At 43.5% G+C, this 72,089-nt stretch overlaps 1 long non-coding RNA gene across 2 annotated transcripts; it reads left to right on the forward strand.

Annotated features, from left to right (window-relative positions):
* The first annotated feature begins 27,723 nt into the window (after positions 1-27,723).
* LOC102963854 lies at positions 27,724-50,294 on the forward strand. Of its 2 annotated transcripts, none has more exons than XR_006207429.1 (5): positions 27,724-27,893; positions 28,138-28,269; positions 33,728-33,804; positions 48,865-48,998; positions 49,974-50,294. It is a non-coding gene; the product is annotated as an uncharacterized LOC102963854 (long non-coding RNA). The 2 variants fall into 2 exon arrangements; XR_445601.3 differs by lacking the exon at positions 49,974-50,294 and adding an exon at positions 49,339-49,504 and having other exon boundaries at positions 27,726-27,893.
* The last annotated feature ends 21,795 nt before the right edge of the window (positions 50,295-72,089 follow it).

Here is a 72,089-nt window from a genome sequence, read left to right on the forward strand (position 1 = left end):
AAAAACAGGCATGATGAATTAATGAGACTCTTACAACAAAACGATTTAATGGCAAATACGTGAAAGTGAATTAATGAGGCTTTGATGGCATTTGCGAGTTTCACTTCCCTTGAGTATTTCTGTGAATCCACTATCTCCTGGAAAACTTTTAAGAATATTCTATTTTGAAGACTTTCCGCTAACCAGACAGGAAGAACAGCCTTGAGGAGTATTTTTCTCATTCACCCCTCTCTGGCTTACTTTTTAATTACAGGTGAAATAAAACCATGAGGTGAAAAGGGAAAAAACCCAACAACCCACAGAACTCTTAAGCAGCCAAGATGTTTTTAAATGTAAATTTTTAAGATAGTTAAAACAACGAAGAAATAGGAAACCCTGAGGACATATATACACTATATTAATGGGATTGTCTCTAACTTATGTTTTTCAAAATTTTCCATCAGGCACCCGTACATTTTTAAATACCTGTCAGATTCATTTTCTTAACAATTGCTTTAGAAGGAGCTCTGTATACCTGTTCAGAACCAAGAGAGCTGTTGGACTTTGTTAAAAACTGTGGAGCTGCTTTACTGAGCATCTATTACTTCAACTTTCTCTCAGCAATGTCCAATGGAACCAGATTCTAGAATTTAATCATTTCCTTCTGCATCTATCCAATCACTCTTTCATAAGCAAAATTTTCATTGCATGAATTTTTGATATTGAACAGGTGACTCTTTTCCTTGGAAATCATTTGGGGATATATTTTTATCAAAATTTTCTTTTATAGGGGAGCCGACTGGGTGACACACACTGTTCACACACCCAGACTTTTCACACATTTTAATTCCTCTCTCTAAAATATGAACAGAAGCCAACAATCACCAAAACTGAGAAAACTTCCAATATGAAAGAAGGTGACGCAAAACCAAATGTACAGAGTAAAGGAATGTAGATCAGTGAAAGACAATGAAGAGAGCCGAAAAAAAAATTGGAACAATTAGAATTCGTATCCCCCAGGAGAAAAAAAAAAAGCTATTGCATCTGTGGAAACAAATCAAACCTGTGGAAAGGGATACAATAAGTAACAAGGAAGAGCTCATAGAAATAAAAATAGCCCAAATGAAGATTTCAGTGAGGGATGGGATGATACAGTCACAGAAACCTACTATAATTAGAATAAAAAGAAACAAATAAAAGAGAAAAAAGATAAGGAATGACCTTGGAGGTCCAACAGCCACCTCTAATCCAGAAAGGGAAAACAAGGGGTGCATGGTGGGGAAAGAGAGGAAATAATACAGAAATTATTCAGAACTGATGGATGCGAGTTTTCCATGAAAAGGGGTGGACCCCAGGAAGTCATTGATAGTGAGGGGGGTGGGGGACACACCAAGGCAAATCATTTAAAAATTCTAGAACACCAGGAATAAAAAGAGATCTTAAAGTTTCTGGTGATTATTTCTTTCAAGTTCACATTCGGTGGAACAGGAAAGAAAATGGCTCCAGGTTTATCAACAGCAATGCTAGATACTGGAAGACAATGGAGAAATGCCATCAAAATTCTAAGAAGACTCAAAAACGTGGATACTTTCTTAGGAAAGTATCACAAACTACATACACCAGCAGAAATAGGAAATGAACTAAGAAATAAGAAGTCACTGAATCAAAGAAGCCAGACCATAAGAGAATGGTGATGGGAAGTCCCAGAAAGAGGGAGAAAGGGGTCCAAGACCAACATCTGTGGCCAGATTGGAGTGGTCAGAGATCTCTGGAAATTCTTCACAAACAAACAAATAAAAACCATAAAAACTGATTTCCAAACTGATTTCAATTGACATTCCTCTTAGCTATGATTGAGAGTTCCAGTTGTCCCATATCCTTGCTAACACTTGATGTTATCAGGGGTTTTTTTTGTTTGTGTGTTTGTTTTATTTTAGCCAAATAGTGGATGTATATTGGTATCTCGTGACGGCTTTTATTTGCATTTCACCTTTTCATTTGTTTATCAGCCATTTATATAGCTTCATTTTGCCTGTTCAAGCCTTTTGCCTACCTTTTAAATGGTCTGTCTTCTTTTTTTTATTAATTTGTAGGACTTCTTTTATATATTTTGGACATGAGTTCTCTATCATGTTTGCCTTAATATTTGGTTAAAGGTATCTTTTGATGAATAGAACCTGTTTATAAGGTGCAATTTATCAGTCTTTTCCTTTAGGCTTAGTACATTTCAATATCCTGTTAATTTTGGAGTTTTCATCCCAAACTGGGATTATTCTGTATATACTTTTTATAGCATTTTTAAAATTTACCAATATATTACAAAGCATTTAACATCATCGTATTTCTTCCACGGCATTATTTAAAATGGCTGCATAGTAGGGCACCTGGATGGCTCAGTCAGTTAAGCGTCTGACTCTTGATTTGCAGCTCAGGTCATGGTCTCACAGTTCGTGAGCTGGAGGCCTATATTGGGCTCTGTACTGACAGTGCACAGACCCTGCTTGGGATTTTCTCTCCCTCTCTCTCTCTGCCCCTCCCTGTCTCTCCCTCTCTCTCTCTCTCAAAATAAACATTCATTAATTAATTAATTAAATGGCTGCACAGTATTCTATTGTATGGATATATCATTCTTTATGGAACTCAACATTTACTCTTGTATATTTAGATTGATTTATAACATTATTTAGAATTATGAAGTTAACGAGTGCATTACAAATTAGAAACTCAAGATTTTAAGTGCAAATTTGACTGAGTCCAATCTTCCCTACTCATTGAGTATATATGGAGCACCTAATGTTTCTTCAGCATTATTCTGGAGGATACAAAAGAAAAGATAAGAGCAGACCTGTCCCTAAGGAGCTGACAACTTATTTGGTGGCCACACCAAATAACTGCTTCACCTGATTAGCAGTTAAGGAATAATTTATAGCTCAAGTGCTAATAACTATATATGGAATAGGAAGAAAGTTGGGGGGAAGCAACACGAGGATAGGCTAGTATAGTCGGCTTCGGGGAAGAAGTAGGTCTTGAAAGTTCTTCACGTGTTGGGGGTGAGCATTCCACAGTGCAGGGACTACATAATCAAAGGTGTGGAATCAGGAACAAGCAGTGTGTGTCTGAAACAGAGGGGTCACTCTAGATTGAAAGTAAGGGTAAATGTTGATTAGTTGTAGGATATAAGAATGGATCATTAGGGAGGTGCCTGGGTGGCTCAGTCGGTTAAGCCTCTGACCCTTGGCCTCAGCTTAGGTCATGATCTCACAGTTGATGAGATGGACCCCCAAAGCCCCATCTGGCTCTGCACTGGCAGCGTGGAGCCTGCTTGAGATCCTCTCTTTCCCTCAATCTCTGCATCTCCGCTGCTTGCTTTCTCTCTCCCTCTCTCTCTGTCTCTGTCTCTCTGTCTCTCTCTCTCAAACTTTAAAAAAAAGAAAAAAGAATGGGTCATTAGGAGGAAATCACATTGACGAGGGTTTTGACATAAGGATTTTGGATTTGATTCCATAGACAATAGGTCCACTGTAAGGAGACGGGGGTAAGGAGATGGGATGGGTGTGCATTTGGGAGCCAGACCGTCAAATTGCAGTTTCATTAAACTTCTTCAGATTGGTGGTGGGGTGGGGATAGTGGAGTCAGTTTTAAATTTATAGGGATAACCCAAGGGCCAGGTGATGCTATCTTAAAATAAAAATTTACAGCTAATACAATCTTTAAAAGAAACAGAAAACTGCATATTTGCCTCCATGGTCTCTTGTCTGATTCTAGTAACATGAGTTTTTTTTTTAAATGCCATTTCAAAAAGAAATAAAGAATCTTGACAATAATTATTGAGAGATCACTGATGAGTGTTCTCTCTAAAAAAATTTCTCTATACACAAGAATAGTTATGATTCTGTTACTTCTTTGGGGGAGAAAAAAGATTTATTGAACAGTGCTTTTATGCGTTCCCATAGAGAAGCATTAGAACATAGTGGTCTGGGTTCAGATTTTAGCAATGCCATGTGAGAGAAGTCACCGAGCCTCTCTAAAGCTCCGTTTCCTCATCTGTAAAATAGGGATAATAATGATTAGAAAAACACCTGGTCTGGGAGGCAGATGCTATTATTTGCATAGATTCATTCATTAAAATATTGGCCACATAGAGCTAATTTATATTGAAAAGAATACTGCTAGTTATTGGAGTGGCAAACGAGGAGTTAAAGGATGTTGTAAGTGGTAATTAAGTAATGGACATTGGGAAATCTAATCAAAGATGCTATGGACAAAGCACCATTCCTTGGCTTTGCATCTATTAGAACCATAGCATTATTAATAGTAATAGAGCGCTTGGTTTCTGTAGAGCCTAGGACTCGGGAACAAAGCCAAGTGACATATGTATATATTTATTTAATGGTGGGAGACCCGGCACATTTGGCGACAGGCACAGTGTTCCACTCAGTGGGATGAAATGCGTGCCTCATGCCAGCTTCTTTAGAGGGACTGTTATTCATCACAGCTGTAATGTTCCCTTCAGAGAGCTCCCACCGGAATGGAAAAGGCGCACTCGCAATTTATATACAAAAGCCAACCCACGTTTGGCTTTGAAAATTCACTGGGAAAACTGTATGCAGTCTGTTAGTTATTCATGGACATGCTCTGGTTTCTGATGGAAGCACTGTGGTTCCGTTTGTTATCATCACAGTAAAATTAGAAAGCAGCAAAGAAAAATTAAAGGACTGGCATGTAGACATCTTCTAGCCAACAAATCATTATGTGTGTAAGGTATCATGGTGCAATTGCCACGTAAAAATAATCATAATTCACACAGCCCTGTGTTTGGAGTGAGTACTCTGGCTTTGCCAGAACTGTCCAGCCCTCCCCCACCCCAACCCCCTTCTCTGGTGAAATTACATAGTCATCCTCTGCCCTGGGAACACTCAACACGCCCTGCAGAGACTGTGGGTTTGGGATACACTAACACCCTGCCTCCCTAAGCGGCGCCATTTACGTAAAATCTCTTAATAGCTAATGAAACGCTGTAACCAAAAATATAAATGTGCAAATTACCTTACAGCTGAATCTTGACTCAAAAGGAATATTGTCTCCAGTTGACCCCGCAGCCAGAATAGTTTCCCACCCCTTAGTGGGATAGGTGCCTATATCTAGACACCAGATTTCTCCCCAAATAACATATTATCTCATATCCACAGAGAGAGAATATGCTATTCTAAAAGTGCATTCACAGATACTATCACATCTGATCTTCACAAGAAATGAGAGAGGGAGACAAGGCAAGCATCACAATGCCCATTTTATAGATGCCAGACACTGATGCAGGAAGAGGAACTAATTTGCCCCAAATCTCATAACCAGGAGGCACAGAAGTGGGGTTCAAATCCAGTGCCCAGTACTTTATGCTACTTGCCTGAAATACGTTTTGCAAGGGAAAAAATACGTTTTGTCTCCTATGATGGTGGTCAATAGTAAATGGTAAATAGTAAAAATAAGTTTCTTTTAGTCTCACCCAGGAAAGCAAGCATGATACCGGATTGCTTACGTGTGAAATATGTAAGAAATATGATACTGCCACTTTATAGTTTAATTTCTCCCCATGGGATCATTTTAGTTCAACCAAAATCTTGAACTGAAAAACCACTATGTAGCAGGCACTGTGCTGGACATTGAAGACATAAAGGTTCAAGTTCCAGTCCTCACCCTGGCAGTCCTTATGGAGACAGACAAGTAAGCAGATAGTACCCAGAGTGTTTTAAATGCTGTGATAAAGAGGTATGCACAGCCTTCCAGGGAAGCCCAGAGGTGGAGTGGGGTATGTCCATTAAGAAAGATTTTCTGGGGCGCCTGGGTGGCGCAGTCGGTTAAGCGTCCGACTTCAGCCAGGTCACGATCTCGCGGTCTGTGAGTTCGAGCCCCGCGTCAGGCTCTGGGCTGATGGCTTGGAGCCTGGAGCCTGTTTCAGATTCTGTGTCTCCCTCTCTCTCTGCCCCTCCCCTGTTCATGCTCTGTCTCTCTCTGTCCCAAAAATAAATAAAAAACGTTGAAAAAAAAATTTTTTTTAAATAAAAAAATAAAAAAGAAAGATTTTCTGCAGAAGGAAACACCTAAGATTAGCTTCGAAGGATGCATAAGAGTTCTCCAAGCGAAGAGGGGAGGGGAATTCCAGTAACATTCAGAGACATGGAGATACAAGACAGTAGGAATAGATACAGTTTCTGCTGAGGGACGCAGGGAAAAAAAACAAAAAACAAAAAAAACACCCTCATTGTCAAAGGGAATGGCATGTAATCATAATGAGAGCTAATGCTCTCATAGAAGTTGCTATGTGCCAGGCTCTGTTCTAAGGACGCCACATACACAAACACATTTAATCCTCATAACCACCCTGGGAGGTAGGTGCAGTTACCATCCCTAATTTTGCAAGCAGGCAACGGAAGTACAAAAATATAAGGCAACTTGGCCAGTATCGCATGGCCCATAGAATTTCCAGTGGCTTTTGACACTTTCTATACTGCCTTTCAAAAATGTTTGTAGTGGAGAAAGAGGGGAGAGGGAGGGGAAAAGGGGAAGGGAGAACATAGAAAGTTTCTAAAGACAGAGACAGAGAGGAGCAAAATTTGGGGAAATGTGTAAATTTTAGAAAAAAATTTAAACCAGTTGAGGGACTTTATTCCAGAGAAGTGGGTTGAGGAGGCAGTATAAAGAAAACGATCCTCAATATTATTAAGGAGCCTATAAATTAAACTCAAGTAAGAATTTTCTACTGATTAGAAGTCAGCCACGTCAGAGCTGCATCACCCAGGGGCTTGTCAACCATCCTTCAGGCGGGCTGTGTTCCTCATAAACGTTTCGGCTGGTCAGGATCCCGCCAGGTTACTAGGGCAGCGTGAGAAAGACGTGTGAGTCTGCTGGAATGCAGGAGGCCTTCGAGTGCAGATGCTCAATAAATACTGATTGATAACAACTCACATTTAGTGCTATAACGAAGATTAGTAAAATTAATTGGAAACACATTTAATGTTAGCATGGTTGGTATGATTCATGGCTAACACATAAAAACCAAAGTAAAAGTCAAGTTTTACACGTTCTCTCTTCTCTTTTTTTAAGGACTTTAGTGGAGATGAGCTGTCACTCGCTATTAAAAGTTCAAAGTCAAATTTGCAGTCCACTTCTGGCAAGGAAGACAGAGCTGCGTGGTATGTATTTTAATTGCTAATCTTGCTCTCATTTTATCTTATTTTTTCCATGCTTATTTCCTCTCCATATCCACGATTTCCTTTTTAAAACGTTTATTGCACTATATGTATCTTTGAAAATGACTGCAGATTCTTTTGCAATGAGGTAAGGTACAATTAAATACATACATAAGCCAGATGTTGCTTGAAGACCCCTTGGAGATTTAGTTAAAATTGGTTCACCCCCCAATCTAAGAACCTCAAAGTATCCCCATGATTTTGACACTTCTGTGGGCATTGTCAGTTCAGGCCCATCTACTCATTTGTTTGTTTGTTTGTTTTTGTGGTTTTTTGTTTGTTTGTTTGTTTGTTTTTTGCTCATGCTTTCAACAAGTATTTATTGACCACCTACTACATCCTAGGCATTATTATAGGCACTAGCAACACAATGGTGGAAACCAAAGGACAGCAAGTCCTTGTCCTGGTGGATCTTCCTTTCCAGCAGTCGGGAGGCAGACAAACAAGCAAAGAAGAGTATCATAATGTGTGTGAAAACATGGTTTCAGACAGCAAAAAGTTTGATGAAGAAAATGAAACAGGGTAGCGTGAGGTCCTATGATGCGGGGGTAGGGGTGGTAATTGATTTCCCCAGCAAAGGCCTCCCTGAAAGCTGACCACTGACTGGAACCTGAATGGCCAGTTGGTGGCCTGCAGATCTGAGGGAGGGGTTCTGGGCCAAGGGAGCTACCAGGACCACCGCTGTGAGGCTGAGCTGAGCTGGGCATGGTGCCGAAGACACAGGGAAGCCAGTGCAGCAAGGTCAGCTGCGCTGGGGACAGAGGGGCTGCGATGAGGGAGGAGCAGGGGCCAGATCACGAGGGCTTTGTAAAAACCAAAAGAGAAGTGTAAAGAGATTTGCTTTATGATTAACCACTGTCTCTGTTTTATGGCGGGAAGATTGCACAGGAGCAGGAGACCATTTAGGAAGCTCTTACAGTTGTCCAGGCCTCCAGACCTGTGATGGTCTGGACACGCAGGTAGGAGTAGGTGGAGGCAGGCTCAGTTTTGGTGAGGCTGAGAGAGAAGCCAGCCTCCAGCCTCAGTGCCCCGCCCACTCCCCTCACTGGCTTCTGCAAGAAATTCAGTTGCACCAAGATTCTGAGTTTTGGAACATTACTTAAGTTTGCGGGGCCAGAGAGAAGGGCTCACTTTGGGGAGCATGCAGGCATCTGTGATAGGGCCTCCTCTGTCTCACTGCCCTTCTAAGGGTCCATGGTGCCCATGTGACAGTTCCTCCAACACATGCAGTTCTGTCCCCACTGCCAACTTCCTCGGAGGGAGCCAGCGCCTGGGCATCGGTGCCAGTTGAAGATCGTTGCAGACATATTAAATCACATGGAAACCCACCCACCTTTCACGTTAAATATTATTTACATGCGAGTTACCTTGTGGCTGGCCACGTGATAGGCTGTTGCAGTTTGCACGCGTTTAATTACATGCTTGGTTTTATTTTACGGTTTACTTTTCCGTTGCCTGATCAATTTTGTTTCAGGCCTCTAACATTTTGTGGGTCATTTGAAAGCTCGCATTCTCCGTGCCTGTGGAGCTTCATGGTGCAAACAGCCATGATCAGGCCTGTCCGGGTGGTCCAGGCTCGCCAAATTCTAGTGAGTGACACGGTCTCCATGTCACTGCGTGTGCACACAGGAGTGCTGTCACCTACTGAAGGTTTCCCAACATGGCCCACGGTGTAAACCCACGTCTCCCCCACACTCCCTCCTGCTCTGGGAACCCTGAGCCACTAGATAAAGGAGTTAGGCCCCGAGAGTGCGGACAGGCCTTCCTGCACTGCCTGCCTTCCTCTTATTTGCAGGTTCCTTTCCACTCCACACTCCTCCATGCCCTGGACCTTGGGTTTAGAAAAGTCGAGTCAGAGCTTGAGGCAGCAGAAATTCTGGGCCCTGAATTTCTCATGGCTGCCCCAGGCCATGGTATGCCCTCTCTTGAGGATCCCAACACCAGAGTCTGGAGCTGAGGGTGGAGTGTAGGCCAGAAAGAGAACGTCTTAGAAAGGGTTCACGACCACCACATGCAAGAATACTGGGGCAAAGAGATGGGAATGAAGTTGGGAACAGGAGGGAGAAAGTGGAGGGGAAGGAGCATAGCGGGAAGCATCTGGGAGGACGGGCCTGCACCAATACACGGCCCACAAGGGCAGCCTCACGCACCTCTGCTCTTGCCGGGGCTGCAGTGCGCATTCCAACAACCGCACAGGTCACCCTGCTTCATCCTTTCTAGCATTGTTCATGCCTGTCCTCCTCCCTTCTTTTGCCATCTCTGTAGGTCCAGCACCCCTTGGAGACACAGGCGTCCTCCCCACATCTAGAGACTTTTGAAACTAAGACAGAAAACTGGGGAATTGAAGACATTAGCTCTGAAGTCACGCTGCTTGGGCTCAAAGGCCAGATCTGTTCATAATCATGGGTGCACCTGGGCAGATTTCTTAATGTGCCTGTGCCTCAGTTTCCTCATGTGTAAAACGGGGTGGTAGTAGTTCCTCCTTCACGAGATTGTGGTAAAGTTTCCTGCTAAACGCCCAGCATGTGATAAGGACTCCACAAATGCTTCGTTGTTATTATTTGAAAGAATTGGTAAAACAGGATCCCAAAATTGTGGTGTATTTTCATGTTTACATTACCAAATTCTAATTCAAAACACAATGGCATATAACTGCTATTCACAGGTAATTACAAGAGTGTGTTTGTTTGTTTGTTTGTTTGTTTTTTAATTAATTCATAGCACCCAAGAGGTATTATGGTCCAATCATAAGACTTGAGTTTAGAGTTGAATGAGAAGCATTTGTATCTATGACTATATATAAGACCTCTTTGCAAACAATGTCAAAAGTATGAATTTGAGGTCCTTTGTGAATGTGTGTCCCCATGCCAAATACTTTCCCTGTCCTTTGCTAACCCCCATTCCCTCCCACATTCATATCTTCAGATGACCGGAGCGAATAACTTCCAGTGGGAAGCTGGAATAAACTCCACTTCCTGTGTCTCTGACTTCACAATTAGATTAATAGGGTACTAGGCCTTTGATTCTATAATTGGGTGATTTATACATGTTTACATATATCAGATATATACATATACATGTATTGTTTAAGATGCAAATTGAGGAGGAGAAATAACACCAGACAAACGCTTCTTTGTCCTGGGAACAACTGAAGTCAGACCAGTGTTTAGGAGATGAAGGCTTGCAGGTCCTGGCCAGAGAAGTTGGGGGGCAGAAGGGGCAGCGGAGGCAGCTTCCTGTCCTGCACAATTTTGTTTTACCTCATGTGGTTTGTGTGTCCAGTAGAAGTTGTGGGCAAGACCAGGAAGGAATGGATGATTTTCAACCGAATGACACGTCATGGCTCTAAAGGTGACTCTAAATCACAGCAGCCCATAATGCAAGAGCCTGATGAGGGTCGCAAAGTTAATACTGCAGCATGATTTCCCTTGGAAATACCAACGCTGTGCATGAAGCGCTTTGTGGCTGCTACCCAGGGAATGTAGCTTGCAGAACTTTAAAAACAGGAGCCTTGGCAGCTCTCCGGGAAGCTGAGATGAAAGCCTACCTGGAGTAGAGCAGACTGGCTGACCTTTCGGAGGCCCTTTTATCCTTGAGAGTCTATGGTTTTGATGTAGTGTTGAGTATTTTTCAACTTCCTCTCAAGAAGAGTCAGTGAGTATATGAAAAATAAGGTCTGGTTCTGCACTAATTCCCTCATGCATTTTTAAAAGGTTAAAAAGTGGATAAACATTGTAGTCACGCAATAAATAATAATTCTAATAAGATGAGAAATTTAGGGGTGCCTGGGTTGTTCAGTCGGTTTAGCACCCGACTTCAGCTCAGGTCACGATCTCCCGGTTCGTGGGTTTGAGCCCCGCGTCGGACTCAGTGCTGACAGCTCGGAACCTGGAGCCTGCTTTGGATTCTGTGTATCCCTCTCTCTCTGCCCCTCCCCAACTAGCACTCTGTCTGTCTCTGTCATTCAAAGATGAATACATGTTAAAAAAAAATTAAAGATAAGAAATTTAAATGTTTTCACTTTGCCTAAGAGTTAAAATACCTATGAAGGAATGCTTGGGGAGTGGCAGGGGCAGGATACCATTTTTTTTTTTTCCAATGGGAGACAAATTGTTGTTGCTCTGACCATAGTAGGAACACAGATTATTTTTGTTGAGTGAATGAGTTATTGATGAACATGGCTTTCCCTGTCTTAATATTAATTAGTTTGGAGGAAATAAAGTTAATCAATAATGATAAAAACTTTAAAAAGTAGATGACACTTATTGAATGCATTGTACCTCAATTATCTATTGCTGTATAGCAAACCACTACAAAATGTAGTGGCTTAAAAGAATATTTTATTGTTTCTTAGGGTTTTATGAACTGATTGGGTTCAGTTGGTGGTTCTTCTGTTCCACATGGCATTTGCTGGGGCTGGAATGTCCAAGATGGCTGTCTGGAGCCATAGTTAGAACAGCTAGAGTTTGACTGGGTCTCTCTCTCTCTCTCTCTCTCTCTCTCTCGGAAGTCTCTCTAACTGAATAGGCTAACTTCTTCATATGATGGCTCAGGGCTCCAAGAGCAAGTGTCCCAATGGGACAAACCCCTACTAAGACTCTGCTTCTATAGAACTTTCAAGTATCTCATTGGCCAAAGCAAATTATCCAACCACGCCCAGAGTCAGTGTGGGAGGGACTACACAAGGGCTTAAATCCTGGGAGGCCTTGTTCATTTGGGGCCAAGAGTGTAAAGGTCAACTCTACAACCCATACGTCACACCTGTCTCAGACATTTTACATAAATTTATCCTCTTTAAAAGTTAAAACAACCTTGCAAAGTGGATACTACTTACAATTTTCATTCTAAGATGAGAAAACCAAGGCACAGAGAGGTTATGGACTTTGTTGCCCCCAATCACACTGGTAAGAAGTAACAGAGGTGGGAATGAATTCAAGCCGTCTAACCCTAGAGCCTGAACTAGCAAGTCTGAAGGCACAAGCACAGGAATAGAAAATTATCAACTTCTAAAAGTAAGTAACATCTCAGAAATATATAGGTAATATTTGATTTAAAAGTTAATACATTCAAAAGCATTTATAAGGATTTTATCCTCCTCTTTCCAACAGAGCTCATATACATGTTACCTCCTAAAAGAATTGTAAACCAAGAAAAGCAAGAGCACTAGTTTGATGAGTTCCACTGACCTGGGTTCGAATTTTTTTCTTATTTATTGAGTCACTCATTGACTTAATTTCCTCAATTATAAAATGGGAATGATGATGATATCTAGCTTGTAAGGCTGTGGTGAGGATAAAACGAGATATTATAGTGAGTATGAAGTGTCTGGATGTTCTAATGCTCATGTCCATGTGTAAGTTTGCATATTGGACTGAGTCGAATGTAGTAGGACATGTGGGAAGCAGATTTGTGGGGATTCATGATCTCCTACATGACCTCACTGGAAAATGATTAGGGCAGTGAATTTTAACCATAGCATAAACTGTTATGCCTGCCCACAGCTGGGAAGCATGGACCAGAACAGGGTGGGAGAAATTACTGGTTTAGAACACCCCACCCTACAAACAAGAGAAAAATAGACACCACGGTCCCTGCAAGACTCATGACTGGTATCCTCACAGAACTAGTCCAACTAGCCCAACCCAATTTGACCAGATCTATTTAATCCATGCAAATTTAATCCAGCTCTAAGAATATCTTAGGCCATCCCCCAAAATTGGAGAGTAATGTACTGGCCCAATAAGGATCAATTATCTGGTCCTGGTCACTTTCCAAAACAGAAAAATCTTTTGACTCTCATGAAGATGTGGATAAAGGGAGAAAAGAAAAAACAATCCATCATGAGTAACTTTCCAAACCTTAGTTTCCATTGTCTGGTTATGCCAACAGCTGTCTTCTGGTTTTGAGGCAATTTGCAGCTGGAAGAAACAAGATTCCACATTTCTTCCTCTGGGGGTTGAATGATGGCTTTTTCCATGGTATTATGGTCACAGTTCTATACATGAGTTATGGCAGCTTTAAATTACAGCCACAATATTATGGGGAAAAGGATAAACCCCTCACTGTCTTCTTTTATCTGCAAAGCAGTTGGGAAATGTGGAGGAGGCCACTTACCCAAAAGGAATAAATTGATGGTGGGGGTATGTCTGTGTCAGGAAAGGCAGCTGGCAGCAGGCTTTGCTGAAATGCTCTCAAATGCTAACACGTTATTTTACAAATCTCTCTTCCCCAGACGCAGGAGGAAAGACAAAGTGAAAGAGGATGAGTGAGGAGAGTGAAAACAGGGCAAACCCTCCTACAATCTGCTCCTTTCACTTAGGTCACGGGTAGTGCATTGCCCCGAACACTGGTCTCCAAGGACTCAGGGCTACTCTTTCCGAGGCATGGTTTTGTGGGGTTTTTAGGTAGTTTCCCATAATTCATTAAATGTGTTTCTCACCATCTCACTATCTCAGAGTACTCCCTGAGTGCCGTGCCTCAATACTGTGATATAGTTTTTATCTTATTAGTTGTGTAAACTCATGTAAGTTATTTCAACTCGCTGAGCTGGTATCTGTGAGATGGACGTAATGACACCTACATGGCAGGATTATCGGGGTAGCTAAATAAGGTTGCTTGCCCCTTCCTTCCTCTCACCTTTCTTTCACACTGTATCAGTTCTGCATCCCATTTGTGTCCAAGATGGATTCTCTTCTCTCCATTGTCTCGCTGATGCATCGTCTCTGACATGAACCATGAGAGAAGCCTCCAACAAGTCTCCCTACCTCAGATACTAGAGGGATCTTCAGAATGCACACGGACTGTCCTCCTCCTGAAGCCCGTGTTCAGTCCCGTTGGCTATAGCGTAAGGTCCAAACTCTGGAGCAGACCACCCAAGTCTCCTTACCGTCCGACCTCACCTCTTCTCCCACCACATTCTCCACACACAGGCTCCAACTTAGTAAGATGGCAGGCAGGTGGTGTGGCCTTTGAGAGGGGAACAAAAGCTCTTGGCAGACTGGAGAATCCAAGAGATTCTTGCAACTGTGTGGTCAAAAAGAGCAATGGCAAAAGCTGAAGTTTTTGTATGGAATTTGTGTTTGAGCCACATATCTTTGTCCTCGGAAGACCTTTAGCAACTCAGGTTTACTTTTGAACAAATGCATTCCCTTGTATTCTTTCCCCAGCTTAAGAATTGTCTGTTAATTGTAATTTTAAAAAGAAGAAAACAAGCAAGCAGTACCATCTTGCTTTGATTAGAACAATCCAAGGGATTCCAGCCCTGGGAAGAGAGAGAGGTACTTTGGAAGCTAGGGAAGCCAGCTCTGTGAGGGACAGCTCTGACATAGCAGTGTGGCACAGTGAGGACACTTCTGGGGTCAAACAAGCTCACCCCCACATGTGCTCCTTCAGTGATGTTACCAGGGATGTGGGTCTCGAACTCAGGAACCGTGAGATCATGACCCGAGCCGAAGTTGGGCGCTTAAAATACTGATTTTAAAATACCAGCGTTTTTAAAATGAACAATACTATTTGAATGGAAGACTTTCTATTCTATGCAGAAAAGAATCAGAAGCTGAAGGAGAACTTTGAAAGCCACACAAGAACAACAGACTTCCCAGTCGTGGGTGACTCTCAAAGCATTAGGCTCCGTGGAAGAAGCCAAGCACACAAGGTGCAATACTGCATGGTTCCATTGATATACATGACATTCTGGAAAAGCAAAACTTCAGGGGCGGAAATGAGATCAATGGCTGCAGGGAATGGTGGGAGTGGTGAGCTACAAAAGGGGCATGAGGGAATCTGGAGGCTGATGGGCCTATTCTGTGTCCGGATTATGGTGTTATTACAAGACTGTGCCAACACTCATCTAGCTGTATGCCTAAACAGGGTAAATTAAAAAAAAATTTTTTTTGAATGTTTATTTATTTTGAGAGAGAGTATGTGTCTCAGGGGAGGGGCAGAGAGAGAGGGAAAGAGACTAAGAATCCCCAGCAGGCTCCATGCTGCCAGCCCAGAGCTGACACGGGCTTGAACTTATGAACTGTGAGATCAGGACCTGAGCCGAAATTAAGAGTCTGACGCTTAACTGACCGAACCACCCAGGCGCCCGAAGGGTACATTTTATCATATGCAAACTATATCTCAATAAGCGCCCCCCCTTACACATACACGCGCTCAGAAAATGAGCGACTAAAACTGGTTAGAATCAGGATCTGTGGATGTGTCCAGAAAATGGCCCCTTGGGTTTTTGCCTGTGTTAGTTATACATGAAGATTCTGCGACAGATTTTGCTTTTGAAAGAGTTCTGCTGCTAAAAATATTTGGAAACCACTGAATAAGACTAATGCCAGTGGGGGGCAGCCGAGGTTTCTAAAGAGAATGCTTACTTTTTGGTTTTGTTTTTCCCCCGGACGTACCTCACGAGGAGACAGAAACTAGAAAGGGAAAAAAAAAAAGACTATATATTTACTTTCCCTGAATAACCCCCACAGGGTTTTCTTTCCCTAGAATTTCGTCTTAATAAGAACTCTGCTCTCTAAATTTAGGAGCAAAGGTTTGGGAGCCATCTGTCTTTGCCAGTCTGGACGGGCCTGCTGATGGACAGCCCTCAGCCCAGCCACAGGAGCACAGCAGTAAAAGGACTTTGGAAAGTTTTGCCAACCTCGGGAAGCTGACTGAATGCATTGCCCCTGAAGCTGTGGTTTGGCTCAGGTAGCAGACAGCTCTCCTGGATTCGGCTTCTGAGACACTTCCATTGGAAGACCCGTCTGTGGGGGCAAGCACTTGCCTTTTACTACTGTCCCCATCGCTTGTTACTGCCTCCCCCTGAGCCTCTGTCTCCTGGCTGAGCCCTGAAGGTATTGATACTTATGAAAACGGTTAGGGTCTGCTGACAAATACTGGAACGAAGGGTAGACATTGGAAAACAAAATTCCTTCTTTCCAGCGTCTCTGCTTTGTATCAGATGTGCTCAGTCGTTCTTGGAAGTCTTGACCTCCTGCATCGCCCATCTGCACTGGGGATCCTTAACCACAGGCAGCTCAGGGCTTGCTGTAACCCAACGCCGCTGTCCCCGCCCTCCAAACCCTTGGAAAGGGCCTCTGCAAGCCACTGTCTGACACAGCTCCTGTTGGGGGCCCCTCCTGCATAGCTCCTTCTCTTCCCAGATGCTGGTGACAGCTCCCTCTTCTTGTCCCCTCCAGGTGCAGGGGTGACAAGAGCTTCCCTCTGTCACTAGTTTCTGCTTCCCCACCTTTTGTTGCTTCCCCAACCCTGCTCACGCCTGTGTGAATAGTCCTTCTCTGACATCCTCTTCAGTTAAACCTTTTTATTGTTGTATCTGATCTCTATTAGGACAGTGACCATCCCAACCCCCCTGCCCCAGGGCCCTCAGGGTAAAATCCAAACTTCTTAATGCCCCGCCACCCTGGCCTCTCCTGCTATTCTCCTCTGGTTCCCTAACTTCCAGTCTTCAAACTGTTTCCCATTCGGGGCCCTTTGCATCTGCTGTTCTCAGTCAGGAATGTTCTTTCCCCGTATGTTGGGTCAGCTGCCTTGTTCTCATCATTATGGTGTTAGGTTGGATGTCACCTGTTTAGAAATTCCTTTCCAGGTCACTCTATGTAAGTAGCTCATCCGCCTCCCCCCTCCCCCCCCCAGTTCTTTACCATCTTATTGCCCTATTTACATTTTTTAAAGCCCTTGTCACTTTTTAAAATTATATGAATTGCAGGGGTGCCTGGGTGGCTCAGTCAGTTAAGCATCCAGCTTCGGCTCAGGTCAGGATCTCGTGGTTCCTGAGTTTGAGCCCCGCATTGAGCTCTGCGCTGACAGCTCAGAGCCTGGAGCCTGCTTTGGCTTCTGTGTCTCCCTTTCTCTCTGCCCCTCCATTGCAAGATGAGGGCAAGATGAGGGCACTTAGAAAGATGAGGGCAGCAAAGGAGAGCACAATACCCTGGGGCCAGTGACACCAGGGCCCTCAGAATTTGCCAGAACTCTGAGAAAGGTGCCCAATGGGCAGGGCTGCCTGACAGGAGCTGTGGCCTTTAGCTGCAAACCCACAGCAGCCTGGCAGGCCGGCAGTTTCACTAGTCACTCTCCTCCATCCCTACCTTCCAATCTCCTGCCGGTGCTTCCCATTATCCAATAGGGAGTTGGAGGGCAGAGGAGTTGCACTCCTGGGACACACACAAAGCAGAGTGGAGAAGACTAACACATCCAGAGGAGCAAACACACGCAGACAGCACAGCGAATGGAGTCGCTGTGCTCAAGACAATGCTTGGCACCCGGCTCACCACATTTCACAGCCCCAGGGAGCGCCATCTACCTAGAGCTGTGTGACATGGCAGGCCCACCTGGCAATAGGACCTCAGAGAAGGAGGCATGGAATGAAGCCACAGATCCCTGTGGGTTTGGCTCCAGGTTCTGGGGATTGATGGAGAAACATTTACGCCCTCCTTAACACAGGACAATCAGGACAGATAAAGATTCACCTCATGGTGGGGCTCCTGCATGCGGCCACCAAGATCTCCTCCATGCCCTGTCACATGAGGACTCAGAAATCCTGTGCCTGGTAGGCTTATACATTCCGTGCCAAGGACATTTCTGAAGTTGAAGAACAATCTCTATTTATGTGCAGTGTGGAAACAGGAGCTTGTTTTGCATTGTGTTTGGAGGCAGAGAGGAATCAGGTAGCAAGCTGGTGATGCTGCTGATTTTTCACGGAGGGCAGAGCTCTCTAGGCTTTGTGGGGGTAGCAATAAAATCATCCATCTATAGGATTAGTGGCTGGGTGGGAAGAAGCCAAGTCACCACATACTGCTGCCGTCAACTCTTAGCAAGGTGTATAGTTACTATGGAGACAGGTGTGGAGCAGGTATATTGAAGTGGATTATTAATCAGAAACGCCCCTTGAGGGCCTACTAGGTATAGGAAGTAGTGAGAATTCACAGCAAAGTGAAGACAGAAGGTCTGCCTTTGACAATAGAGGAGCTGTAGATGCAGGATTGAGAACCAATTACAACGAGACATGTTCCATCACTAAGGGCGGAGTGGGGAGATACTTGTCAAAGGGTTTGAACATTAGGCTGGAGAATAATTATAATGTGATGAAAACTGCTGCCGGCACAAATGTTCCCCATTTCCTCAGTCTAGGACAGGTTGAGAGAGGAAGTGACCTGGGACGGCTGTGAAAATGGAGAAGCAGGGGCAGATAGGACAGAGTGCTGGGGTCTGCAACTCCGTCATCCTCTCTGCGCCTGATGGCTGCACTGTGTCCTCCCATAAACGTAGCAGAGCTGCAAACAGCCGTGAGTTCTGTGCTGTTGTATCGACCTGGCAAATGTAATTCTCCAACACACTTTTCTGTTTGACCCATCCTATGTAAGTTGCATGAAATAATGTGGTCATTGCTCTCAGTTGCTATGCATCAGCTTTGTTGCAAAAGACAAAGGAATGGCAGACACTTGTTAATTTCTGGTAGGAATTCTGCTTCCCCACAGGGAAATACACTGCATGTTTGTTGACTGATGACACACTGATCCACCAAAAAAAGAATAAAACCAGGAAGTACGTGTCCTCGGGGGACATCAACTTCAAACTTATAATGCTGGAACGTGTTTTTTCTTGCCATAAACACCCCGAGACACCAGCTGATAACAGATTAAGAAATGTATTTTCTATACAAAATTTTGCATTCGATAAGTGAGACCTTTCTTTATTCAACATTTATGGAGCCCTCACTGTGTGCCAGGCTCTGTGCTCTGCGTGGAAGATACAAAGATGGATAAGACAGCAGATACCTTTTGGAGGAGCTCGCAGTCTAGTGTGTGGGGGTCAATGTGGGAGACAGAGCAAGGCTGGGATGGTGACAATCACAGGGGACCTACCAGGAGAGACTGCTGACCGCATGGGGGTGCTGGGAAAGTGTTGTGGATGTCTTCCATTCTCCTCGCAGGTCCTCTCTCCAGCCTCCAGCCTGCTTTGGGGCTGTGGGGCTGGCTGGGAGGCACTGCATCATGGGCTCCAGTGCCTGCTGCTCCTGGTTGGATCTGGTCAATGAGAAGCCCTAGCGAAAGATAAGTGGGAGGGAAGGGGGTAAGGCTGGGGTGCTAATTCTCTGAGATTCCTCCTCCAGGATCATTCCAGAATGGCTGCATCCCCTCATGAAGGATGCAGCTCCTGTCGGGTGGCCCGCGACATACAACTCTTTCCTCTGGGGACTTGTAACCTTCTCCCCACCAGCCCTGTCTAGCCTCTGCGATGCAAGCGGTGTCTTTTTTTTAAACCTGAAGCCACATTTTGGTTTCCTTAAATCTGCCGATGCCTTCATAACTAATCCCTTTACTAATTCTCCCCAATTCCTCACTAATAATGTGCCGTCCATCTCCTTCCTGCTGGATCCTGACAGCTATGGAAGGTCCCCAGAGAGAGACGATTCCTGAGCTGAGTGCAGAATGGCAAATAGAGTTACTGGGGTGAAAAGTGGGGGAAAGGGTCCAGTCAGAAGCAACAAGCAGCCTGTGCAAAGACATGGAGGCTTCGAAGAGAGATCGCTATGTGTTCCAGAAGCCAGGGCATGATATCTGACTCTCCTCCTTCCCCCAGCATCCACCTGGACATCAAGCCCGGCACATTCTACTTCGGCTTCGTCACCCTCTCTCTCCAACCTGCCCACTTCTCTACATCTCCACCACCCTCGTGACTTCTTACCTCAGTTACTACACCAGCTTTGCGATCGTTCTCATTCTCTCTGCTGACAACCCTTTGCTGTCTACTTACAAGCTCAGGATAAATTAATACTCCTGGGCCCTTAGCCCTCGAGCATCAGGGCCCTGTCTTCTTGTCTCTTGCCTGAGCCAAACTGAACTTGCTGCTTCAGAGACAGGGTCTCCCCTCCTGAGCGGCCCACACAGGGCTCCCTCTGCTTCCCCGCTCCACCTCCTCCCTCCGTCTGTTCTCTAGGCTCACTCTACATCCCACAGGAAGCCTCTGGCTTCACCCATCTGTCTTCAGGGACCAGGCACCCTCCCTCTGGAGTGAGATATCCTTGCCTCTCCATGCACAAGACACAGAGCTGCTTGTGGAATCAGAGGATGAAACTTCACAAGAGCAGAGACTTGGGTGTGTTCGCTGCTGTTTCCCAGTGCCCAGGACAGTGCCTGGCACACGGCAGATGCCCAAGAAACATTTGTGCAATGAACGAGAGCCCAATCCCACGGTTTACTAACTGTATGCCTTGAACTTTAATTTCATACCTGTATGCCTTGGGTTACTTTTTCTGTAAAATGAGAAAAGTAATAGTAATTAACACGAGGGCTAATGTGATGATTACACGAGAATAGGACATACAAGCAGACTGTGTGAACTAGAGCAAGCTGTCACAGAATAGTGCAAAAGTAAAAAGCCCTGAATAATTTCCCTCTATTTCCAGAATAATTTCCCTCTAGAACTGCATTTCTTTGTCTTTGTCTTTCAAAACACAGATGGACACCTTACACCTATTAGACACAGTGCCTAGGAACATGTTTTATTTCTTTTAAAATAAGAAAAAAAGGAATAAAATAATAATGAATATGTAATAACAAATCCAGCCTGGATTATATTTGCCTTTATACCAATGCAATTACACAGTATGATTTTAACTCTTTGTTTTTTAAAGTGGAAGAAAGGCCCCTGCCAGGCACAAGCGCCCAAGGCCCATGAAAGTCAAAATGTGTCTGTTTCTCTCATTGTCCTACTCTTGTTATTCTGATAGATAATTGGATTCCAAACTTGATTATGTAAGTGGCAACTATAAGCCAGATACTATGCTAGAGGGAAATCTAAAAAAGAATAAGAGGGGCTCCCCAAATTCGGGGTGCTCACCAGGCATGGCCTGAGTAATGCAGAGGCAATGAAGGAAGATGATAAAAAGATGGAATAATCCAGACAGAAGTACTGTTTCCTCAAAAAGCGATGATGTGGGTGGATGGGAACTTCCTAACACATGATCCCAGCATGTGAACTCTTTCTGGAGGAAGGTGACACAGCATTGTGGCATCGTATCATTTTCCAAGTCAGGAGCCTGAAGCTAAAAAAAAAAAAAAATGTTTTTTTAAATATATGGATGCTCAGACATAGATCAGTAGAGGCATGATTTTCTGCCTTGACATTGCAATGTATCATGTCAGAATTAACCTTGATTTCACTGAAATACCTAATTATAAGCTCTAAGAAAACATAGTAATAATGTGTAAAATGTGAAAACATCAATAGGTTTTATAACATAAGTATCCTGATAAAATTTTGATGACTTGGCAAATAGAAAAATAGAAGGAAATGATCAGAATACTGCAGGAAATGTTCTGCCAACTCCAGGATACAATACTTTCAAAACTGAGGTATAGTTTATCACTGGGAGATGGAATTATGAGTTATTTTACCTTCTTTTTATTTATCTCTCTATTTTCTTCTGTTTACAACGAACACCTGCAAATTTTGTCTCTAAAAATCAATATAATTTTCCAAGCCCAGCTATACATATTATAATGTCACACTTTGAAGATTTCTTTCAAGAAAATAATTAGAGATACATGATGGGACTGTTTGCAAAACTGCAACGTTTAAATAAGCTAAGTATTTATCAGTACAGGATCAATTAAATACATTTTACTCTATCCCTAAATGGTCATTAAAAATTATTATTGAGATCAACAATTATTGATATGAGAGACATTCATAAGATATTGTTGAATATGATGTATAAAAATGTATAAAGGGCATATATGACATAATTCCTTTTTAAAAATTTGTAAAATGCCCTTTTTAAAGCCAGAGGGGAAATATGGGTAATTGTTACTTCTCTAAATCTTTCTTTCTAGTCTTCTTCCTTTTTTTTTTTTTTTTGAAATGTTTTTAATGTTTCGTTTATTCTTGAGAGAGAGAGAGGAGGAGAGACAGAGCATGAGTGGGGGAGGGGCAGAGACAGAGGGAGACACAGAATCCAAAGCAGGCTCCAGGCTCTGAGCTGTCAGTACAGAGCCCCATGTGGGACTCGAACCCATGAACTGTGAGACCATGACCTGAGCCAAAGTTGGATGCTTAACCGACTGAGCAACCTAGGCACCCCTCTAGTCTTCTTCTTTTTAAGCATTTTATCCTTTTATTCTTTTCTAACTAGAAAAAAATTAAATTATTTCTACTTTTTAAAAAAAAATTTTTTTTGAGAGACAGAGAAAGAGAGAGAGCACACAAGCAAGGGAGAGGAGGGAGAGAGAAAATCTTAAGCAGGCTCCACGAGCAGCATGGGGTCTGACGTGGGGCTTGATCCCATGACCCTGGGATCATGACCTGAGCTGAAATCAAGAGTTGGACGCTCAACTGACTGAGCCACCCAGGTGCCCCTATTTCTGCTTTTTAAATTAGATTCCAAGAAGATTATCAGATGACCATCAGATAAAAAAATTTTAAAGAACATTTCCCCTAAATAACATTTCTTTCATTGTAATCCAATGTGATTTGGAAACAAACCAACAACAACAACAAAACGCTACCATATTTACCAAATCATTTCCCCATCAAACCTGTTTCCCCCCTGCTTCACTTATTGTGACCATTCTTGAGCTCAGAAACTCAGGAGGTTGTTTCCCAAACCAATGGGTTGCAATGGCTGTAATGGTCTCATGGCAAAAATGAGATTATGTTTAGGATAGGCTGCAGGGAAAGGCATGCCTGGCAGGAGGAATCACGTAGACAACAGCTGGGAGTTGAAAAAATGCACATTCCTTGGAAAATAGTGATGGTATCCTAGCAGGTAAGTGGACAGTTTATGGGGAGAATGGTGGGAACTGCAATAAAGTAGGTCAGAGCAGAGGGCCTTGAATATCAGACCGAGGGGTCCTCACTTTATCTAGGTGATCGGACCATTGGGTTTTCGAGTAGCAAAAAGACCAAAGATAATTTTAGAAAGAGTCATCTGAGGGCTGAAACAAAAAGATCAGTTTTACAGCTATTGTTCATATCTGGGATGTGAAGATTCTGCTTTAGGACAGAAGCAGTGAGAGAGGAAAGAGTGACACATGAGAGACCTTCTGTATTAGAGAAATAGAACCAATAGAATAAATATGTAAAGAGATTTATCATAAGGAATTGGTTCATGTGGATATGGAAGCCGACAAGACCCAATATCTGCAAGCTGGAGACCCAGGAGAGCTCAGGGGGTAAATTCCCGTCTGAAGGTGAGTAGGATCAAGGTACAGGAAGAATCAATGTTTCAGTTCAAGTCCAAAAGCAGGAGAAGACCAAAGTCCCTGTGGGAAGGCAGTCAGGCAGGAGGGGTTCCCTCTTACTCCTGGACGGTTAGGCTTTTGACTATTTGGGCCTTCACCATATTTGACAGGGCAATATGCTTTGCTCAGTCTACCAATTCAAATGTTAATCTCATCCAGAAACACTGTCACAGACATACCTAGAATAATGTTTGGCCAGATATCTGGGCACCCTATGGCCCAGTTAAGATGATACATAATAATTAGCCATCACACTTTCCAAAGGAAAAAAAAAAATGCTATTTGCATTCAGGATGTCCACCTGCAAGGAGCGTGCCCACAGGTTTTTCCCACCTTCCAGAAGACACACCCCTGACATCTCAGACACAAGCCTGACACTCTTCCATCCCACAAGGATAATGACTGTGCCACCAGCCACCGAGCCACCAGGCAGGTCTCCTGTAGTGGCCCATAGCTGCAGGCACAATCATCCAGAAACATCTCAGAACATCGCAGTGAGCAGGTGTTATCCTTGTGTCCTCCTCCTACCCAATTTAGAGATAAGGGAAACAGAGACCAGAAATATTTTGATGACTTGTTAAAAGTTTCACAGCTGTTAAGAGGCAAAGTTAATACCAGGAAGGAAAATAAATTCCTGAGTACCCACTACGGATTGAGCAACAAGCCAGATACATATTATACTTTATTGTGGTAAAACCCTCACAGTAACCCTAAATGCTATTATCCCCATTTTGCAGATGAAGAAACTGAGACTTAAGAGCTTAGGAATCTTGCCCAAAGTAAGCAAGTTTGGAATTCATGTCTGTTTGATTCTAAACCTCTATGTTACAGTTCCTGGTATGAGACCAGTCACACAAGAACAGAAGAAAAAGTTAAAGACTGCCAAGGGCCATGAGCCAACCCAGCCCAAAAGACTAGGGTGAATGAGCCAAGAAATTCTGATCCACTCTTTGGTATCTATAGGGATAAAATCCATTCTCCCCCTACTCAGTCCTGCAGTTTACCCCAAACCTGATCTCCTAGCAAACTTCCTGTTCCATCCCACACACAGGCCTGTGTTCAAATATTCAGTGCTTCTTGGAACCACAGAAGGGCTGGACTTTTTTGATCACAACAGAGGGGAACTCAGTGTTAGCAAACTGAGAGCAGAAATCCCAACTGTCAGGGATACTTACACTTGGTGCCTATTCCCTTAAAAACCAAGCAGCCCTAACTCACCGGCTGTCTGACTAATTAGCAGAATGTTCTTTCAACAGAGCTCGGAAGCCTCCAACAAAAAAAGTAAGATCAGTTCTTTGGAACTGCTTTTTTTTGCTCCCTTACAGAACAAAAGTTTGAACGGAACGCTTTGTGACCAAGTTTCACCAGGGTCTTAAATACAGTTTCTTTAACGTGGAGAGATCAGTGGATGAAGAAACACAAAAAAGCTGGAAACTCCCCTTGGGAGTTCTGTTCATCTTTTCTGTCGGTGTCACTCCTGTGTTACCTTGCAAAGGAGGGACGAGAAACTAAAAATGGATGGGACTCATTGGGACCATACTGTTCAGGTTTACATTGAAATAAGACATTTGTTCCGTCCCTCACCTGTGTTTACCGAGTTTCCTAGAGATTCCTATTATGATCCCAGGGACTAGGTACAAAAGAAATTTTAAATTTAATGAAAAACCACAGCTAGGATATATATGGAATCAAAACAAATCTAATGACCTTAGTGAAAGGTATATTGTCCCAGTATATGAGAATTTCCTATTCCCTGTACACGCAGCCGTGTATATATTATCCACATCTGTCTACACTTTGCCCATAAATGCGACTGATGACTCTTTATGACCCCCAAGAAGAAATATTTTATTTTCTCACATTGTACCTCTGATTTGGCACACATGGAGAGGGCCTCTCTAGAGACCGGAGAAGGTGGAGTTGCACACTGCTAAGAGAGGCTGCTCTTTGTGTACATTCCTCTCTCTCCAGCTGATCTGTCTGGTCCCTGAGGGTAGGGCCCATGCCCTGTGCATCTTAGAGAGTCTAGTGTGTGGTAGGCATTCAATGGATAGGTTAGAAGTCACGGCCCAGGAGAGCAGGTCAGAAAGATAGCTAGAAGGGCGGCAGCAGAAAGAAAAGCCAAATGTGAAAGGACATCTAAAACCCGAGAACAGACTGCTCTGCTCTACCCGTGATAACGCGGACTTGGATCTGATTTTGCCACGGAGTTCCAGTGGTGCAGGAACAAAGCCCAAAGCGGTGTCAGGTGGCCGCAGTGGGGAGAGGAGGCTGCAGCCTGTTGGCAGCTAATGAACTGGCCAGAGCGTAAGGGGAGACAGTTCAAAGAAAGCAGCGAGTAGTGCCTGCTGCTCTCTGCCAGCGTCTGATACGCCTTGGAGACCATCGGTAAAGTTTCAACAATTACCCCAAGTTCTCAGCCCCCTGATTGTGGGTGGCACTGATCAATGACACGGTCTCTGAGTCCTGGCAGGCTCTGAGACGGCAGAACAGACACCTGCCTTTGCACAGGGATTTCCATATTTAAGGTGGTTGCCTCAGCTGCTATTTTGGAAACAGTCACAACTAAGCTAGGAGTGCTTCTCTGTAGTGTTGTTCCTTTGTAGTTACTGTTCTTCATTGTAAAAGACACTTGTTTTTTGGGTTTTTTTTTTTCTGTTTCAAGAGGTGACCCGTCTAAATATTATTCCATGTTGTGGTAATGATTATAAAGCAGGGTTATTTCATTTATATTTAAGCAAGAGGTCAGACTCACTGATCTTCCTTTGGAAGACTACCATGCCTGTTGCAAAAACCATGAATTTTATAGGATGTTTAGTGCAAGGATGGCTCTAGAATTTCTATACAGGAAGGGCTCGGGGTGATGACATGCGTGGAGAGAGAGGAGGAGGCTGGAGTTGCATTTGCCCAGCACCTTTCATAATACTGAGCAGACCTCAGTTGTCCATGTCAAAGAGCGAGTGGGGCCTAAAGCCTCCTGACCGTAGTCCCCATCCTCCTCGCTCCAAGCCTTCGCTCCTTAGCTTAAGCCTGCATTTCGTCATGATCCACAGTCCTTTTCCACTCCTCCCAAGGAAAGTCTTGTTTGCTTTTAGCATTTTCCTCTCATATCCACTTTGCTGATTTTCAATATGTTTACTTCAGCCTACAACTTAAATAGCCATGTGAGTTATCTCTGAAGCCTCTCATTTAAAGCCACCCTCTCTTTTCCATCCCTCCCTGTCCCCCCACCGCTGCCCTGAGTCACAGCCTAAAATCAGGCCCCCTCATCTCTCTCCTGGACCCTTCTGAAACCCTCCAGTCTTCCTCATCCTATTGCCCAGAGGGGCTCTTCTAATAGATACACTGGGGCAAGCCACTCTCCTTCATTAGCAGTTCCCAGCAGTATCTAATCTGACTTCCTTAGCATGCCATCTCTAGGCTTTCATGATGTGACCCCTGCCTACCATTCTTAGAAAAATGAAAATAGTTCCTTCTATTGTTGGGGAGGTTAACAATGTAATGGAGGCCTTTGCAAAGGGGCTCCGTGATTAGGGCTTGGTGGACATGCCTCAGCATTTTGCAGCTGCCCAGATGACTTTCAGGGAGCTATCTCTGCCCAAGAAATCATGGCCATCATTTGATTCTATCCCAAAACGAACCCCGTTAGGCTCTTCCCGAGGGTTGTCCTACAAGGGAGTATGGCTTCAAATCAGGGCAGGTCACATAGGGCCTTCCTTTCCCAGGTAGATGCCTTTACCTTGGCAGCAGGCAGTTTTATGAGTACTTTCCAGGATTCAGAAAGCCTTGAAGAACTAAAATTGAAACAACCAATCCAATTACTTGCATATTCAGAAGCCCTTGACTCAAGGTCAAGCTTATTCAACAATAAGAGAAAGAACTCCAGGTGGACCTGATTGAGCCCAGAACAGTAGAGGTGTTGGTTTGCCCTAAAAGAGTTCTTGTGTGCTTTACTTTATACTTGGCAACTGAGGCCTATGGGGGCTACTTTCTCTGTGGGCCACAAGGTCCGTATTGATCGATCCTTAAAGATGAGTGAGGTGATGGCAGACACTCGAACACTGAGGAAGAGGCCCACATCGGCCCCAGAATCAGCTAAGCTGGAAGGGGCCAGCCCTTGGCCAAATGCCCAAGGGGATGAGGTTTGTCTCCTGTGCTGCAGCCTCCTTTTATGGGGTTCTCCGTGACACCTCCTCAGAGTGACATGGGGACAGGGTCCACATTGTGAAGTCACCAGACCTGGCTTCAAATCCCTTTAGATACACAGCCTGGTGCAGAGGTGATCAAAGTATACAAGGCCTGCAGGCCAAATCCAACCCACTGCCTGATTTTGTAAATACAGGCTTTTTTTAGAACCTGCAGCTGCCCTAATTCATTGATGAATTGTCTATGGTGCTTTTGCATTACAATAGCAGAGGTGAGTACCTACAACAGAGACCAAATGGCTTTCAGAGATGAAAACATTTGTCATCTGACTTTACAGAGTTTGTGGACCCCTGGCCTAGAGCAAGTGACTCAACTTCAAATTCGTTATGCCAATGAATGCCAATAATAACACTAGTCCAAAAGTTTTTATGGTAATGCTAACAAGCGTTAAAAACAAATGAAAAAGTACTTTTAGAAAACTCTAGGTTTAACAAGGACGTGTTTCTTTACTGCAGGCCCTCTCAGAGCCTTTAAGAAGCCAGTAAGGAAATCCAGCTGCATTTCCCTGGAAACCTGTTGTCATGGAGTGTCCCCGATGCTGGGATGCACGTACCTGAGGGCACATGAAGACTTCTCAAGGGATACAGGTAATTTAAAAGGAATCAATTTCCAGATCTTAATTCCGTACGTTTCCTTTCATAGAACTGATCCACCTGAGAATAAGACTGCCTTCCCAATGCTGTGGGCTGTTCCCCTTGGTAAAAGAGAGGCTGGCCTCTCACTCACCCCAAATCTTACCATGAGGACCTACACTGGGATCCAAGTATTCTGGGTTGCCTGCTCCTTGAATGTTAAATCATGGAACACTTAGGGTCCCATTTTACCCAGAGTTTTGTTAAGCCTGAAGCTGTGCATGAATGGGACATGCTGAGCTGCTCGGAATTCAGAGTAACTGAAATGATACCGATTTGTAACGTATGTTCTTTAGTCTATAACTGGAATGTTTTTCTGAGACCACCAAATGTTTTGAGATATATCAAAGAAAACTCATGGGAAAATTTTTACATTTTTTTCTTTCAGATTTGATTCTCTCTCTCTCTTTTTTTTTTTTAGAGAACACGTGTGTGAGCAAGTGGAGCAGAGGGGGAGACAGACACAGAGAGAGAGAGAGAAAGAGAGAGAGAGAGAGAGAGAGAGTCTTAAGTAGGCTCCAATCTCAGCATGGAGCCCGATGCAGGGCTTGATTCCATGATCCTGGAATCATGACCTGAGCTGAAATCAAGAGTCGGACGCTTAACCGATTGAGCCACCCAGATGCCCCTAGATTTGATTCTCTTTATTCAATAAGCAGTTAAAATTTGTTTTAGCAAGTCATATTATAAAATATTTGTCAATTGTATTGATCCTCACCTGAATTCAAGTGTTTTATATTTTCTACTATTAATTTAAAAAAGCCTCTATATTGACGATGGAAAATCTTGATGTTTCAGAATTCTCTTAGGAAGTAGGAGAGCAAAAAAGTTTAGAGACCTGTCTCTGGCAGGACTAGCTTTCCGGCATTCTCTGAAAAACAGTAAATTAGGGCGACTTGGATGAAGAGCCATTAAGAGGCCCAGCATGAGGCTTCCACTCCAGAACCATCAGTTCTGTCCTCTGTCAGTTCTCTCCTCCGTCTGTTCTCTCCTCCATCAGTTCTCTCCTCCGGGGCTCCTTCTGAAGCCACTTGGATAACTGCTCTCTCCCTTCTCCAGAAGCCCAAACTTGCTCTCAGGACAGGGTCAGATGACTTAGTTCATACTGAGGGATGGCTGATAATTCAGGGTTCATGCTCACACATGACTCAGCATTTGCTTCGGAACACTGGAGAAAATACAAGTCAGCGGGAGAGGAATGGCAGTGCTGGGGAGCTCTCCTGGCTCTCTGGCATCAGGCCACTGAAAGTGACTGACTATTCGTGCCAGTTTCCTTTGCAGGTGACTTTTTACTGGGACCAGTGCTTCTTGAGCCCCAACCAAAAAATGCTTCGGAATAGAGTCTCAGGATGTGGTCCAGGAGGCTGAGGCTGCAGGGTGGAACCTGGTCTCAGGAACACATTCCTTCTGGAAAGATCACATGAGGGAAGGGCTCGGGGAGGGCTTTAACCAGGAACACTTCTGCGGCTTCTCCTGGCACCACCCACACTGGGCCAGCTTGTGGTATTTGGGGCTGTGTTGCTTTCTTGAAAGTTAGAGAACAATCTGAAAGGGCCAATTTTGTTTCTTCAGCCTCACAGATGAATTCAGCAAAATATTTAGCAGAGTGCAAGAAATTCTGACCTCTCTCCCACCATTTTAGGAAAGCCCAACAAGCAAATCAAACACAAAGTGATGACATTTTCACTATTCACCTCCTGAACATCATTGCTGGCCTTGTACACCTTTGTTCAGTTTGTGGTAGGGGCTGCTGCTTCCAAAGGGAAGCCCCCACCCACAGGACTGCTTTCAAGTAATCTTCCAAATCACCATCCCAAGAGGCGCCAGGAGGATTTATTTTCCAGAAGGCTTGATTCCTGAATGAGAGGACTTTGTAAGCCATCATAACGGCTCCTTTAGGCTTTGCTCCCTCACCCTTCCTTAATGCATCAGTTAAGACTAAGTTGAAAAAATAAAAGCAAAATCCCATTCAAATTGGCTGAAATAGTAAATGTATTCATTCATGTATCTGAAATCCAGTGGCAGTTGATGTTTCAGGTCAGTTTTGATACAGCCATTCAGACAAGGCTACTAAAGTCCTCACCTCCGTTTTGCCACAACATGGGGGCCATCCTCAGGCTCCACGTGACAGGCCTATAGCCCACCTGGCCCCACACCTTCCACCCCATGGCTACAACAACTATACATTTCACATATTCAATCACACTCTACTGCCTGGGGTAAAAAAAAAGTCTTATTAAACAGGAAAGGAAAAGATTTCTTTCATAGAAAGCTTAGCAAACATCTTATTTCTTATTGTCTCAGACTGGGTTATGCGCCCCAGAACCAATCACTGGATTAAGTCAGCCAGGACCAACTCCTATTGTGGGGAAAGAGTAAACTCCACCCAAACCATAGGTAGACCCAATTCCTTCCCCACCTTGAGACCACCTCCTTGTTAAATACAACAAGGCTGATCAGGAGTGTTATTCTGACTAAACATCTGAGCTCTTGACCTTTGCCTTGCCATGACCTTCAAGGTGGAACCCCTCCTTTGGCCCTCCTGACAGACACTTTGGCTTCTAAATTTCTGTCTCTTCTAGATGCAGTGTGGGTTACTGATCCCAGACCAGTGCCTCAACTGCCTACCCCACTGGACTGGAACTTAGTTTTGATGGGAACATCTGTCTAATTCTCTCCTCTTCTCCTAAAGAGCTTTCCCCTTAAACATGGTGTCAGAGCCAGCCATTTTAGTACAGTGAAAGAGAACAGTCAGGTGAGTGATGGGTCCCCAGCCTCAGTTACTTTGATAAGTTAGCCTAAACGTAACCCATCCCGGTCTATTCCAACCATCCTTCCTTTGGTCCCTTCCGGTTAGCTGCCTTGCTTGTAGCTCTAACCCTTGACCAAGGGCAACACTAATGATAAACATGATCTCTGCATTTCCACTAAGGGCTTCTCCGTAAAGTCAGCTGTTTGCATTTCTCTCTAGGCGACCCATTCAGATATTAGCCGCAACCAAGTTAGGACAGGAATGAGCCCCTGAAACTCGTTGGCAAAGATCTGCCTTCCTATTCAAGCTCTCCTGGGGTCTCATGTGGACATTCTTCCTTCCTTTCAGGCATCTGGACTCATGAACCTTTGCTGGCCCCTTGGGGCCCCCTGCCCACACCAGTGTGGTGCACCCTAGCCTTCTGCACACCACTGCACCCAGACTTCACACCTCAGCCACATCAGAGCTCAGCCCCACACGCCCACAGCTAAGTCTTCCTTTGACCTTGGTAATGACCCAGTCAATCCTGGGAACAGCTCACTGCACCTGCGCTGCTTCTGTGAGCTGCAAGACGACTCTGTCATCCAACACGCAGGTGCCCTGTGTACCTACCTGGAAATCTGCCTATCCTTCCCGGCCCTGATCTCTGGAAAACCTCAGTTAGCATATATGAGTTCTTTCCTGGATGACCCTGTGTCCATCCCTTGACTTTGGAAACAAATGCAGCCTCCCCAGGTACAGTGGCACCCCAGGATTCTGGCAGCAGAAATTCCCTAAACCCACCTCCTATCTATTCTAATCCTACCTTGCTCCTCTCAGGTGAACTCCAATCCTGCTTTCCTTCCTAGCTTCTTCCCTTGTTTTTCCTCCTAAAAGCCATGTTTAACTGCTTTTTCACACTCTACTTTCTTCTCCCATGTTTCCATCCTAAGCTTGCTAGGTAACCTGGTAAAGAAAAATATTTCACCCCTCTCATTTAACATTTGATGCACAGGTAGTCCTCTTTCCTCTCTTGACCTTTGCCTCTTAGGAAGTAGGAGAGCAAAAAAGTTTAGAGACCTGTCTCTTGCAGGACTAGCTTTCTGGCATTCTCTGAAAAACAGTAAATTAGGGCGACTTGGATGATAATATTATTAACATATTTCAAAAATTCAGCTTTGTCTTTCTCACTGCAACTCATTGCTCTGGGTGCGTCCGTCCCAGAAGTTCACAGAGTAGAAGACCGGCTCACCATCTGTTCCCCTCCGTCCTTCTCCGTAGCACAAAGGATGGTCTAGACTTTAGAGGGCCCTAAAACTGAATTTTCCTTCCTTTGCATTGAGTCCTTGGGTATCTTTTTTACACCTGTGTTACTATAGGTGAACATCAATTCTGGGTTTTTCCAAAGGGGATATTTGGATGAAAACAAATGGGGTGGACACGACACTTTCTGAAGCTCCAGTCATGCAAGCACGTTCTTGCAATAGAACTCTAGGCTGGGGAGGAGATTCTTAGCATATGCCCTTCCGGACGTAGGCTAGCAGGAAGGGAATGGTGGTAACATATTGTAAAGGACTGAGGAGGTGGGGCAGAAGGGTAGAGAGAGTGTCATGAGGGAGAAGGCATGTGGGGGATGTTGCCTGCCCACCAGAGGTCACGTGTAGGCCTGACAGTTGCCACCTGATGCCTGTGACCATGGCCAGGATTAGAGGCAGCTGACTGGAACACTGATAATATTCCTGAATCTTCTCCACCTGGTGCCCTTTGGGGGGACTAGAAACATCCTTGAACTGAAGAGAACAACTGTTTGACCTTCCTCTTTACCACCTCCCTTCTCTAATAATGGCCAGGATGTAAGAATCAAGGCAGAAAGTTATGTTGGCCTTGAGAAGAGTCAAAAAAAAAAAAAAAAAAAAAAAAAAAAAAAAAAAATTCTGCCAGCCCAAAGCAACATTCAATTCTCTCCCAACCTGTTAGGCAACCTTTCCACAAATCTCCACATTACAGGTAGGGGAGGTGAGGGCTCAGTAATTAGCAGTCAGAACAGAGAACAAAACTTCTCATTACCTCCTCCTGGTCTCTCAGGCCCAAGCAAAAGCTCTCTCCTCACTGAGGCTATTTCTCCTTTCCTCTCCTGAGCCCTAGCAGACACAACAAACAAATCAAAACCTAAACAAATGAGGAAGCCAAAGCTTACTTGAACATTCAAAGATCAATGTAATTATAAGCATCTTTGTACTTTTGACTACTCCATTATTAATGTGAAATTAAACCCTGCTCTGAGCTCTCACAATCTGGGAAGTGTTCTGTAATCGTTATTTACTGATACAGCCCTGATATTGAACACTAGGGAACAGATATAATAAATAAAGCATGCTGCAAGTCTTAGGTATGATTACTTTCACATCAGACCAGCATGGGTTTGAATGGGGCTTTGCAACTTGTTGAGCCACTTAAATTCTCTGAGTTTCAGCTTTTGCATCAATAAAACAAGGATAATTATACCTACCACCCAGGGTTATTGCAAAGGTTTCAAAAAGGCCTAACAGAGCTTTTGGAAAATATAGCATGTCCTCAATAAATATTATTATGCTACATTAATTAAAAGTTGCAACACAGTGTAATCAAAAGATCCAGATAAACAGAATGGCTCTTTTAAAAGTTTTTTCTTCCTTTTTGCAGTCAGCAGTGTTCGTGGAGCCCCTACACTGTCCCAGACACGATCCTAGAAGCAGGAAATACAGCAAGGAACAAGACAGGTATGGCCCCAGCTCTCCTGGTGGTTACCTGTGAATGGCAGGGAGACAACAATAGAAAAAGAAATAATAAAGAAGATAATTTCAATAGTCAAGTGCTGGGAAGGGAAGTAAGCAAGGTGATTTGATAGATAGTAACTGGCGGATTTTTGGGGAAGGCCTCTCTAAAAAGATGGAAACTGAAGTGACACCTGACAGAGGGAGGAATCGCAGGAATACATGAGGAGAAAGGTAGAGGAAATCCAAGTATACCGAGGCCCTGTTAGGAGGACAGAATGAAGACTGCTGTTCCTGGAGTGTCATGAGGAAGAAGGAGAGAGGTGTGAGATGAGGTGGGGCGGGAGGTGGGGGGTGGGGGGCGGGTGGCAATGCAAGGGTTCTGGGTTCCTACCTCAACTCTGCCACCAATTTCACTTGGGATAAATCTCGTAAGTAAATGCTTCTAGCCTCAGTTTGGCTGTGTATAACATGGGGGAAGGGACTGACCTTGATGTTGACATGAGTCGACTCTATGATTTGAACAGAATATAGATCGAACGCCATATTACTCTTCCTATGATGACAACATTGGAGTCGAATAGAATTCTTACAGATTGCCTGGTTTGATTGTAAGTGTCTTGATCTTCAGGAAAGAGTTACCTATAAAACGTACCAGACCCCACGAAATAGAACACTTACCTAGGATCATCCTTAGAATTAGTTGTGGCCAAAAGATTAGCTGACCACAGACTGGTCATGATGCGTGCATGAGCAGGGGAGGGGCAGAGAGAAAGGGGGAGAGAGGATTTCAAGTGGGCTCTGTTGACAGCAGAGAGCCTGATGTGAGGCTGGAGGCTACAAACTGAGAGATCATGAGCTGAAGTCAGACACTCAACCGACTGAGCCACCCAGGAACCTAGTTTAAAATTTTTATTTTAATCTTTCTGTCCTGTGTCTTCTTGACCTTTTTCTCAAACAACTGAGGAGCATGTATCAAGTCACACAACTGGGTTTAGGAAAACTTTCTATTCTTTTTTATTAAAAAAAAAAAATTTTTTTTAATGTTTTATTTTATATTTGAGAGAGAGACAGAGACAGAGACACCGACACAGTGCAAGCAGGGGAGGGGCAGAGAGATGGAGACAGAATCCGAAGCAGGCCCCAGGCTCTGAGCCACCAGCACAGAGCCTGACACAGGGCCAAACCCATGAGAAGTGAGATCATGACCTGAGCCAAAGTCAGATGCTTAACCGACTGAGCCACCCAGGTGCCCCAAAAACGTACTATTCTGTTCAATAGCATTAACTCACATGGAAAACCATCCTAAATAGTCAAAATGCTCTTTGTAAATCTTCATCCTCTGGAATATTAAAACAACTCTGACTGTATTCTAGTTCCAGTCTCTTCGCTAGGTATTTAACATGCAGTTGGTCCACCACCAGGGTTAAAGTGCATTTAAGAAATGACAAACCATCCACCATCATCACCAGTGACATAGCTGATTTAGGGTCTGAAGAAACTTACAACTAAATGAAATTCCAAGCCATCCAGATCAAGAAGGTTAGCACTCACCATGAGGTCATCCTAGTACAACAGATTTACACTAAAAATATCCTGGTCCAATGAGTAACTCTCCTGCTCTTTTGAAAATTTATTTATTTATTTTGAGAGAGAGGCAGAGGGGCACAGCAGGGAGAGGGGCAGAGAGGGAGAGAGAGAATTCCAAGCAAGCTCTATACTCATAGTGCTCAATCTCATGAACCGTGAGATCATGACCTGAGCTAAAATCAAGAGTTGGATGCTTAACCAACTGAGCCATCCATGCACCCCCTATTATCCTGCTTTTAAGGGCATCTGTTTTTCAAGCCTTTGTAACTTCTTTGGCGAACTATTCCAAAACTTAAAAAACAACAACAAAAAGTTCCCAAATTCTTCATTATTTCTCATCTGAAGCTCTTATATCGCTTTTTGAACTATTCCCAATTCTGCCTAAGTGGTACAGAGTAAGCAGGTGGTCTCTCTCCACACAGTAATATTTTAAAACAAATAACAGTACAATAACATAGTGCTTACTAATCTAGATTCTTTACAGATTACTCATTTAATCTTCACTGCAATCCCATGAGGGAGCTACTATTGTAAACCCCCTTTACAAATATGAAAACTGAGATACAAAAGCCACCTGAGGCAGAGCTGGGATTCAAACCCAGGCCACCTGACTCCAGGGTTCATACTTTCAGCCACATCACCATTTTGTCTCTCATAATTAAAATATCTAGTCAGGTTGCTATGCACAGATCTACCTGTTTCTTGGTTTAAGTGGTTCCTAAGAGAACCAGAAACGTTTTTTCCCTCTCGCTATTTAATAAATAAATGTATTACATTTTCTTCATCCTCAAAATGAAAGCCCAAGGTCTGTGCTTTGTCTACAAACTTTCAGAAATGGTCTTTGATTTATTCATGCTTTGTCATTAATGGAGAAAAAGACTTGCTGAGCCAAACTCAGCCAGTGTTTCCTCCTCACCATCTAATTGTTTCAGAAAGCGTGGTCTCATCCTGGAGTTACAGCAGGAATTCTGACCATCCACTATGACAGCAAGAGGCCACAAGATAAACTGCACAGTTAAGGCTGGCAAAGTAGATTGGAGACCCTAGGAGATGTATTGTTTAGGTTCATATGGAAGCTTTAGGAGTAGTCTGGCTTTTTTCCATCATTGTAAGACCTGTTCTAGGCAGAGAGGTGGTAGCTCAAGATGTCTGTCTATCTATCCATCTATCTATCCATCCTACACTACACTATTCTACTCGGTACACACACACATGTGCACACACACACATGCATAAATGCACGCACACTCACATGTGCATTTTCTTTTCATTTTCTTTATTGGAACCAATGTGATAATTTCCTGCTCACCCTCTTGAGCCTTCATCATAGATAGAAAAGAAAAGCCCACTCCCCTAATTATCTACTTCCCCAGCAAATTTCTAAGCTATATAGAGAGAGAATGCACATAATTTAAATATATAAAATATTACACTCTATATCTATCATTTATCTATTTATCTGTCATCGATCTATCTTCTATCTGTAATAGACATGTATTTCAGACCATAAATTTAGTGCTCTAAAATATATAACTTCATTTAGTCTCCTAATAACCAATGTTAGTATGTCTTAAATGGAAACAATCTCAATCAAGAAGGGTTTTTTCCTTCCATCTGTCTAAGTTGCTGGGGAAGAACTGAGTGCTTGTCTGAGTGAGAGTAGGCATCTGATCTGGGTCATTATCCACCCAATAATGAATACCCATCCAATGAATGAGGCATCCTCATTCCTGTCTGGTCATCCATTGTCAATGCAGGGAGGCTTCAAGACTGCCGAGGTTGAACTCTCTCAGAGGTCATTCCAGGCCCCCCTTGTAGCCCAGGGCACAGATAAGTCTGTGAGGCTCCTGGGACCATGAACCCAGAACTCTATCATATACTCAGGTATTCCAGGGGACCCTGGCTCTGGCTGCCTCCCTGGCCTTTGGATGGGTTGCAGGGAGGAGGGATTGTGTAAGAGAGTATATAGATGCTCACCAGATTCTAGGATCTTATTTGTTTTTTGTTTTGTTTTGTTTTGTGTTTTTTGTTTTTTTGTTTTTTTACACTTCTCCTCACCTTCCGCTCAGGACCTCAGCATGGAGGAGGAAGCGGTACATGGAAACCCCCTCTCAGGCCACACCAGAGTTCAGTTAACTTCCCTTTGCCTCCCCTCCAATTCTCTTCTTTTCCTTCTCCCCTCACCTGTGGATCTTTGGGGGAATGATGAGTTGATAAGAAGACTCATTCTTTCTCATTAGTTTTTTTTAATGTTTAATTATTTTTGAGAGAAAGAGAGCATGAATCGGGGGCAGGGGGCAGAGAGAGGGCAGAGGATCTGAAGCAGGCTCTGCACTGACAACAGAGAGCCCAATGTGGGGCTCAAACTCATGAACCTTGAGATCATGACCTGAGCCACCCTAGCACCCCACACTAGGTTTTCTCTATGCCCTGAGCCCTTGCACTTTTGAAAACTAAAAGCCTTTTCTCTGCTATAATTAGTTGAGGCAAAGAGGTTCTGTGCCTCACTGATGCAATGGGGCAAAGGGACACAGAATGTGAGACACATTGGTCTCTTCATCAGTCACATGTACTCATTTAGGACTATCTAACATATGCCTACTCTATAATGCACAAGAATGATACTTATAGGCAAGATTCACCCATGTGTTTTTGGTCCATGGATTATAGTTTTTGTGAAAAATTAACCTATGAATAGTCATAGCCAATTACTAAATATTTAAGTCATAAATATGTTCAATTTATGTTTCTAATTTAGGGTTTTGGGGATGTTGAGAGAAATGGGGAACCAGAAAAGAAGAGAGAGAGAGAGAGAGAGAGAGACATAGATTTCTCATCACCCACTGAAGCAAGAACTCCTGACTCCAGCACTCTGTAACAGTTGACTTACTGTAACCCCAGTCATGTCATTTAGCTTAATTGACAGCCTCATTTTCATCATTAATGAGAGTTTAAAATACATGGCAAATATAAGATCACAGATTTCAAATAATGAAGTTGATGGTACTTGAGGTTTAAAATATTATCTGATTCATGAAGACATTTTAGGGCACTGATCAGACAATAAAGAATCCCTAGTCCTTGTACCAGATGCTACAATTCAGTATGTTTTTCTTGGTATGAAATTGCCTTCAAGCTAGACTCAGACACGCTTAGGAAAAAGTCAGATCAAGTAAGATCTTTGTATGCAAATTATATGTAAAAGGAATTGTTGAAGAAGAAGCAAATCAGTCTTTGATTGGATTGATCACATTTCTAAAAAAAATTTTTTTAATGTTTATTTTCGAGAGAGAGAGGGAGAGAGACAAAAGGTGAGCAGGGGAGGGGCAGAGAGTGAGGGAGACATAAAATCTGAAGCAGGCTCCAGGCTCTGAGCTGTCAGCACAGAGCCCAACACGGGGCTTGAACTCACGAACCGTGAGATCATGACTTCAGCTGAAATCAGACACTCAACTGACTGAGCCACCCAGTCAGCCCAGGATTGATCACATCTTTAACTTCTTGCTACTAGTCTAAGGCAAGAATTTAATTTTTATTTTTCCTTAAACATGCAAAGAGAAATATTTCTCCTGTAGGTAAGGAGATTCATTGTGGCAGGTTTTGATTACCTGTGTGGAGGGCACAGCTATTTAGAGAAAAGATAACCCCATTTTTCAGACTAGCCTGAATCTTGAGAGGACAATATTCCTCTTCCAGGTTGTTGGCCATGAGTCTGTTTTTGTTCCTGGATGTGTAAACATATTGTCACTGTAAACCCTGAATGATAAGACTGAGGGAAAACATAGTCTCAGGAATTACCTGGAAAAAAGCCAGGATTACCTGGAAGGGTAATCCTAGGTGGAATCCTAGGGGGACAGGATACCCAACTGAAGTTAAATTTCAAAAAAAATAGTACATATAAGTCCCAAGTATTGCACAGGACACCCCTACAGGAGTGGGATCATGTGAAGACAGGAAGTGGCTACTAGCTAAGAGCTCAGTGGAAATAATAAGTGCTCATCAACCAAAAGAGTAAACAAGTGGCCACAGAGGCCACTTGACCCCTGGCCTTTCCAGCTTCAGAAAGTAGCTCAGAACCAAATTCCCCCTTAGGAGCCCTAAAAATGCAACCGGCAAACTGAAACAATGGTACTAACATGAGCCTACCTTGGAATTAGCCTGAGCAGCTTCGCACAGCATTCAAGGGAGACCAGAGTGGGGCAGAGAAAGGAACGAGAGCCAGTGCACCCAGGTGGCTGTGTCTGTCATGCCAATCCGTGGCTCGTCTTTAAATTATCTTAGCACACAAAATCTGTGTTCCGGAAGCTCATCTGTTTCTGTGCTTTCGTATTTTCCTTTTTTGGTCTTCTTGTGCTTTCCCCTTATTTGTCAATCAACTTTCTTTTTCAAAATTCTAGCTTTTGTGACTGAATAATTAACATCTATGCCTCTTGTCTTGATTACCCTCATCAATCCATCCTCTGTGGCAATCTGACGACTTTCTGTCTATTTTAAAATCAACTTTATTGAGGTATATTTTGCATATACTTCACCAATTTTATGTGTATGCTTCTGTGTTCTGATAAATGTATCCAGTTATATAAACACCACCACAATCAAGATAGAACTTTCCATAACACCAAAAAGCTCCCTTGCACTTCTTTGTAGGTAATGTCTTCCTTCTATACTTGGACCCTGGCAACCACTGATGTGCTTTCTGTTACTACAGTTCTAGAATTTCATATAAATGGAACCATATTGCATATAATCTTTTGCTTACAGCTTTTTTCACTTAGCATAATGCTTTTAAAATGCATCCATATTGTTGTGTATATCAGTTGTTCATTCCTTTATACAGATCTTCCAATATTTTGTTAGATTTATACCTAGTGTTTCACGATTTTTGATGCTAAGGCAAATGTTATTTTTATTTCAATTTCTACTTATTTATAGCATATGGAAATGGAATTTATTTTTTCATGTTGACATTGTATCTTGCAAAGTCGCTAAATTACTTTTCAGAAAAGTAAATACTTTTCAGAAAAGAAAAGCAGTTTTTTCGTAGATTCTTTGATATTTTTTATGTGGATAATCATGATACCTAAGAATATGTTTGTTTTTTTTTCTTTCCAATATATATGCATGCTGTTTCTTTTTCTTGCCTTACTACACTAGCTAGGACCTCTAGTACAACACTGAATAGAAGTGATGAGATTGAAGGGTGCCTGGGTGGCTCAGTCAGTTAAGCATCTGACTCTTGATTTCGGCTCAGGTCATGATCTCACAGCTTGTGAGTTCCAGCCCCACATTGGGTTCTGAGCTAACAGTGCAGAGCCTGCTTGGGATTCTCTCTCTCCCTCTCTTTGCCCCTCCCCTGCTCATTCTCTCTCTCTCTCAAAATAAATATTTAAAAATATATATATAGTATATATTATTATTACATAAATATATATAATATATATTATTGTATAAATATATTATCCTTATTATCCTTTTGTTGTCTGCAGGATCTGTAATGATATCTTCTGTTTCATTCTTGATATTTGTAATTTGTTTCTTCTCTCTTTTTTTTTCATGTCAATCTTGCTAGAAGTTAGTCAATTTTATTGATTTTTTCCAAAGAACTGGTTTTTTTGTTGTTTCAGTGATTTTCTCTATTGTTTTTCCATTTTAAATTTCATTAATTTCTGCTTTTCTTATAAATATTTTCTTCTTTCTGCTTACTTTGGGTTTAATGTACTCTTCTTTTTCTAGTTTCTTTTTTTCTTAAATTTTTTTAACATTTATTTATTTTTGGGAGAGGAGGGGCAGAGAGAGGGAGACAGAGCCTCCAAAGCAGGCTCCGCACTGTGAGAGCAGAACCGATGTGGGGCTCAAACCCAAGAACCATGAGATCATGACCTGAGCCAAAATCAAGAGTCAGCTGCTTAACCAACTGGGCCACCTAGATGCCCCAAATTTCTTAAAGTGAAAGCTCAGAGGCATTACTTCTTTCCTAATATCAGTCTAATTCTATAAAATTTCCTCTAACCACTACTTTAGCTGATATGCTTTGTTTTCATTTTCATTTGATTAAAACTATTTTGTAATTTACCTTGTGATTTTCTCTTTGATTGGTGAGGTATTTCACTCTGTACTGTTTAATTTCCAAATACTTAGTGATTTTCAGGATATCTTTCCGGTATTGAGTTTTAGTTTAATTCAGTTATGGACAGAGAACATACTTTGTATGATTTCAATACTTTTTAATTTGTTAAGGTTTGTTTTATGGCCCAGAATATTATTTATATTAGTGAATATTCCATGTATACTTGATAAGAAAGTATATTCTGCTGTTGTGTGAAATGCTTTATAAATTAATAAGGTATAATTTGTTGATAGTGTTTCCAGACCTTCTACATATTTTTTAATTTATTTTATTTTTTAATTGAAATATAATTTAATACCGCAAAATTCACTCTTCATGTATATAATTCAGTGTTCATTAATACATTCACAAAGCTATACAAAATCACAACTATTTAATTCCAGAATATTTTAATCACCCCAAAAGAGACCCCATGCTCCAAATAGTGTCACTTCCCATTTGCCATTTCCCAACCCCTGGCAACCACTAATCTACTTTCTGCCTCTATCATTTTGCCTATTCTGGACATTTATACAAGTGAAATCATACAATATGTGGCCTTTTGTGTCCAGTTTCTTTCACTTAGCATAATGTTTTCAGGTTTCATTCATGTTTAGTATTGGAACCTCATTTTTTGATAGCCCAATAATATTCCACTGTATGATGTATAGTCAATCCTAATTATTCAGAGTCTACATTTTTTTAATGTTTATTTTATTCATTTCTTTTGAGAGAGAGAGAACTGCGGAGGGGCAGAGAGAGAGGGAGAGGGAAAGAATCCCAAGCTGTTTCCACACTCAGTGTGGAGCCTGATGTGGGACTCGATCCCATAACCCTGGGATCATGACTAGAGCCAAAATCAAGAGTTGGAGGCTTAACCGACTGAGCCACACAGGCGCACCTCAGATTCTACATTTGCTAATTCGCCTACCCTCAAAAATTTATTTGTAACCCCAAAACCATAATTCACAGCATTTTTGTGGTCATTTGTGACATGCAAAGAGTTGCAAAACATTGGAGTCACCCTATGCACATGTTTCCAGCTGCAGTCAAACAAGATGATGCTCAGGCTTCTTGATTCAGTTCTCTTAGTACCAACAAGTGTTCTTTTTTGAGTCTATTTAGTGCCGTGTTTGGGGGGGGGGGGGTTGTGTGCTTTTTGTTGATGATTTTGCTTTTTTTTCTTCCAAGATTTATTTAAATTCAAGTTAGTTAGCATACAATGTAGTATTGGTTTCAGGAGTAGAATTTAGTGATTCATCACTTACATATAACACCCAGTGCTCATCTCAAGTGCCCTCCTTAATGCCCATCACCCATCTAGCCCATCCCTACACCCACTTTCCCTCCAACAACCCTTAGTTTGTTCTCTACAGTTAAGAGTCTCTTATGGTTTGCCTCCCTGTTTTTATCTTATTTTTTCTTCCCATCCCCCCATGTTCCTCTGTTTTGTTTCTTAAATTCCCCATATGAATGAAATCATATGGTATTTGTCTTTCTTTGGCTGACTTATTTCGCTCAGCATAATAAACTTTGGTTCCATTCACGTCGCAAATGGCAAGATTTCATTCTTTTTGGATGATTTTGCTGTTGAAAATGGTCCCCCAAGATAAATGCTGAAGCATTCCTAAGCACAAGAAGGCTATGTGCTTGATAGAGGATAGAGAAAATGCATTTGTTAGGTTAGCTCTGTTCAGACACGAGCTGTGGTGCTGCTGGTGGTGAGTTCAACATTAACGAATCTGGTGTCTTTAAACAAATAAGGTGTCTCTAAGCAGAACCGAACATAAAAGAAGATTTGTGAACTGATCAGTTGGCAAAAATATTGTGACTAAAGACTCATGAGAACCTACCTCTGTATTCCCTCTAGATGTAATGGTTCAATGTTCAATGGTAAATGCTAATTTAACGTTCATGGTGACTTTATCAACTGTATTGCATTTTGTGGTAAAACCCAGTCATCAGCTGATGGATATCAGAGTTGTTCTACTTTTTGCCACCATCATGTAACTATAAATATTTATGTACAGGTTTTATGATATTCTTTCTGATTTTCTGTCTACTTGTTCTGTTATTTACTGAGAGAGAGATGCTGAAGATTCCAGCTGTAATTGTGGATTTGTCTCTCTCATTTCAGTTCCATCAGTTTTACTTCATGCATTTTGAAGCCCTCTGCACATTGAGGATTATTGTAGCTTGGCTTAGTGTTATATAATGTCCCTCTTTACTCCTGATAATATTTCGTGTCTTAACTGGATGCCAGACACCATGAAGATTACGTGCCGCATTTTGTTATATTCCTTTGAATAGTGTTGGATTTTATTCTGGGGCACACATAAGGTACTAGGAACCATTTGGATCCTTTTGAGCTTGTCTCTCCTGCTCTGTTGAAGTGAGTTCATAGCATTCTTTAGCATATGGCTAATTTAGCTCTACTACTAAGATAATACCATTCTGAGGATTATACTCAGTATTAGAAGGTCTTTCTACTCTGGCTTGCCGAAATATAAGCAATTCCAGCTCTAGTAATTGTTCTGCCAGTTTCCAGAAGCTCTGATACATGTGTAGATATATAATCGGCCAAACATTTGAGGGCATTCCTCTCCTTTCTCTCTCTCCCTCCTTCCCTCTTCTCCCTTCCCTCTCTCCCTCTCCTTTCTAGTATAACACTCAGAAAATTCTAGCTGCCTTGACTTGCCCCCAATTCTGATCTCTGTCTCCTCAATTCAGTGAGATTGTTGAACTGTATTGGATTCCTCCTTCCTATGTTGCAGCCTAGAAATACCCTGTAGACAATGAGCTGGGACTGCCACAGGGATCACCTCATCTCTTTCCCTTCTATTACAGATCGCAATCCTGCACTGCCTGTTGTACATCTGAGAACTGCTGTTTCATGTATTTTGTTTGGTTTTCTAGTGGCTTAAGGCAGGAGGATAAATCTGGTCCTGGTTCCTCCATATTGACCGAAAGCAAAATTCCTGAAAGCCTCGGGTGCTCTTCTTAAGACAAATCTAATCCTGTTGCTCCTCTTCTGAAAACATTTCAATGACTTCCTTGGCAATCACTTTTTAGAAGAGTTAATAAATGAAGGAGGAATGAGACCTGTGGGTGTCTCTAAAGATAGAAGAAGCTAAAACATGTTCTTTAGAGAGCCAGAAATAGTAATAGAGTCTGACAATTAAAGGTGCTAACTCATAAGTGGGGGGAGGTTGGGGAGTATCACAAAGGTAATGGAGTAAATGATGGTCCAGGATGCTAGTGTCTTGGACAGAGAATCCCTCTGCCAGAGGCCACAGGTATGACTAAAACAATATTCCACTCTGGACATTCCAGCTATACAGTTTCATCCCATCCCCCTCCCCCCCGACCTATACATCCTTCATTCCATGGAATTTGTCCAAGAATATAGAGCATGTAAATCATTTTTACTATGTTGCCAGGTTCTGGAAGTAGGGTGGGGATTTTCTGAAAGAATTAGAGAAATAAACTGAAAACATCTTCTTTTGCTTCCAAGATTGAAAATTGAGAAGACAGAAAGACAGGCAATACTTTATTGAGATGGACCTAATCAGTTGGTGAAAAGTTGCATTCGTGGATGAGGTCTTAACCTGTCTGCTATGGACTAAAGTGTGCTCCCTCCCTAGATTCATAGTTGAAGCCCTAATCACCACTGTGACTATATTTGGAGAAAGAGCTTTTAGGAGGTAATTAAATTAAATGAAGTCATAAGGGTGCAGTCCTAAACCAATAGGATTGGTGGCTTTATAAGATTCAATAAGATGAGGAGGAAGAGAGAGATGGACTAAGGAAAGGCTATGTGAACACATAGTTAGGTGGTGGCTGTTGGAAGGCCAGGAAGGGAGGTCTCCCTAGAACATGAGCATGCTGACATTCCAGTCTTGGACTTCCTACCTCCAGAACTATGAGAGAGTCATTTTCTGTTGTTTCAGCCACCGAGTCTATGATATTTTGTTATGGAAGCCCAAGCTGACTAAGACGCTGTGGAGGAACCATGTTAAGTTCAGGATGGGACCACTTGGGAGGGAACTTATCCTTTGCTTCTGGGTGATTCTTGGGCTGACAGAGCCACATAAGCCACAATCAGAGAAGGAGAAGGGCTCTCTGCTCTGATTGCTTTTTGCTAAAACTGTTTACTTGCCAGGGAAGGACCATTGTACTTCTAATGTTTTTGACTTTCACTCCGGGTTCCGGGGAGATCTGGGGCTGCCTTGGGTACCTAGAATGGTACTGGCTACGATAAGAAAGATACTGACATTTACTGAGGATTACTACATAATGTGATGTGCTGGACCATAGAGAGCTCATCTTATGTAATCTTAACAGCAACCTTCATTTTACGATTTTATTTTTAAGTAATCTCTACACCCAATGTGAGGCTCGAACTCACAGCCCTGAGATCAAGAGTCGCATGCTCTACCGGCTGAGCCAGCCAGGTGCCCCAACGGCAATCCACATTTTATAGCTGAGAAAACTGAGGCTCAGAAAGGTTACATGCATGCCCTCAAGTTGGATCTCTGTGCCATAAAATGAAAGAGATTCTCAGATTTTGTGCTGAGAGTGAATGCCAAGTTAGAAGGCTGACCCCAAACTAAGGGAACATACAGAGTGTGACATGTACTTGTACGTGTCATAGTGAATTATGGACAGAAGAATCTTCTTTGGAGAACTTACGTACTGTCACAGTACAAATTTCAAAAAGTTGTACAAATATCGCGTGAACAAATGTCAAATGTTTTATTTAAATCATTAATGAGAAAACTACTAAGACAGTAAAGCTGGTGCAGAGAGCATTGGAATTGGGTGCTTACAGGCAATAAAAAAAAAAAAGAGATTGCTAGATTAGATACAAAACTGGTTATAAAACCATAATTTTTAAGGTTATCTTTTCTGCCAGACAGAAATCATTTGCATCTCTACTAGACAAAAAAAAAAAAATCTACAAGTTAACATGTAATTTCACAAAGTTTGGGACCATTAAACATTAGTGACAAAAGGAGTCAAACGAAGACACATTTTTCTAGACAATTTAATACTCATTGGTAGGTTTGTGAAGCAATGCCCCCGTATGCCATCAAAAGGCTGTGTGGGTCTTATTTCTACTATAGACTTATTGGTCCTGTTTCCACGTTTGGGTTGATTATTTTTCTTGGTCTTATTTCTAAGTTTGGGTTGATTGTTTTTTTTAAAAAAAAAACACATTAGGAAATCTATTATAAGAGTCAAGCGGTGACAAGGAATGGGTACAGGCTTTATGAGGCTGGTAGCTTATGTAATATTGGGGTCTCTCTTTTTAAAAAGAATGTAAAAATATTTTACTTTTTCAAATCTTAAAAATATATATGAATATGAGAACACGTGGTTTACATTTCTCCAGGGCCTAGGGAGGGGCTATGCACAAAAAGTTCCTCGAGGTTTAAGCTACATTAATTTCATGGTAAATTGCCTCTGTCTTTGACCATAGCATTATTTTGTGTAAGAATAATAAAGCAGTTGGTATAACAGGTATGTATCGCCAACCTAAATACCTACGATTTCTTTGTGTTACCTAATACTGTGTATCATGTTAAGATCATTTGGTTCACTATTCCAAGTTATTAACACAGGGAAATCAGTTGAGTAAGTTCTCTACAGCCTTGCAAATTGTCTTTAAAATTTTATATGACGGGGAGCAGTTGGTAGAGCCTCTGACTCATGATTTCAGCTCAGGTCATGATTTCACAGTTCATGAGTTCGAGCCCCACATCAGGTTCTGTGCTGATGGTAGATCCTGCTTGGGATTCTCTCCTTCCCCACCCCCCTCACCCTGCACCTCCCCTCCTCTCAAAATAAATAAATAACTTTAAAAAAATTTTTTTTATACCAGGAAACACACCCAGGCATTGAATTTTCACTGGCCAAGAAGACACAGAGGGCTAGTATTAAAAAAAAAAGAAGAAGAAAAGAAAAGAATCATTTGTGTTTAGTCCACGTGTGACAGAAAACTTTCTAAATGAATGTGTATTCTCGTCAGACTCTTCTATCCACATTCACTACAGAGGCTTCTGCCTTTATCAGCTCAATTCCTTCTAAACTCTAAGATCCGCCTTTACCAGAATAGTTCTTCTACCTTTTGATGGAGACTTGAGGTTGGGGAGTGAGGGGAAGGAAGAGAGAAGGGAGGTTCAAGGAGAGAATGAGAGGCAAGTATGTATACATGTACTGAGCACTTTCTATGTGCCAGGCATCATCCTAAGGGTTCTGCATGTATTAACCTACCTGAGGGGGCACTACTATTTATATATATTATTACTACTTACATTACAAAAGAGGAAACAAAATGATTAAATAACTTTCTCTCAGGTATAGCCAAAACCTACATGTATGTATCCCAAAGCAAAGTCATGTTCAAAGAAACACAAAAGATTTTGTTTTTTCTTTGTAGTGGAGAACCTTGAGTCAAAACCCAGAGTTTGTATCTCCCTTATTAAAATCCCTTGGCTTCTCCTAGTGTCTAATTCCCTATGTATTTGGTTGCAAATGACAAAAATCCAACTCAAACTTTCTCAAGCCAAAAGGGTAACTAGAAGTGTCTGCCTTCAGGTATGGTTGGATCTAGCACCTTTAGTGATGCCATCAGAACTGTTTCTCTCTCTACCTCTTGGCTCTATTTTCTTCTCTGTGATGGCTTTCTTTTACCTGCACTTTCTCCCAGACTGCTGTGGGAAATTGCCTCCGGCAGCTCCAGCCTCACACAATGCCTAGAACTAGAAACCTCAGAGAAAAATAGAACCTTCTCTTTCTCTCTCTGCCCCCCCCCCTTCCTCCTTCCCTCCCTCTGTCTCTTGATGTCTACACATCACATCACAGGGAAGACCAGTGCCCTGAAGGATTGACACCTCTGACTGGTCACATAAGGGAGGTGGGGAAGGTCTGAGGAGAGTTTAATCCTTCCGGGACCATACGGAGTACGAGAAGCATAGTGCCCCAAAGGAAACGAACATACCATTATAAGACAAAGGGGAAATAGCAATCAGGTAAACTCAACAGACCTCCAATATATCCTGAAAAGCTCTGCTCTCACTCCCTCTGCTGACCCAGAACTCCCTGTCATTCATGCTATTCAGAAATAATCATCCCACACCCCAACAGCCCTACACCCATCTACCCAGAGCTCTCAATAGATTATATTTCTGCTTTGCTACTCCCCGCTTCCATGGCCTCCTTTTAATTTAGAAGTACATGTCAATCATTTACATTTTAATGTGATTTTTTTTTTTTTGCTAATGCACTGTGTCCTGATAACATCTGGTTGTAAAGCCTAAGCACGCAATTAAAGCCTTTATTTCCAGCTTAAATTAATTTTTGTATAGGCAACCAGGGAGGAAGGCTCTCCTCTGTGACACGTGAAAAGTCCAGCTGATGTCCATTTTCCCCTGTGCAAGTCATTAGCACACAGAGCCACCAATGTCAAGTCCTTCCACTGACCACACACCAGATCATCAAGGTAGGAAAACAGAATCTGACTGCAGCCTGTACCCCGAGAATTCCTTCCACAAACAGTCATAGGATTTCTTTTAGTCCTGGGACACATTGGCAGCCACTTCTCAAGGGGATTTACTAGGACTCAGAATGATCTTGCCTTCTCTTGTTACCCAAACCAAAGAGTTGGCCCGATCACATTTCATGTGACATCACCATACCTGAGCAGCCCTCTTAAATATTCTTGCACAATTCTCTTTATATTTGCTCTCTCAATTGGAGCAAAAACACTTTATAACCCCTCAACTTAGTGATTTTTGACCACTTAATGCTTCTTCTTCTTCTTTTTTTTTTTATCTGCAAAGTAAATCTTTTGCAAGGCCTGCTACAGCAACAAAGGAAGGGAGAAATATACTGGCAGGGTGATGGCGCAGCATCCCAGATGCTACAAACAGCGGGAGTAAATGGAACGCGACATTTCTTCCCCAGCACTGGGCGGAGGAGGCTATTAGTAAATTGACCAAGAGCTCACACACACCTGGAGCAGCAGCAGTGAGATCTCCACTGCTGGGCCAACCTTTGGTTTTTAAATACATTCTGCCCACAGGTGGCCCAATGTTTTCTCCAAATTGTTTCTTGTCAACAAATGAGCTCACCCCTCACCCCCTACTTTTCGCCCCAAAGCATTGCAAATTCTACCTCTACCCTGTGAGCAAAACAAAAGTGGATTTCTAGTGGAAGAAAATGCATTATATATTCTTTTATTTCTTCCACATTCTCCTGGTTGGATTGGCATTGATTCATGTGGCAAACTTATTCCCTAAGGAAAAGGCTTTACTAATATAGAAATGCTAAACAATACACACATCACCAGAGTTTATTTTCTTCATTCTGGTGGGGGGACTGGCCCCTATGGGCCCGTAATCAATAGGAACTTGCTATTTCCTTGCTGTAAAACACTTGGCTGTAAAAGATTGCCTTCCCTTCCTGTCTTCCCTAGGGCAATGTTTCTCTGCCAACCAATTCCATTGTGGCTGAGGTCCCAAAGACAGCTCAGGCTGTGTTTCCAGGAAAATTCAGGCATGTCCAGGTACCTCTGAAACACTGTGGACAAATAACAGAAGCCCACTTCCAGATCTGTTTTTCACAAAGGTCCAAGAAGCTTACTGAAGGAAACTCTTAAAGAAGGAGAATAGAATTGGCGTGTGCGAATGTGAGTGCAGGAGTGATTAGGCGTGAAAAGCTCACCTTGCCCTCTGGACTGGCCTTCCTGCTGTCCTCCCTCTTAGTTTTCCCCTGTACCCCTTCTCCTTCAGGTCTCTGGCTAGAGCTGGGGATGTTGAAACACAAAAACAAAGGAGAGGTGTTTCACTAAAACCTCTGGAGGAATTTGAGAGACGAAAGGCATATTCCCTTGTGGCCCATGTTTCAGGGTGTAACACAAATAGACAAAAATGTATTTTCCCCATTTCATGGAGGGCAATCTGGAAGCCCAATATTGTCAACCAGAGCAGCAAAGGGCCAGAGCCACCTGGCACAGCCCAGTCTATCTAAATGAAGAAAGCTAGAAGGATGTCTCAGGGAACAAGCTCACAACATGGAGGCAGGTTACGATCATGCCTCACTGAGGCTGCCATGATCCTGCACTATTTGGTAATAATTTCAGGAGGGAAAGGGGACGGGAAGGATGTGTAGCTAGAGTTGCTGTAATTCTGTGATTAGTGGCTGAGTCAGTAAAAAACTAACTTTATTAGTATTTCTGTGACTATTTTCCCCCAGGTTTCTTGTAGGGAATTATGAGATTCACAGTTATGGTAAAAATGCATTTGCTCAACTGTCTGTGCTCTCCCCCCTCAATACAATTTTGATTCTAAGTTACTCCGTTTTCTAGTTCCTAAATAAGCTGACATTTACGATCAATCTGGTTTTTCTTTAGTCCTGTAATGTACACCATTTCCAAGAGGTCCCTGGAGGTGTGGAAAGTCGAGGCAGGTCTAGAGATTATAATATTGGTTTCAAATAACAAGTACACTTCCAGCAGGAAAAAGAGAGCAGGCCAAATCTTCAGTCAGACTTCTACTGGGTGTCCCTTTTTTAAGACTGCAATTTGGACGCCTGCAATTATTTGCATTTTTGTTACTAATTGCTCCTGCCATTGGTGCAACCAACCACTTTTGGGTGCAATTACCCCCTTGTGGGAGCAATTACATAGGAAAACAGTTCTGCACGTGCAGCTAATTGTGACAAAACAAAAGGAGGCTGGGGAGGACAATTTGGCTCATCAAGTTGTAACTCCAACCTCAAACACGTGCCAGCAACAAAAAGGCGGAACAGAAGGACAGGGTAGTAACACCTACTCGGGGCTGTAGGCTGGAGCAGTCCTTCCTCTGTTTACCATATTTGTAGAAGATTAGATTGTGGACTTATTTAATTAGAAAAGAACAACTCATTTTGGCCACTCATTGGCGTAATGCTGAAGTGGGTTCTAGATACCAAATCAAGCTGGAGCCCTGTAATCACCCAGACTCTCAGAGAATGCCAGATTCTAACGAAATCCATTTTTTTTTTAAACAAAGAACACTGACACATCCATCCCACTGAATTATAACATACACACAGGTCTCCCTCCCCTGTCTCTCCTAAACATGCCAACATAACGGTTTCAGCCTTGGGATGGGGAATGATGGTTTAGTGAGCTGACACACGAGGTCTGATGTCTGATTGCCACGGGCAGCGGCCCAAGTTGGCACAAATATTAAGGATTTTACACAAACAAGATCTTAGGGTTTCCAGGCAGCCCACGCAACGGACAATCATCATATTGTATCTCATTGCCTGACTCAAATCGGGGAATGATTCATTTCATAAGAAATGAAAAAAGGCTGCGCATCGAGGTCCACCCTCAACCTGCCTCTACTTCAGTCAAATTCACGCACACGCGCGCATGCGCGCACACCCTACCGCCCCCTTAGCTATTTCCTCAGGGGAGGCAGTTAAGCGCAGAGGGTCTGGAGTCTGACTGCCTCATTTCATCCTCTGCAAAATGAAGCCCACAGTAGCCCTGCCTCACAGCATGGTGACAGTGACTAAAAGAGCCAATAAATGGAAACAGCGCCCAACATGCCACAGGTGCTATTTGTATCATCACTGACGATATTTCACTGCAAATATTTATTTCCAAATCTGTCTCCTCTCTGAATTGGTAAGAAAACTTACCCCAAACTTCAGATGACCCTAGAGGCTTTCGAGGCATCCTCCAGCATCATTTCACACGCAGGCCTAAGGGGATATTAACTTCCTTTGACTTGCTACTTTCTATCGATTAGAGGCCAGATTCTGGAAAAGTTAGATGTTAATTTGTAGAGGATTGATACAGTGCAAATGATTTTTAGCCAGTAAAGAGGCAAACCGTTTCTCTTAAATCAAAAAATAAACACAAAGGTTAAGGTTTTTAGGTTCCTGTAGGACATGAACCAGTTTTATTCTGAGCTTGGCGATTTCTTTCGTTGACTAAATTTATCCGTTTTTCCCATCTTCTTTTAAACCAGTTTTGCCATTTTGCTGATCCCCTTACTAACGAATTAAATAAATCTTTGAGGGGCACCTGCGTGGCTCAGTCGTTAAGCCTCTGACTTCGGCTCAGGTCATGATCTCACGGTATGTGGGTTCGAGGCCCGCTTTGGGCTCTGTGCTGACAGCTCAGAGCCTGGAGCCTGCTTCGGATTCTGTGTCTCCCTCGCTCTCTGCCCCTCACTTGCTCTCAATCTGTCTCTCTTTCTCAAAAATAAAGATTTTAAATTTTTTTAAATAAATAAATCTTTGACACAGACTCACTGTATATTTTTCTGAGATCATGTTTTTACCTTTTAAAAAAGAATTTTTAATTTTTTTTTTTTTTTTTTTTTTTTTTTTGCCAGAATCCAGGAACTCCTTGCAGACAGGACTCTATCTCAGTGACCTCCATGCCCCAGTTCTATGTTTCTCCCTCTAATGTGCATCTGAATCAGCTGAGGATTCAGTGGGTCAGGGGAAGAGCCTGAAATGTGGAATTTCTAGCAGATGCTGCTGGCCTCAGGCCTGAGCACAATGCCTAGACTTGGAAAATGCAGATGCTTGGAAAACGTTTGTGTGTAAGCATCCACCTGTGGGGGCGATGCCATGCCTTACTCCTCGGGCCACCTGCCTCAACAGCTGTCCTTTAGTTTCACAACTTAAACACGTAACACAGAGGATCTCACGTGCATGGGGGCACAATTAGTAAAGCTTGCTTATCACAGGGACCTGGTTAGAAGAGAGGGTAATGAGAGTGTGAGGAGAGATGGCAGAGGGTTCACCATTAACAGAAGAACACAATCGGTTAGGATGTTAAGACTAAGCCACCTGTGATGGTAAGAGACCTTCCTGCCCCTGCAGATGCCCCATCGCAGGACTCTCAGTGAGGGAGCGACATCAGCAGCATCACCCCCACCTCATTCCCCAAAGCCAGGTGGATCCCCTCTTAGGCTTCAGAGAAGTGAACCATGGCTGGCCTCACAAACACCGGGGGGCCTCTGCACCAAGGCAGTGGACTTAGTGTCCCACTCCTGTTGTCTTGGGGCACCCCACCTTCACACGTCTCCATGTATATACAATTAACATCAGTAACCTCTCCACTATTAGAAAAAATAATAATAATCAGGAGCTTGCATATGAATCTAGGAGGCATTATGAGTGTCTACCACAGTGATTCTCCACTCTGGCAGCCCATTAGAACTGGAAGCTTGAGGGGCACCTGGGTGGCTCAGTCCATTAAGCGTCCGACTTTGGCTCAGGTCATGATCTCACGGCTGGCGGATTCGAGCCCCCGCTGGGCTCTGTGCTGACAGCTCAGAGCCTGGAGCCTGCTTCGGATTCTGTGTCTCTCCCTCTCTGTCCCTCCCATGCTCGCTCTTTCTCTCTCTCTCTCAAAAATAAACACTAAAAAGAAATTAAAAGAACTGGGAGCTTGAGTGAAAACGTATGCCCAGTGTCACCTCCAGAGAGTGTGCTGTAATCAGTCCGGGAGGGGACCTGAGTATCGATCGCACGAGGTCTGTAGGGAAAATGGCCACATCAGCTGCACCGTCCAAAGAAACTGGGACGTTGTTGCTTATCAATTCCTTCCCTCAGGCCAGCAACACATTAGGTTGAAGTGTCTCTAGCCATCTTAGGAGAATTGCAAATTTTCAAAGAAAGTAGCTTTAATTCTTTGTAGTTTATAATGTGACTGTGTTAAAGCTGCTTTTGAGGGAAAAGTACTAGATTCTAGAAAAGCTCCAGTGTGGGCAACACGTGAGGCCTGGCCGTGAGGGGCGCCTTCCCCAGGCACCTGAAAATACGGGGAATAATGTTTCAACTGAGGCTGAAACTAATAAAATCCACATATAATGGATGTGATTGAGCAGCCATGAAATTGTAAACATGTGATTATGAAGTTTTCTTTGGTATCGTTGGTAAAATACTTATTGAAAAAATAAAATATTTCCAAAATAAAAGAAGTTACTTTGAAAAGAGTGATGTGAGGTAAGAACACAAAGTCTCTCATTTCTGTGCCCTCTCTCACTCCCCATCCCTGCTTCTTGTCCTTCACCAGGAGCCACACTGCTGGCCCGGAAAGGAATGAAGGAGTATTCAACCTGAAAGTTGGTCCGAGTTAGTACCTCTGTTAATGAGGAAGATGCTTTTGGATAACACCTATTCTTATTCCGAGAAATAGAGCTAATGCTATGGAAAGTGTCATTAAGTACCAACAAAAATAATGTCAAACATACGTACCTATTTGGAAAGGCTGGAGAAGAAAAGGAGGAGAAGAACAGAAGAATAGCTAAAATACAGAAGACAAATGTAAACAAGCAGGGACAAATAGTGGCTTGGTACTGTGTGCCAGGTACTGTAGATGTATTATTTTAAACAATTCTCAAATGAGCCCAACGAGGTGGGGGTCATTACTGACATCTCTCGAACAAGGTCTCTTTTCTGTAGCGGCAGCTGAATCAAGATCTTTCCCCACTCGGGCAATTTAGATCATTTCCAATTTTGGTGTCAGGAAGAGGAGGGCCCAAATGCTGGATGTTCCTGGGGAAGGAGAGGACCAGGGGTACATCATGGAAGTGGAGCCCCAAGAAGCAAGGAAGCTGGGCCCTGAGTGAGCGCAGGAAAAACCGACGAAAGGCCAGGGACACCCGCACTGTGTGAGGAAGCAAGAAACAAACATTTACTCATTCATTCACTTATTCATTCATTCATCCATTCATTCAGAAACCACGTACAGAGATTTGCTATGTGCCAGGCACTATTCTAAAGGCTTTGTAAATATTAGCTCGTTTGATACACAAAACAACATGGCCCTCATTCTACAGATGAGGAAACGGTCACCCAAACAAGTGTGAAGCTACTGATCAGGAGTTTTATTTATGGCGGCAGTTAGGTAACCCTAATGAACGTAGAGTCACTATGTAGATATTTTCTATTCAGGCTTAAAGGACTAACTTTGTCAAGAAGTTGACAAAGCCCAGAATAGTGACTTAAAAACATTAGAAGTGAGGTCCAAAAGACATCTCCCATTCTGCTGTGTCTCAGCTCAGAACATTTATGACAAGGATGAGTTCATTCAGATGGTGTGGAGGAGTACAATACGTGGACTGCTAATGATCTTTTTGAAGGTGTCTACGTAGCTTTATTTATGAAATCTCTTGTGAAAGTCACCGTCTTTTCAGCAAAATGAATAAGTTGATCCCTGGGATGCTGGTGCCTGCGTGTTCGCATCTGTCGGATGAAAGACAGGGACTGATGAGCTTGGAAGAGTACCTTCCAGAATCAACATTAAGTGTCAACGTTCAACTTCCCGCGTGGAGGCCGTCTCAACACAGGAACTTTAATTTAAACTGAGAGCAATTGCTTTTCATAAACAGCTCACAGACTCATGGCCGAATCCGAGCCTCTGATCCCGGCCTCGGCTCAGAGCATGGAGAAGACATGAAGGGTCTGTGTAAGAACGGGAGCGTAGGTACTGATTCCCCCTAAGGTAAAAAGATTGCAAACTACACTTTAAGTTGGCTGTTGTTGTTTAAAGATCACACGTGCTGTATGATTTTACAAAAAATAAAGAGAAGTAACACAGTGAATAAATAAGTGAGCCATTTTCCTTGGCTGCAAGGCTGCAGCACCGCTGTCTCCTATTTCTAAGAGAAAACATATCAGATCAACCGAGACCGTTTGACTTCCTCTCCCTTCCATCATTTCCTGCTGCCTTTTGTTCTCTGCCCTTTTATTCCTCCTCATTAGAGCCTCTGGCTCTCTAATTTTGCAGTTCCATCATTTGACACTGAGTTCACCTTTCCTTTTGACAGGACCCGCTGCTTTCTATTTTCCCTTCCCACTCTGCAAAGATAAAATCTCATTTCTCAATGAAAACCGAGACTCAGATACAAAGTATACTCAGGAATTGGCTGAACTGGCAAAGAAAAAAAGAAAATTATTGAATGAGCCAGATAGGTGACCCTAGCCCAAACCCAGCTTTAAATCTGGCATAACTATTATCCTCTTTCAAATGCAAAACGGAACCAAAATCACTAGTTTGTGAAGGTTTTGTGAAACGTAATCGAGCACTGCGGTGGGGCGGGTGAATGGTGATATCTACAATGAGAATCGATGCGAACACACTGCGCAGTCACCAGACTGAACCTAAACCAAACTGGAACAGACTTGGGTGCAGCTAGAATCTCAAACCCAAGCATAACATTTTAAGGTTCTGCTCCATGTAGGGCTAAAGCAGCAACTACTAGGAATTTTATTAAGTACACTTAGTAGACTCTGAAAATAAACAGCTTTGAGAATTTGGTTTTACCCTTCAGATTAGTGGGCTCTTATTTAGGCTTCAAGCTAAAGTTGGTTGGTTACCCAATCTTCCAATATTTCTCTCCCTCCTCCCCCTCCCCTTCCCTTCTTCTCCCTCTCCCTCTCTATCCCCCCACTCTTTCCCTCAGTCCTTGCCCCTTCCTCTTTGCCTCTCTTCCTCCCAGGTCCTCTCCCTCTCCCCTCTTTGTCTTTCGACCTTTGACTAGGAGATGTGTGCGGCAGGGATGACCTCCAAGTCTTAGCCTTCTTACAATTACTTCCTTAAGGGAACCAATCCATTTTCATGAATCCAGCTCCTTATCCCTATGATTTCTATCCTTTCCCCGAAATTCCAGGTCTACAGGACACAGTCACATGGATGTTGTTGTAGCTTGTCCCCAAGAAAGTTGCATCACATCCTTCCCTTGTTGAAAGGCACAGCCTGTCCCTTCACCCCCTTGAATCTGAGGGGCCTGTGACTGCTTTGACTAAGAGAACAGAGTGGATGGAGTGCTGTGAAACTTCTCGGGGTAGGTTTTAAGAAGCCTTACAACTTCTGCCCGAGTCTCCTGGAACTAGTGTTCCTGGAGAAGCCAACCACTGTGAAAGTATCCAACTACCCTAAGATCACCATACTGCAAGGAAGCCCATGCCTGCAACAAGGAGAAGCCGTATGGAGAGAGTGATGCCCAACGAGCCCCCAGCTGGCCCAGACATCACAGCCCAAGCACCAGACACATGAATTAAGAAGCCATAACTTCAGCCTTAGCTGCCATCTGACTGCAATCCAGGTGAGAACTACCAGGTGAGCTTATCAAAACCATAGATCTGAGGTGTCTGGGTGGCTCAGTCGGCTAAGCATGTGACTCCTAATTTTGCCTCGGGTCCTGATCTCATGGTTAGTGAGTTCGAGCCCTGCATCAGGCTCTATGCAGAGCCTGCTTGGGATCCTCTCTTTTCCTCCCTCTCCGCCCCTTACCTGCTTTCACACATGAAAGTGCTCTGTCTCTCTCCAAAATAAATAAATTAATTAAAAAAACCCCACCCAGAATGGTGAGAGATACTAATAAGTGGTTGCTTTAAGCCTCCAAATCTCAAGGTGGTTTGTCATGCAGTAATAAATAACTGGAAGAGATGTCTAACTTCTATTCAATTGCTGATTCATTCATTTAACAATTGTTGGTTGAACACTTACTATATGAGCATCAACTTGCTGGATACTAGGAATGGCAATGGATAAGACAGATCCAATTCTTGCTCCCATGGGGCTGATACTCTTTTGGAAAGAAAGATATTGGACAAAAATTGATCCACCATTTCAAACTTCTAACACCTCCTTCCCTGCTTCATGCTCAGCTAGTAACTTTTCACATTTTTCATTGAGATACTAGAGCTAATCAGGGAGGAACTGCTTCACCAACCTAGGACATAGACTTCTAATCTGGCAGCATCTATGTAGAAATCTCCACCCACCTTCTCTCAGTCTCTAAATGAAATGTCCCCAGAGGCCACCCCCATCCACTTGAGGTCTGGATCCCATTTCCTTCACAATGACTTCTCCATCACTTCAATCAGAAATCAAACAAGCTCCAGATGATCTCAACCAGGCCCTTGACTTGAAATACCATGTTTAGGTTGAGGACCAGGAATCCATATCTCTAGCCTTGATCCCCACTAAGAACCACAAACTAGTATCTGATCCCCCAACTTAGATATACACTTACATATATTTTTTTAATGTTTATTTATTTACTTGGAGAGAGAGAGGGAGAGAGAGAGGGAGAGAGAGAGAGAGAGAGAGAGAGAGAGAATGAATCCTAAGTAGGCTCAGTGCTATCAGCTCAGATCCCGACATGGGGGTCAATCCCATGAACTGTGAGATCATGACATGAGCCGAAATCAAGAGTCAGATGCTCAACCAACTGAGTCCACCCAGGCGCCCTTAAACTTACGTACCTTAATAGGCATCTCCAACTTGACATGATTCAAACAGAACTCTGGAGGCATCACCTGCTGCCCACCCTCTCTCACATTCTTTTCTGTCCCAATAAATGTCTTCTTCATAATTCCCTTCTGAGATACACAAGTTATCCTTGATTCTTTTCTTTGTCTCCCCCACATCCAATCCAGCAAGCAGCCCTGTTGACCCTAATTCCAAGACATATCCTGAATCCACTCATTCTTTTTCAGCTTCAGCAACTCTACCCTGGCACAAGCCACCATCCTCCCTCTCTAGATTGCTCAAGTTATAGCCTCCTGATTTCCACTCTTGTCCTTCTACCATCCACTTTCCTTACACCGTCTAGACTATCTTTTAGAAACATGAATTATATCAAGAGACGACTCCTGTTTAATAGCTTCCTCATGGCTTCCATTGCATTTAGAAAGCTAACATCTTTGTCTCTCTTTTTTTTTTTTTTTAATTCTGTGTCCCTGTTTCCATGATCCGGCCTCTCATGCTTCATTTCACGTGACTCTTGCCCTCGTCTACCGCGTTCCAGCAATGAGATCTTTCACTCTTGCCACAAGGCGGGCTCATACCCACTTCAGGGCCTTCGCACCAGCCGTCCACCCTGGTCTTGCTTGGTTGACTCTTGCTATTCAGCCTTTGGCCCCAGTGTCTCCTTCTCAGACTTCCCAACCTAGTATGACACCACTCTATTTTAATTCCTCACATAATACTGCTCACTCTCTGACCTGGTTCCTATTCCTGTACTTTTTACCTTTTCTGTGTCCCATCACCCTGCACCTAGAAAGTAAGCTTCACGTGTGTAAGGGTTTTGTCCTGTTGACTGCAGCCTCCTCAGCAGCCAGAACAGTGCCTGGCCCACAGTAGGTGCTCAGTAAATATTTATTGGCTGGCAGATTGAAACAGTCACTAATGTGATGAGAATTATGAAGAAGAGTGCCAGATGCTATGGGAGCGGATAATGAGCGGACTACCCTCGTTTCAGGGGTATCAGGATCCATTTCCTTGACAAGGTAGCAGTTCAAGCAAAGACCAAAGGATTAAAAAGAGAGAGTCAGAAAAGCTGGGGGTGGGGAGGTATGCAGAAAAACCCTGAGGACAGGAAATTCCTGGTTCTCAGGGAAAGAGGTTAAGCAGGTCAGGTCAGGGCCAGACCTTGTGGAAAGAGCAGGCCCTGAGAAGGGCCTTGGTGCCTTCAGGTCTCTCACTTTCATCTTGCCTACACCTTGCTCCCCTTTTTGCCATTTTGAAATCTTCATGAACATGCCTTTCTCAGGGACTCCCTGAGACTCCCATTTTCCCCACAGGGTTGTGAAACCCTGGGGTCACCTCTATTCCCTCTCATTGGGAATATTATCCAATGGATCACCCCTCTCAAATCTCTCATCTGCTCTATGATCCCCATTCTCACCATCCATGTGGCAGAGAGGAGCTCCTTTGTCACATGGAGACCCTCGGGCCTCTATCTTTGACCCTCTGACAGCATTTTAGAGACCCACTGACTCTCACTTGCCCCACCCCTTCACCACACACACACACACACACACACACACACACACACAAATCCTACCAGCCTGTGGCCCCCACACTTAATCTTCCAGGGCAGTGACCTTCATCACAGCAGTTCTCCAACTGAAGACTTGACTCCTTGGTTCCAACAACATCGGCTCTCAACTCCATCACCAGGCTCCATGCCTCCCATTCCAGCTGATTTCCCAGCACCTCTTCTGAAAGATACTGCTTCATAAGGCAATGAACACACCAAAATCCTTCTCTGCCCCCGCACTTTCACACGTGCCCCAGAATTACCTCCTCTCTCCTCTCAACAGCCTGAATCCTCCTCCTTCATAAACACCTGCCCATCACTCAGGATGTGGCCATGGCTAAAAGTTCAGAGTCTAGAACCAGATGGCACAGCTCCGCCCTCACTGGCAGTGGGTCCATTATCCACTTCACCTCTCCGTGCCTTGTTCTCCTCATCTGCAAAATGAGAACAAAAAGAGTACCCAAGTCAGAGGGTTCTTGTGAGGATTACAGGAGTTTACATATGTGAAGTACTTAGGACAGTGTCTGGTATACTGAAAGCACTAAAAAGTGTTTACTATTGTTGTTTTTGTTGTTTTCAATCTATCATTTCTGTTCTAAACTCATAAATCATGCAGGGTAGTCCATATCACACACTTAGAGCTTACTTCTATTCCCAATTGTATTTTTCCCTATTGTTTCCCAAGACCCCCCAATGGGATTCTCATTTCCTTGAAGACAGAGAATCAACAAAGGTTGTGTTCTCTGCTGGCAGCCTCAGATGAGCCAGACAGGGTCCTGGCCTGTAACCATCCTTCAGCACCATGGAGTATAGAAGTATTGGTAACAACGAGGCCCAGGGTGGGGAGTTGGGCAAGGGCTATGGAAGCACCAAGGAGGAGCTTTCTGGAAGCAAGGCTTCCCGAGCTGTAGGCTGAGAGAAAAATGAGAATCAGGTGTATAAAGTAGGGGATGGAGGAGACTGTAACAATTCACCCTGACCCACACAAGCTGAGCTATTCTTCCTAAAGTGGCATTCAACAGAAACACTAGCTCAACATCCAAATAGCACTGGAAAGGATCTTAAAACTCTCCTGAAGTTTTTAAAATGAGTCTAACGCAAGATACACTCCATGAATCAGAGCAAATTATCCTAAAATCCCTCCTGAGCTACCCTTGCCCGTCTCCACAGCAGCCACGTGGAAAACCCTCCTGGCTGCTTTCCCTACCTGTTCTCAAACTCTCCTCCCTGATCTCCTCCAGCCTCACCACTTCCCTTCCACCTGCCCTTCCCACTTCTGCTCAGCTCTTCATTGAATAGGATGAGTTTTGCTTCTGTAGGCCTCCTTCAATTCATCTTTTGTTCTCAGCAGCAACACAAAGCCAGGCTCCAAGGCCTCGTTTGAAAAGAGGGGGAGGCTGCAAATATTTATTATCCTATACTTTTTCTTTAGCCCCGTCACAAATTCCCCCTAGTGAAAGCTTCATGAATGTGCCTCTGAAGACAGGAAGGACATCACACCATCCAGACCACCCTCCACCCACCCCAGCGTTCCACCCCAACACTTCTCTCCTATCAGGTCGAGCCAGATTCCCCTCTGACATCAGTGAGTGGGGGGGGGTGGGGAGTGGGTGGGTGGGTGGATGCGAGGCTGTCTCTGAGGACTGGGCCCTAACAGAGAGTTTCTTCTAGAACAATGACTCTGAACTGCACTGTAAGAAATACATTTTACACTGCAGCCAAATGTGCACTGTACACACACACACACAACTGTAATAAAAGTTTAGTAAAAGATGACTTAACCTTCACTTTCTATTATATTCTATATATGTCATTTAAAAATGTGAATAATCGGGGCGCCTGGGTGGCTCAGTCGGTTAAGCATCCGACTTCAGCTCAGGTCACGATCTCACGGTCCGTGAGTTCGAGCCCCGTGTCGGGCTCTGGGCTGATGGCCCAGAGCCTGGAGCCTGCTTCCGATTCTGTGTCTCCCTCTCTCTCTGCTCCTCCCCCGTTCATGCTCTGTCTCTGTCTCAAAAATAAATTTAAAAATGTTAAAAAAAAATTAAAAAAAAAATGTGAATAATCATTATCTTTTAGGGATATATACCAAAGTATTTACAGATAAGATGATAGAAGTTTTGGAACTGGCTTCAAAATAAATGAGACAGATGAAATGAAATGTAGATGAAACGAGACTGAGTTTGAGGCGGTGACTGTTGAAACTGGGCAAGAGGCACATGGCAGGACATGATACTATTCTTCCTAATATTCTATATATTCTATATATGTCTTCCATAATAAAAAAATTAAAATAGGGGCACCTGGGTGTCTCAGTTGGTTAAGCATCCGACTTTGGCTCAGGTCATGATCTCATGGCTTGTGAGTTCGAGCCCTGCATGGGGCTCTGTGATGACAGCTCAGAGCCTGGAGCCTCTTCAGATTCTGTGTCTTTCTCTCTCTCTCTCTTCCCCTCCCCCACTCACACTCTGTCTCTTTCTGTCTGTCTCTGTCTCTCAAAAATAAATAAACATCAAAAAAATTTTTTTTTAAATAAAACAAAAATATTGGTTGTGGCCTACCAAATTGATTTCACAATCCACTAATAGGCCAAGGATTATAGTTTGTAAAATACGTTCTAGAAAGCCTGGGAAATTTGAAACTAGATGGCAGGAAAGCATGTCAACATCTAGATATAATCTAATACACACACATCCAAAACAAGGTCTGTTTCTTCTTCCAGAGTTAGAAGGTGGGGTGTTTGCTGAGTTTTGTTTCGCCTCAGGGTACAGGTCCTCATCAGACATGCCTCTTTGCCAGAATGGAAACCTACAAGCAGTTATCTCCACCCACCAAGATTGGGGTCAATTTCTCATGAACTGAGATTTTCTGGACTTCAGAGGGTTTGTGCCTGAGGCCTACAGCAATCCTGTCTATGATCAACCACGATGTCATGTTACAGTGAAACCAAATTAGGGGACATTGTCTGTGACCAAAGCCCTGCAGGGACTCTAAGAAGGCCCTGGGAGGGGTATGAAACATGCTCATCCTTCCTCTACAACCATCTGGCCGCCGCCGAGGGCTCCTCAGGTGCCCCCTGGTATTCTCTGAGGAATCCTGCTCACTGGATCCTTCTATTCCTTTCTAATTCATTTATTAAAGTGCAAGTTCAGGAGAGCCCGGGTGGCTCAGTTGGTTAAGCGTCCGACTTCGGCTCAGGTCATGAGCTCATGGTTCATGAGTTTGAGCCCCACATCAGGCTCTGTGCTGACAGCTCAGAGCCTAGAGCCTGCTTCAGATTCTCTGTCTAACCTCTCTCTCTGTCCCTCCCTGCTAGCTCATGTTCTCTCTCTCTCTCTCAAAAATAAATAAACATTAAAAAAAAATTTTAAGTGCAAGTTCAGACAGCTTTTTGTTTGTGCAAAGTGTAGGGTTGTTCAGCACCTCTTGGTCATGAGGCGTTCTGAACTAGTGTCAAAGCTCTTCATCACGCTGTGCCAAGTAGATGCTGCAGCCGACCCTTGTGTCTGAAAGCACACGTGGACCATTTCCCTCTTCCCTCTGCTATGCATTTATTAACTCCACATAGAAACCTTTGCAAAATGTGATGTCAAGTTGCCAGGCACTGGGATATAATCTCCATTTTGGACATTACTGCCTTTGTGAAGTAAGGCAAGCTTCTGCTTGAGGAAGGGCGGGTTCCACCTACTGCCTGTAATGCAGAAAGTGTGGTCTCATGCCCTTTCTCGACCAGATGGCTACATAGGTTGACTATTATCCCTATTCTCCTGGATGACGTTGTCTGGGCAGTGATAGATCGATCTCAGAGGGCCTGGTCGTGTGGCTTCTGACCATGTACCTGCAGTATCTGTTGACCTGTTAGATCTGCTTTGTGGGGACGGGCACATAACCTCAGCACCATCATTCCTGGAAGCTATCAGCAAAAAAAGTCTAAGCCCAAGTCCTCCAAACCCTGACCAGGTACCTAGAAACGGAGGGCCCCTAGTACACTATTGAACTATTCTGGGATCATTTAAACAACATTGCAGAATGGTACTTTTGGCTTATAAATGTATATATAGACTACCTCCTGGAAGAAATTAGAAGCCATCCCCACTCCCATAAAGTAGACTATAAAAAGGTTGCTGACAGCCTTTGTAATAACTTACATACAAAGATTAGTGACTCCAGTGGTAACCTTCTCCACCGATAGTGGAGAAACGCGATAGTCTACTGTGAACTCCCTCATTTTGTTTCTTGCAACCTCTGCAGAAACCTGTTCCCTCACTTGCCATTGAGTCATCACCACCAGCTCTCTTGGAGATGCCCCCCAGAGCCCTCATTGAGCGTCAGTTCCTCCAGCTGGCTAAGAGAAGAACTGACACATCCAGGGTGACTCAGGATTAAGACTCCTCACTCCAGTTAAAAACCATAAAAAATCAAAAATTAAAAAAAAAAATTACACGTAGGAAGCCATTTCTCTACAAACTCTGATATGACTGCTACTATTGCTCCAAAAACAGACATTAATCTAGCCTTGCTGGGATCAGGTCCTATGGCCTTTGGGGATTCTATACTCCAGAGGCAGGGAACAAGGTCTGGTCTAGGACCAGGTCGTAGTATAGCCTCTTGGCTTCAGGAAACCCTGCTGTCCAGGTCTTCCATCACTGCGGTGGACACTTGGTGAAGTGGCATTACCAGCTGACCCCAGAGAGTGAGATAAGCTGCTCTCTGAGCAGTTGGGCCTGGGGACCCTCTGCCTGTGTATGCTACTCACACTGCCCATCCCCCTGATATCTACCTCTGACTTCCTTTCTTTTCTGGAATGGATTCACACTGCAGAAACTGTGTCCATGGAGGCTCAGACACACAGAACAGAACAAAGCAAAAGAAAACAGAGCAAAGCCGATGAGGGAGTCGACCCTCTCAGTCTTAGCGCAATGTCCAGAGGCCCTGTGCAAGTCAGACTCTGTTCGTGCCGCCAGTCCTGGGTCAGACATTTCCCCAAAACCTGGCTCCACAGTTTCTAAGTGGGTTCCACCCCTTTCCCAGGATTTCGAGGTGCTGCTCCACAGAGAGAGGCTGCTATACTGAGTCCACGCCATCTACTTTGCTCTGTAAGACCATCAGCAGGCAGTCTTGGTGAGGATGTCCTTGAAGCTCCATTTGGGGAGATATTCAACTCAGTGTGTTGCTGGGACCAAAAGGACAAGGTCCAGAACACCTTCTCCCTGTTTTGCCGGGTTGGGCACCCAGAGTGACTAGAACCAAGGAGTAAAGCTGGGGAGTGAGATTGTAACTTATGTTTTCTCCTTTCCCTTTGCAGCCTATGACAGTGAGTTGAGGGCCTATGAGGCAGGGCCACATTATGACTTTTAAAGTTTATTTCATTTTGAAAGAGAGAGAGAGAGAGAGAGAGAGAGAGAGAACACGAGTAGGGAGGGGCAGAGAGAGAGGGAGAGAGAGAGAGAGAGAGAGAGTGAGAGAGAATCCCAAGCAGGCTCCATGCTGTCAGCACAGAGCCCCATGCAGGGCTCTAACTCAGGTCATGACCTGAGCTGAAAGCAGGAGTCCAACTCTTAACCGACTGAGCTACCCAGGCGCCCCCCATTATGACTTTTGAGGGCCCTAGGCAGTTTCACCTTCATGGGCCTCTTCCTCCATAAAAAATATTTAAAACTATATTTTCCTGTTGTATTGCTATAAAGGACAAATATGCTAGCATTATGTATTAAAACACTTTCTTCATAGTTCAAAGTTTCTAAAAGTCATATTCAGGAGATGGAGGTTTGCAGAAAATCCTTCATTGCGTTTCCTTCCATCTTTCCACACTGGCCCTGAGCTTTCTGCTCTCAGGTGTCATTTCTGAAGCTCTAATTCTCTTTGAAGGGTGGGGGAGTGTATGTGAAGGGAGGTATCATTTCCCACACACAAATCACCACAGCACTGTATTAATAAAGGATTACAGTTTCCAATTTTAAAGGAAATTTTATTTAAGCATACTAGCAGAAATCCCAAGAATAAATTTTGTCATTTACTACGAACATCATTGAAGATGTACTAGCATTAGTCATGAGAAAAACTATTTAAAAGATGTTTACAAAGCTACCTTCAGAATCTTGGGCTTCATTATCATAATATTTTCCAGCCGTTGATTAATTGAGTATCCAGTCTTATGATTCACTGAGTCACAAATAGAGAGACAGAAGATTGGCAATGGCTCTTAAAATATTTCACATTTGTCATTTTCAGAATTTATCTGAAAATTTATCACAGTTTTGTCAGTGTGGTGCTGATTCAATTTTTCCTACCTTGTTCTACAGGTCTACAGATGGTCAGAATTTAAGATGGAATCTTGAAAATTTTCTGTTCTTTTCAAAAGATATCAGGGGTGCCTGGGTGGCTCAGTTGGTTGAGCGTCTGACTTTTGATTTCGGCTCAGATCATGATCTCACGGTTCATGGGTTTGAGCCCTCTGTCCAGCTCTGCACTGACAGGGTGGAGCCTGCTTAGGATTCTCTCTCCCCTCTCTCTCCCTTCCCTGGCTTGTGCTCTCACGCTCTCTCAAAAATAAACAAACATTTAAAGTATATTTTAATTAACATTAACCTAACACAGGTTAGCAGCACACTGAGCAGCAGATTACGTGTGTCCTCGAATGAGGATGGAGTATTACAAAATTAGAGAGATTGAGAACTGCTCTTAATTTCGCCAGAACTAAGTTTAGAACTGAATTATCGGTGGGGAAGGGTAATGAATTTTCCCTCTACCCTTCTAGTTTCTCAGCTGAGACCCCTCCCATGGTAAAGAAAGTAACAGGAGAAAAACAGAATTATGTACCCTTGGGAGCATCACAAAGATATGACCCAAAAGCAGCCAGGCACTTGAGGCTTATATACCTCCTAAGCTAAGGAAAGGGATGGGGCCTGAGGCTTCAAACGGGAAGAAGACAATTCATAGGAAGGTAAAAAGAGCACATGTTCAGTAAACAAAGGTTGCTCTGACTTGCAGCTAAGTCTTTCAGATGAAAAGGTTATCTCTGGTAATAACTCTTTTCCTGGTGCAGACCCCCATTCTAGTTTCTCTTAGGCAGTTATGGGGGAGTTAAGAAGCTTTTCCTGTGTCTGCTGGGTCTTGATTGCCTTCAGCTCAAAATAAGCCGCATGCCAAAGTGGCGCATTCTGGTATGGTTTGGTCTGAACCCCTCATTATCTTAGAGCAGCAGTATGCAAACTACAACCTGTGGGCCAAATCCAGCCTACCACCTGTTTTTGTATGGTCCAGAAGAATGTTTTTCACATTTTTAAATTGTTTAAAACGAAAATTAAAAAAAAGACAAAAGAAGAATATTTAGTGACATTTGAAAATTATGTGAAATTCAAATTCCAATGTCCATAAATAGAGTTTAATTAGAACACGGCCATGCAAATTCATTTAGATTGTCTATGGCTGCTTTCTTGCTAAAGGGCAGAGTTGAGTATTCTTGACAGAGACCGTCTGTCCCACAAAACCTGAACTTTTTACTCTCCAGTTCTTACAGAAAATGTTTGTTGATCCCTGTCTGAGAGCCTAAGAATTCATACACAGCATCAAAGCCACCAAGTTTCTTCTGGTGAGCTCCTAGTGGGGGCTTATATAATAACATTTTGAGATAAGGAACTCTTATCCATGAATAATATCACCAGTTAACCTCTGTTGACCTCTTATGTGCCAGGCTCTGTGCTAGGTGTTTTTGTTTGTATGTTTGTCTTGTCTTGTTTTGCTTTTGTTTTAAACTTTTTTTTTTGAAAAATACACTCTTTGGCTTTTCTTTCTTGAGGGTTTCATAAAACATGAACCATACAGGAGAGTGTCCCAGCCCGGTTCCCACCTTGGCGGGGGGGCGGGGGGGGGTGCCAGCCGACACTCCTGCACTGCGGCTTCTCTGCTCCCCTGCCACCTAGCCTCCCCTCCGGCCACCTGTCCTGCCTGGGCCGGCTGGGCCTCCACTTGGAGGAGGTCATGAAGCTGTTCTCCACGCCGACGACCCCGACGCCACGCCGAGGGCAGTGAGGGCGTCGTGGCAGCTCGCGGCTTTGAGCTCCGGCAGTCTGCGCGCCGGCAGCTAGGGGGCCTGGCCCGTGGAGACGCGGCCTCGGTCCGACACGTCTCGCAGTAGCTGTCGAGGAGCCGGCCCCCTTGGGGTCTGAGCCGTGCCGCACGCTCTTCTGCGGCCAGGTGAGGGGCTGCAGCACACGTCTGCCGTCGACGAAGAAGACGTGGGCCGGGGCTTCAGCCGGCCCTCGGAGCCGGAGGACAAGGCCTCCCAGCTGGGAAAGAGCACCCGATTCCCCGAGGTTAACGATGGGCACGCGTGCGCTCTGGGCGCGGCGCACCAGGCTGCAGAGGGTCCGCAGGTGCCGGCCAGCCCCGCGCCGCGCGCGCGCCCGCCCGCCGGAAGGAAGCGCTGGAAGTCTGCAAGGCGGATGCCTCGCAGGCCACCTGGCTGCGGGCCTTTGGGCTCAACCAGGTGGAGCACCTGATGGACGTAGGCGTGGGCGGGCCGCCGGTGGGGCACGCTGGCTGGAAGTAAGAGTGCTGGGCCCTAGGGGAGGGTTGGGGGTCCCGCAGGCAGACAGGGCGGGCCGCGATGTCATCTGCCCTCCAGGGCCGCGCGGTGGAGTGGGGGAGCTGCTGCTGGGGGTATGGGTTGCCCTCGTGCAAGGGTGTCATGGTGCTCCGCGGGGGTGCGAGGCGGCCACTGCGTTGTGCGTCCCTCCTGGGAGCGGCGTCCGCGCCTCCAGCAGGACCTTTTGGAACTTGTTTGGGACCCAGACGTATAGCTCTTCCCCGTCGGCCACAAAGATGAGCCAGCCAGCCCTCCGGCTCCTCCGGCACCCTGTCCTGAGTGATCTGGTACTGGTCCAGGTCCTAACCCCTGAGGAGGTGCCTCTGGCTCTGGGGGGCCCAGGAGGCCCAGGGGGGCTTGGGTGGGCAGGAACACTGATAGTCTACCTGTAAGGACCGGGAAAGGAAAGGGGTCCAGGGTCAGGGGCCCGAGAAGGCCCCCCGCGCTCCTTGTGGCCGATACCGGGGTCCCAGAGGTCCAGGTGGGCAGGGCTAGCCCCTGAACTCACTCTCTTGGGACTTGTAATCCCAGGATAGCCTGGAGAGCCAGGGTTGGGAAGCAGGCACCCCTGGACTTGCCCTGTTCGCCCTTCTGCCCGGTGTCCCTTCGGTCACCCTTCTCCCCCTTTATTTCAGCCCCCATGTGCTAGGTGTTTTTATCCATTGTCTCATTTAATCCCCCCACCAACTCAGTGAGGTAGATAATGTCATGGCCTTCAATTTATAAAGTAATATAAACTCAGGGCAATTAATTTATCTCCAGTCACTCGTAGCAAATCCCCTGACTGGAGTTTAATCCCAAGACCATCTAACGCTATCTAACGGGCATCACTGTCACTCTCCAAGGCTTTCTTGGCATTGTGGATGTTTGCCACCTCCATCTCTGGCAAACAGACTTGCATGTTTAAGATTACATCTTTAAAGACGTGCATAAAAGTTACTCCTGTGCAAAGTAAGACTTCTTTTTGTTTATCTGAATTTAGACCTTTTTTAACTTCACAAGGGAACTCTGGGTTTGGTACACTCACTCTTGGTAAGACTGCTTATCTAGCCATAGCCTCTCTCATTGTAGGTATTTGAGTTCTGTCTGCCTCAGCCTTTTTAGGTAGAAAGGGAATGTCTCTGATCTCTGTATATGGAAGTCTCCTCCACTTTTTAAAAGTCTGCTATATTTTTGTTTCTTTAAATGCAGTGACTAGAACGACATATTCCAGGTTCAATAAACTGGCAGGAGGGTGTTTCTTTTCATTTCGTGTGTCTTTCTTAATGATTTTTAGCATTTCATTATTGGTTTGGTTCATTTCCTTGGGGCCACAAAAGCAAAATAGAACAATGTTTTCAGTTTACTGTGACCTCTCAGTTACATTCCTGGAACAGAACTTTGTTTGCCCAGAGCTAAGGATCCTATTATATTGCTCACATTAGTTTTCCCTGAATAGTTTATCATTTTCCTGCATAGTTCAAATTTTTTAGTCCTCATTCTAAAGAGAAAGGCACAGCACAAGCTGTGTGTGTACATATGTGCGTGTGTGTGTGTGTGTGTGTGCATGCATGTGTGTGCTTATGTGTGCGTCTGCACCGGGAAGGGCTGCCCAGTGAAGCGGACGGCCTACATTCCTTTACAGGGATTGGAGATTCCAAACATCTTCCCAAGAATACCAGATATGTTCTACTCTGAATTGGAAGTCAGCAGACTGTTCCCATTAACTATGACTCTAGATCAATCTTTTAACAATTAGGCCTTCACAGAGACAGAAGTATCTATCACCTAAGCAATGTGGACAAAACGATCTTTTTTAAAAATCCCCCTTTTCTTGCAAAGAGCAAAAACATTATTTTGATTTACTCAAAATAATTGTATTATTTTGTATTTACTCCTGTTGTCTTAAATATATTTTCCAAAGCATGTATTTCTGCCAGGTTTATAGGTAAATTTTCATGTAAGCATGATTTCAAATCAAATGCCTTAGCTTAATTGCCAATCGATAGCAGGGGCTTGACACTGGCACAGCTCCTAATATTACATTTTTCAGCTCACTGCGGTCATCAGTTTCCCAGGCTGTGTGATTTGAGATAATATCAGTCATCAAGCTGGATGAGAGAGACTGTGTAATTCCTGCACAGCAGTTTCTCTCCAGAATGAAAGAGTCTTTCTGGGCATTCATGCAACTTTTTCAAAGTTTGCATAAGTGTTTTTCATCATTCCTCTGTGATAGTCATGCTTATACTGTCTAATCTGCTAGCTCCTTATATACTAACTTCTCTCAGGTCCTTTTTGGAAAACCTAACAAAAATTTCATCAACCCTCACTGTTGAATACATTTCCTATCTTATAGTTGTTTTTTTAATTTTTTTTTTTTTTTTTTTTTTTTTTAGAAAACCAAGGTGAGAAATGCAAGGAATTGAAATCAAGAAAATGCTTTTGTGATAAGCATCCCTAAGTATGTGGTATTCCTGTCAACTGTGCTCGGCATAATTCCTCATCGAAGGTGAGTACCACCCCTGTCCTGAGTCCTCCTAAGTTCCCGATATCTTAGGGCAGCTAGTAAAGAAGACCATTCCTCTTATACCCCCATGTAATAAATGTAAATTGTCCAAAACTAATAATTAAGACATCGCTTTAGGGTTTATTTTTATAACAATTATAATAAATGAATATAATAAACTCATGTGTGAAGATAAAATATAAATAGAACATATTTTATTTGCTTATCAAGAGCCCTATAGAATAGAATTAGTCTTACCTAGCATAAAGATTCTAAAATCAATGTGTAATTAAAAAAAAGCCTATAATTTAATCCAGTATACTCCTGAAAATACATTGTATATTCCATAAAGTACATAGTATATATAACTTTGCTTCTACAACTCTTTGCAGTGTGTGCAGGGATATACAGAATACAATAAAGAACCGGTGTGCCAAATATGTTTATAGTATTTTAAATCCATGAGAAGATAGTTGAACTGGACTCACAAAATACACATATATGTGAATCCACTATCTCTTATCTCCTCTAAGTAATAATAATAATAATAATAATAGTAATAATGTTAAAAATGTACACGTGGCCACTGGTAGACACTAAAGTCACTGAGATAATCACAGCCCTGCTCAGATCTCCTACCATGTAGGGTCAATCTTAACCAAGGACAAAATGGTG

Source organism: Panthera tigris, chromosome C2 (assembly GCF_018350195.1).
Source record: "Panthera tigris isolate Pti1 chromosome C2, P.tigris_Pti1_mat1.1, whole genome shotgun sequence".
Taxonomy (NCBI): domain Eukaryota; kingdom Metazoa; phylum Chordata; class Mammalia; order Carnivora; family Felidae; genus Panthera; species Panthera tigris.